At 43.6% G+C, this 72,089-nt stretch overlaps 2 protein-coding genes and 1 long non-coding RNA gene across 4 annotated transcripts in view; 2 read left to right on the top strand and 1 right to left on the bottom strand.

Moving 5' to 3' along the window:
- Positions 1-23,915: 23,915 nt before the first annotated feature.
- Positions 23,916-59,520, bottom strand: LOC113031435 (teashirt homolog 1). Of its 2 annotated transcripts, none has more exons than XM_026183509.1 (3): positions 59,336-59,520; positions 56,586-57,169; positions 23,916-28,684 (listed from the first exon to the last, which is right to left on the bottom strand). In XM_026183509.1, the coding sequence occupies exons 2-3, from the start codon at positions 56,623-56,625 to the stop codon at positions 25,146-25,148; spliced, it is 3,579 nt and encodes a 1,192-aa protein (XP_026039294.1). In that variant the 5' UTR covers positions 56,626-57,169; positions 59,336-59,520; the 3' UTR covers positions 23,916-25,145. The 2 variants fall into 2 exon arrangements, with proteins under 2 accessions (XP_026039294.1, XP_026039293.1); XM_026183508.1 differs by lacking the exon at positions 59,336-59,520 and adding an exon at positions 57,390-57,734.
- On the top strand, positions 58,534-62,932 carry LOC113031436 (prostaglandin reductase-3). The gene is made up of 2 exons (XM_026183510.1): positions 58,534-59,170; positions 61,807-62,932. The coding sequence occupies exons 1-2, from the start codon at positions 58,887-58,889 to the stop codon at positions 62,735-62,737; spliced, it is 1,215 nt and encodes a 404-aa protein (XP_026039295.1). The 5' UTR covers positions 58,534-58,886; the 3' UTR covers positions 62,738-62,932.
- Positions 62,933-70,220: 7,288 nt separating this feature from the next.
- LOC113031437 (uncharacterized) overlaps positions 70,221-72,089 on the top strand; it is a 1,977-nt gene continuing 108 nt past the window's right edge. Inside the window, exon 1 of the long non-coding RNA XR_003273740.1 lies at positions 70,221-71,985. This is a non-coding gene — a long non-coding RNA (uncharacterized LOC113031437). The remainder of the gene's footprint in view (positions 71,986-72,089) is intronic.

Below are 72,089 nucleotides of genomic sequence, written 5' to 3'. Positions count from 1 at the left end.
ACAATTCAAACCCACCTCCTTTATCTGGGCTTGGGATCGGCAAAAGTGACCTGAAATAGGCACTCTGGCAAAGTCACTGTTTTTTTTGTGTGCGTGTTTTTATGTAGTTTTAAACCTTGTAATCCACAAAAAGCAACAGTCAATGAAGAACTGACTGAGTTACAATCAGGGCGGGAGCAACGGCTTCGCTCATGCACAGTTCATTTGCAGTTTGGGCGTGTAGGGGTGAACATCTCCTGCTCTGACAGCAGCTGGGGGCGACTGCTGCGTGAGGACTAGCCGCCACCTGTGAGCTCTTTGGCACGGGCGAGGTGCCCACAGCAGCACCCACTGCTTGTTGAGAGCAACAGTGATACATGCTTTTACATCAAAAAGTCGTCATAAGTATCCAATAACACCAGCAAAAATTGCTAGATTTTTTTGCTAGTGGCTTTTAAGAAAAAAGTGGCTAAGGGGGTCTGAAAACTCGCTAATCATAGCGACTAAGTCATTAAGTTAGCAACACTGGGCGCTCCTTTACCGATGATAACGCTTAGGGTTGATCGTTCATATCGTGAGTCTAAAGGTGGAGACACAAATCTAAATGTTTCTCTCCAGCATTTGCATGCCTACAACTTCCCTTATTCTCTGCCTTTGTTATTTTGTGTTACCAGTCATTAGCCTCATTCGTAAAATCCACTGCATTCAAATATTGTGGGGGAGCATTGCGCTTTCCCCAAACCGCAAACCCTAATAAACGTATTGATTATAAGGTTATGAAAACCCATCAGTTTGTCAACAGGGTTATTACGCTTGAATCTATGGATATTTGTGCATACAATATTCTTTTTTGCTCTTAAATAGCCTAAAAATTACTGAGTGCATCTTTTTGGAATTTAACTGTTCCAAAACTAATGTGGAATAATTATACGAAAACTTATGAAACAAAACCCTTCACCGGACAGTGATCTACAATTGGTAAAATGTTAGTTCATAATCAAATCAGCGAAGGTTTTAGCCACAATTACTAATAATATTTAATTATGTTGTAAATATATAATGAAAGGCAGCACATTAATCAGTTCATTTCTGGGTAGTACAGCCAATATAATAGATGTATGCAAAACCAGTATGAGTGATGGTATATGTCAGATTGTGCTGGACATCTGAAAGAGTCGCTACACTCAACAGTTTCCTTTCAGATTTACAGTCTGTTGTCAGGTTTTATATTATTAACAATGTGTTACACTTAAATCATGAATAACAGTCAGTGGGATGTGAAGATTGTGTGAGGCTCTATTTACACCCATTGTAGACCCCCAACCCTCGCGTTGCAGCTGCAGTTCAGCAAGCTCAGACAAATACAGTGTGACAGCTAAAATCAGTAGACAAATTGGCACATTATGCTAATTATGAGATGTCATTACATCTTAAATGGGAATGGCTGGTGGGCTTAGAAAGAGGAACGAGGGCATCGTCAGTAGCCCCATCGACACAAACTCGATCCATTTTTCCCCACACCCCAACAATCAACCCTGTCCTCCAACTCATTCTCTCTCTAACATCTCACCCTTGGCACCAGCACCCTAAAGTCCCTAAATGTCTAATCTGACCCAGTGTGACAAACACAGCGAGGCTGTAATGTATCATTTCAGTGCGCGACTTCGACTGGTAACGATGGATGTTATTGAGAGAGAGCATGTCATTGGCAGATTCTTGGCTGGACGTAATTAGATAAATACGCTCATATTGAAAGCTGTGCACACATAGAAACTTATATACAGGGTGAGCCATTTATATGGATACACTGTAATAACATGCGAATGGTTGGTGATATTAAAGTCCTGTTTGTGGCACATTAGTATATGTGAGGGGGCAAACTCCTCAAGATGGGTCGTGACCATAGTGGCCATTTAGAAGTCGGCCATCTTGGATACAACTTTTATTTTTTCAATAGGAAGAGGGCCATGTGACACATCAAACGTATTGGTAATGTCACAAGAATGTGCTTGGTTTCAACGTAACTTTATTCTTTCATGAGTTATTTACAAGTTTCTGACCACTTATAAAATGTGTTCAATGTGCTGCCCATTGTGTTGGATTGTCAATGCAACCCTCTTCTCCCCCTCTTCACACACTGATAGCAACACCGCAGGAGAAATGCCAGCACAGGCATCCAGTATCCGTAGTTTCAGGTGCTGCACATCTCGTATCTTCACACCATAGACAATTGCCTTCAGATGAGCCCAAAGATAAAAGTCTAAGGGGGTCAGATCGGGAGACCTTGGGGCCCATTCAACTGGCCCACGACAACCAATCCACTTTCCAGGAAACTGTTCATCTAGGAATGCTCGGACCTGGCACCTATAATGTGGTGGTGTACCATCTTACTGGAAAAATTTAGGGAACGTACCAGCTTCAGTGCATAAAGAGGGAAACACATCATCATGTAGCAATTTCAAATATCCAGTGGCCTTGAGGTTACCATTGATGAAGAATGGACCCACTATCGTTGTACCCCATATACCACACCAAACAATCACTTTTGTTGGTCCAGCAGTCTTGGAGGGATCCATCCAATGTGGGTTAGTGTCAGACTGATAGCGGTGGTTTTCTTTGTTAACTTCACCATTCACATAAAAGTTTGCCTCATCACTGAACAAAATCTTCAGCATTCCAGTTTTTGCTTTGACCATTCTGCAAATTCTGTGCCCCGATCTGGGTCATCCTCGTTGAGATGCTGCAGTAGCTGGAGTTTGTAAGTGTGCCATTTGTGAGTAGCTAATATCCACCGAAAGGATGTTTGACTAATGCCACTCTCCAGTGACATGCGGCGAGTGCTACGCTGTGGGCTCTTGCTGAATGAAGCTAGGACAGCCACTGACGTTTCTTCATTAGTGACAGTTTTCTTGCATCCACATTTTGGCAAATCCAACACTGAACCAGTTTCACGAAAATTAGCAAGCAGTTTGCTGACTGTAGCATGGGAGATGGGTGGTCTCGTAGGGTGTCTTGCATTGAAATCTGCTGCAATGACCCGGTTTGTGCGTTCACCAGATATCAACACAATTTCGATCCGCTCCTCACGTGTTAACCTCTTCGACATGTCAATGGCTGTGAACAAAGACAAACTTGTAAATAACTCATGAAAGAATAAAGTTACGTTGAAACCAAGCACACCATCGTTTTTCTTGTGACATTACCAATACGTTTGATGTGTCACATGGCCCTCTTCCTATTGAAAAAACAAAAGTTGTATCCAAGATGGCCGACTTCTAAATGGCCACCATGGTCACCACCCATCTTGAGGAGTTTGCCCCCTCACATATACTAATGTGCCACAAACAGGACTTTAATATCACCAACCATTCGCATTTTATTACGGTGTATCCATATAAATGGCCCACCCTGTAGATAAAGCAGATGCTGTAGATGCAGCATTACTTAACTGCTGACTGTGGAGGCTGTTTTAACATTGTGCGCAGGACTCCATGTTCTTCTCGCCATAAGATTAGATAAGATACTTTACTTAGCCTGACTGATTGCATCACATGATAAGGACCTAAACATTTAATAGACACAGATATCATGTGATCATATGAGTTTTCAATGGTCATTTTATCTCTTTGTGAAAGTAGGATTGTCTCTGAGGTCTCCGCAAATGACCTGTCACATTATCTATGTAACAAAACACACAGATATACACACAATTATTATGACTTAGATATATCTTCATGCCTAACTAATCATACTGTGAATTTAAGCATATTTCAATGGCCATATTAGTGTATAAACTACTATGGGTGTTGATTGTATTATTTCTGTGTCACTGAGCCAATCGAGACAATATCTGATATTTTCTCTCAAAGTGCCAACAGGTAAAATGGGTAATCAGTAAAAGCAAAAGCAGTCTCACAGACACATGCACACAGACTTGCATGTTCACATACAGGCAGAGCATTCATCTCTCAGTAATCTAACCACAGGGATCCCTCACAGTTATGGCCCCAAATAGCAGGAGCTGTCAATATGGACAAGGTTAGTGAACCCAGGGTCATAACAAGCCAGACCCCTACCCACCACACACCGACACACTTCATCCACATAATATGACACTGCCTGGGCTGCATATTACCTAACTTTGATTACATACATGAACATCATGAATTTAATTCGGAATATCAAAAAAAAGAGTGTGCACTGTACATGCCTTAATATATCTCAGCCTGGTACTAATTGAATTTTATTCATTATACTCCAGGCTCCACAAATGTTTGAGGCACAACATGGCAAATAATTAAGCATTCATTTTTAGTGACATAATATTATATGGATGATATCACAAGGCCTCTGTCAGGGGGATTGTATTGATAAACTCAATAAGCTCATCTGGAGTAAAAATCGGAACGTATAGACAAAGTGCGTGCCTGTCAGTGTTTTTCTCTGCTCATAATTTAGATTAAATTAGAGTTAAATAAAAAAAAACGTCAAAAGAAGAGGAATCATCAAGCCGATAATAGGATTATTGTTTGTTGTTTGTTTGTTATGGATGGCGGATTAAAAAGAAAACCAGGGTTAAACGCAGGGAAGATTAGCACAGCCTGCGTAGTTATCGCCCTGCCGTTTCATAAAATTAGCAAACGCAACAGACTGAGAGCTCATTTGCATGAGGAGATAACGCTGGCATTGTTGTACGAGTGTTGCTGCTAATTAGAGGTTGTGCGAATACTGTTATGATGAATTAAACCCTTCATCATTAACACTGAGAAAACTCGCAAATGATTGGACAGAGGGGGGAATAGCTGAAAAGCGAGCTTGAAAGAGTATTTACAGGGTGTCAACTTGACTGACACCCCCTCCCCCCAAAAAGAGAGTCTAGGGAGGGGCAGCTTTCTCTTTCGAATGTTATCAAAGTCACTAAAGCCCCAGATTGAAATATTATGGGGTTTAATAATCTTGGGGTGGGAGGTTGGGGGGTGACCTGCTTCTGTGCAATGGCTTGTGCGTGTCTGGACTGCCTTCTGGATTTAGCTAGGACATGTCTGCGTGCGTGTGTGTGTTTGTGTGTGTGTGCGTGAGCTCATTTGTGAGTGTTTGTGATGTGTGTGTGCTTTCCTGTACCATACTGCATGTGTGTTTGCCTTATCTAAAGTGGTTAATTAAATAGCAGAGTGGAATTGTCATTTAGTTTTAATTATGTGCCATAAATGAGGAGAGCAGCCGACTCGCGCTCCTTCTCTCTATGAACTGGTCCTTCAAAAACATCAGTGAATAAAACCTAATATATGGTTCAGTTGGAAGTTATGCAATCTGACGAGAGTCGGCGAGAGGAGTGGAGAGTGGGGATGGTGGGTGGAAGTCGGGGGGGGGGGGGGGGGGGAGTAAAAAGGGAGATGGTGCTAATTAAAGTCAGCTCTCTGTCAGTTCTGGTGGATAAACACTTCAAGAAGCTTTGCAGATAGACGAGAGATGCCTTTGTGTCAGGGAAATCTCTCTTACGTGGAAACGTACTCCGAAAAGGGTGACATTCGCCAGGGAGAAAGCGTCTGATAAGGACCTTGTATTAGTTTAATAAAAAATACAACCAAAAAACCCCAAAAAGGGCCAAAGTCATAAAGATATGCCCTTCGTCTAGTTTGTATAGCCAGCAACAATAAACCCCACAATACATTTCATTGATTACACTATTTGCATTGATTTGATCAGCTCCATGATATCTTAGCCACATATTGGTTCTTTTTTCTAAAAGTAATAATTTGCATGTAGTTTATATAAAACTACGTTTCCTAATCGTTTTCTGAACATGTGTTCTGAAGGCCTTTGTAGGCACTACAACTGATAATGACATGAACAATTTTAGCCTTTCTTGCTCACAGTTATTTTCTGTATTGACTGAACAAGCTTATCTTTTAAGAGACGGCCTTCTTGCTTTGTACAGCATCTTGCCTGCTTTTCCAAAGGATTCACTGCACCGGTCCAAAATAGATTGATTATCTATTCATTGTTGTAATGCTTGGCAGTTGGTGTTTGACTCCACATTCTATTAGATTTCTTCTGTTTTGATTCTCCTTAGTTACAATGAATCAGAAAAGGAAAAATTACCTAGAGCAGTAGTTCCCAAACTACCGTACGCGTACCCTCGGGGGTACGCAAGTGGCTGTAGGTGGTACGCGTGGGTTGGGGTTGGAGTGGGGATCAAAAATTTTAAAAGCCGAAATTTGCGCTAATGAAGTTTTATTTGACTGTTAAATACATGACTATATACCACCCTCTGGTGTTCAGCAAAAAAATAGCTCTGACAAAATACATGGGCGTGATTTGCCCAAATGACCCAAATGACTGACACCTAACAGTTGAAGTTGCCTCCAAGCATTCAGTGCAGCGTGAAAATGGACAAGTGGTTAACAAGAAAAAAAGGCCCTACCACAGAGACACCGGCCACAACAACCAATAAGCTCATGTCTGAAGATGCATTTTCCATTGACCGCACAGGTGATTGTTCAACAACAATGTGTTCGTCAGATTTGGATGCTAGCAGGGATGTATCTGTGGTTACTAGCCAAGTGGCTAGCATAGCTGGAGCCAGCCATGTGGAAAGTGATGAAGTGTCTGATGCGGAGCGTCAAAGTGGGAGAAAGCATGACAGCTCGGACTGTAACTCAACCTCATCAAAGAAGCGCAAATATGATGACAATTATATTTCGCTGGGGTTTACGTGTATAAATATTGGTGGATTTTCCCGGCCACAGTGTGTTATTTGTGCAAAAGTATTGTCTCAGAACTCAATGAAACCTTCACTTTTGCGCAGACATTTAGAGACAAATCATCCCCATTTGAAAAATAAACCAAGGGAATATTTTGAGCGACAGCTAAAATCACTTTCAACAAGTAAAACCTGCATTCAGGTGCCAGATCTTATGAATAAAAACAGACTACAAGCATCTTACATGGTCAGTTACAGAGTGGCTAAAAACAACAAACCCCACAATATTGTGGAGGACCTCATTCTCCCTGCTGCTTTAAATATGGTAGGGACAATGTTGGGGGAAAAGGCAAAAAAGACGATACAGTCCATTCCATCATCAAACAATACTGTCTCACGGCGCATCAATGCAATGTCAGAAAATGTTTTACAGCAGCTACTTCTGCGCATGCACCACAGTGAATTTTATGCAATACAGCTAGATGAGTCCATGGATGTGGCTGGCCTGGCGCATCTCCTCGTATATGTGCGCTACATTCATGAAGGAACCATCAAGGAGGACATGCTGTTCTGTAAACCACTGGAACAAAGGACAACTGCCGCAGATATTTTTCAAAAGCTGGACACATTCATGAACACACATGGACTCGTGTGGGACAGATGTGTTGGCATCTGTACTGATGCGCACGGGCCATGACTGGGAGACACGGAGGTGTGGTTTCGCGTGTGCAAGCAGTTGCGCCAGATGCCTCCTGGGTACGCTGCAGCATCCACCGAGAGGCTCTTGCTGCAAAGGGAATACCTGTCCGTTTGAAACATGTTTTGGACACGAGTGTAAAAATGGTTAACTTTGTGAAAGCCAGGCTGCTGAACTCCCGCTTATTTGCTGCGTTGTGCAATGAGATGGGCAGCGAGCATGAGACATTATTACTCCACACAGAGATTCGCTGGCTATCTAGAGGGAAAGTGCTGACCCGTTTCTGTGAGTTGAGGGATGAACTTAAAGTTTTCTTCAATAACCATCCCTTTGAGCTGTCTGAACATTTGCATGATGAAGAGTACCTTACGTGCCTGGCTTATCTGTGTGATATATTTTCTCGTCTGAACGAGCTCAATCTCAGATTACAAGGCGTTTCTGCAACTATATTCAATGTTCAAGATAAAGTTGAGGCCATGATAAAGAAGTTAAACCTTTGGAAGAACTGCTTGGATACAAACAACACTGAAGTCTTTCCTGTGCTGCATGATTTTCTGTGCTCTAATGATCTCACACTATCTAAAAGTGTAAAGCGCGAATGTAATGTGCACCTTGAGGAGCTGGAGGTGCAGTTACGCCGATACTTCCCAGAGACGGGCGGCTCAAATGATTGGATACGTCACCCGTTCACCGCCGTGCCTACTTCGTTATCACCGTCTGACCAGGAGAGCCTAATTGAAATCGCCACAGATGGATCTCTAAAAGTTGAACACGCTCAAAAGAACCTGGCGGATTTCTGGATAGGGCTGCGCACTGAACAGCCCGCGCTGGCTAAGCGCGCTGTCAAGACTCTGATGCCTTTCGCCACCACATACTTATGCGAAAGGGGATTTTCTGCTTTAACAAACATGAAAACAAAATACAGAGCAAGACTTTGTGTGGAAAACGATTTAAGACTCAGCCTTTCCCAAATTGAGCCAAACATTGAAGAGCTGTGTGCCTCTGCTCAAGCACATCCATCACATTAAATAAAGTTCTGTTTAATGAAAGTTCATGGCCTTTATGCTCTCGACAAAAAAGTGAATTCTAATAAATCCTTTGATACACTGCTAGTATTAAGTAGTAAAGTTTGTTATTAAAACTCTGTCATTACTAAAAAATATCAATAAATTCATTTGGTGGTGAGAAATAATCGACTGTGCAGTATTTATTTTTATGCATGCGATATTGCAATGTATTTATAGACACTAATTAAGAATCGTTCGTAGTAGGGGGTATGCGGCTGAGGGTGACATGTTTCAAGGGGTACGTGGCTGGAAAATGTTTGGGAAGCACTGACCTAGAGAATGCATGCTGAAAGGCAACAGCATTAGTCATGAGTGCACTACCATGAACGTTCATCTCTTATAGTTATGACCGCACTTAGATTTGGATGGTCCAACCAGATGTTCATTGTTAGGCTCAATGTAAAGACTAGTCTTAACAAAGACAGACTTGAGATATATAAGTGTATACTCCTGTGTATTTGTCTGTCTAAACCAGTTGGTACAACCGGCCTCAGAAATCAGACTCAGCAGTTGAAATGGGCCTGATACCCTTTTCAACTGTTTCACTCACTGAAGACACACTTAAGCAGTCAGAGCTGTGTACATTGGATTTTGAATGGGAACATCATCTTATCTAAGGAACTACCCCACAACTATCGAAATGCAGTGAGAGGAATATTGATGTATCTCCTAACACTCATACAACTCTTGTACTGAATTACAGTGAGTAGTATGAAAATGTCACTTGCTAGGAATTGGTTTCGGCAAAACAAAGCAGAATAACCCGTCAGGTGTTAACAACACAGTAAGAGAACTAACACAGCTGAAATACTGCAGTGAAACTATATCAGGCTGTTGCTTGCTTAGAATAGGGAAGAAAAAAAACCTTGTTGACATGGTTGTTGAATGTTACTATACAAATGAATTTGTTAATATTTTACAAGTGCAACAGATAGAGAGACTGGAACATTTGTTCTGCTGTGTTTTGGTCACTGGCAGCAATGTGCAGCAGTTGGGTCATAGCAACCAATCAAAGCTGCTCAACTCATTGCACCACCTCAAGTGTTACCAAATATATTTTTTTTCAAATGTCAAAAATTTCCGTTCACATACCATGTTAGGTTAATGGCACAGTAACCTCTTTCAGATTGCCAGATGTTGAGCCCGTTCTCATTTGTCTGCTTTGGTTTGCTCGTGTTATTGCATTACTTCCTGGTCAGCAGACGCAGCCGGGAACTCAGTTCTTGTAGATGTTGGTTGAGGGTTGAAATTCGAGGCGCCTGCTTCTCCAAAGGACCCCCAGTGCCTGCAGGCAAAGCTGACCCCATCACCGTTCTCCTCCGACTGTCTGTGGTGCCGATCCTCGCTTCAGGCTACAAACTTACAAGGGGGGAATGCATGTTTGGAGGAGAGAAGGGGGAGTACAAGGCTGCATAGGGCAAAGGCTTAATTTGCCTGTTTTGTCACTAAATTTAAATAGGAAGATGCTGGGAAGTGTAATATTTTACAATGTGATTAATCCCTCTCTGTCATGGCATACAAGGGGCTAATGGGAAATAATGGGGTGAGGGAGTCGGGGTGGATGAGTTGTGGGGGACCAGTTGACTGGTGATTTGCTTGGATATTTGCCTCTTCCATGCAGTCAAATCAGCCTCCATTTAGAACATGAAAAAGTGTGTTTAATTTGTGATTCAAACAAAGTACTTTGAACACATTGTTTTATAGAATCCATTGAAGATATCTGGATTTTTATGATTTTTAAAACAGGTACTTTAAGCATCAGTTTTATACTATTCCATGGTATCCATATTATTTAATTTAGATTACCTTAATAATTTCAGATAACTCAGGTACTGGGTGGTAAGGGGTGTGTGTGTGTGTGTGGGGGGGGGGGGGGGGGGGGGGGGTATTCATTAAAGCTACTTGCAAGCTACTTGCATACATTTTTTAATTACTACTATAAAATTAATATTCTTGCGGGCACTGTGAAAGGAAGTGATAGAAAACAAAGGAGTATTTGGAAAGAGTTTTTTTTTTTTTTTTTTTTTTTGCAAAACAACACCACATTTTTCTTTGAGTGACAGCCAGCAGTATTTTCAAGGCTTTCCTTCCTAGTGAAGCCCGGGCGACAAACTGCACATCACAAGCCGGCCAAGATGGCATCCATCGCACAGCCCTGCCACTGATCTCACCGCCATCGGCCGCCAATCAGACTCATCACATGGCTGCCTTCTGCTTGCTGACAGCAGCCAGGGCCAGAAAAGTTAACTCTTGCTCCACCAAACTGGACAGAAAATCTAGTGGAATGACTGGGCCTTTCTCTGTGTCTTTTTTCCTCTTTGTTTGTGGTCAGATTATATCTGCACAAACCAGGATTGAACCACAGCAAGCGATCACTCTCTCCAGGATCCACCTCAGCCTCCTCACTGTCACTGGGACAGCAGAGCAGCAATTTTTTTGTTTTTTTGTTTTTTTCTTCTTCTTCTTTCTGCTCTTTTTTTGCAGCTAGACCAGCCTTATCATCTCAGTTTGCATACACAACACTGTGGTAAATTATCGTGTGAATGTGCATAGTGAACATTTCTAACTTAATTGGGAATATTGAATAGCAGATAATTAGATATTTGATGTGACACGTGGCGTCTAATGGGCTTGATGCAGTGGTCTCATGTTGTTCCCATAGCGAGAGGGATTTTTGATGTGTTGTCAGGCTCCAGTGTAAAAATAACTGAAGTGACAGCAGTGACTTGGTTGTCAGTGTTGTCGAGGCTGGTGCGGATTTTCACAGCCATGGGTCCTGTGTATGTGTGTGTGTGAGTGTATACGCCTGTGTATATGCGTGTGTGCGTGCGTGTGTGTGTGCTTGCATGCACTTGTATACTTGTGTGTGTGTGTTTGTGCACTGCAATGTTGTGGGTGACAGTGCTGATCGCTGTGTGATGACAGCCTATCATTGTCGCTGTGCAAGAGTGAGAGTGGCAGGGGGGCCTTTTTGGCATGTGATTTCTCCACGCCTTCATCTGTGTCTATGGCACTCCGAGCTTGGCTTAACAAAGGAGAAGCAGGGTGGCGAGGTAGAGGGGGAGTACTCGGTGCTGGATGTCGGAGGCTGGGTGGGGCTAGCCGTTGAGACACTGTGATAGTAGCTGCAGTCACATGGTGTCACTTCCACCCACGGTTCAGGAACAGGAAGCAGAATTCACCGAATCTGTAGGGCAAAAAAGTCACCATGGCAACCAGCTCCTTTTAAACTTTTTTTTGTATGGTTGCACATTGAAGCAGTGAAAACATGGCTAACTATCAGTCACATTTAACATGCTTGAGTAATTTCGATTGTTGCAGGTTTGTCAAGTTCACTTGCCATTTGCTAGCCATCTTGTTAAAGCCTCCAAGCAGTTACTTCGGTTTAGCAAGACCAAACCTTTTTTTCTAAATGAATTGTAAGAAAGCCATTGCTTTCATTTCTTTTATGACTGGGACATAAAAACTCATGTATAGAATTAGCAGCCAAATCTAATGAAAAATGTTAAATTCTTTGATTGCCTGCACCAAGGAGGTTATGTTTTTGGTAGCATTTGCGTACATGTGTGTCATTTTTCTGTCTGTAAACACAATAAGTCAAAAAGGTTTGACTGGAAAAATTTTGTTGGGGTGTAAAGTGGGGTCATGTTAATAATCCATTAAAATTTGGCCTTTATCCACCAAAGTTTTCAGGGCCAAATCAATGATTTATTATTTGAAAATTGAAGGGGAAAAAAACCTTAGAACTTAGAAACCATGATTGTGGTGTGCATTATCAGCATATAGAAAGTACCATACAAAGATTTAAAATGGCACGTCACATTTGACCTCTGACCCCTCCTTCAAGGTCAGTATATTGATTTAAAGGTCAAAGTGATAATAATAATACTCTACAGAGCTGTTTAAAACTATTTTTCTTACTGTCATTGTTTATTGTCTACATACAGATATATATAGGGAATAATATAAGTAAATTATACATTTACATCCAGATGTTATGTCACATCCGACCTGTGACCTTTTACTTTTCACAGCTGCCCTTCAAGTTGATCCCAAATGTGTTATGTCTTTAAAAAAAAAGTAATGTCAACAAAAAGAGAACGAGCTGCCTAGTTAGTTAGAAACACTGTAGTATAATATTATATAATGATATAATATATAGAATATAATCTATTATTATCTACTTCTACATAACATTTGTATACTCAAAGTAAACATCTGTCATGCTACCCTTATCTGATTTTTAACCTTTTAAAACCGGTCAGAGCGGGCACGCTCCGTTTTGCGAAACTACTTTTAAATCCCGGTAGTACTGCAACCAGGTGAGCTAGCGCAACAATTTTTTTTGCATATGAAACCAGAGGAGTTGTACTTACATCTTATGCCATCAGCTTGTCCTAGGTCACAATTTCCTTCCACATATAGCTTTGCAAAAATTGCATAAAAAGCGCTTGCAGGAACAAAAACATAATATTCCAGAAACACGCTTTGCTGATCCGATCAGCTGTTTGGAACACTTCCTACGTTGGAATAGACGTCAGCGCGAACTATTGCATGTCCGCTATGACCTGCCCGAAACCGGAAGTGATGTCATTTTTGCGGAAATGTCGTTTTTTACCATCAGGGCCTCATGAGCCTATACTGGTGTTTTTAAAAGTTATGTTTGACTTTATGACTTTCTGTGTCGTTTCTGGGATGCTTAGGACTAATATTGCACTGCTGGAAATAGTTTATTTTGATGCATGTGCTGCTTTTTTGCAAATTTGCACTATAATATTTATTTTCGTTTTTCCTGCAGTGAATAAAAATTGGTGTATTTCAAAAATAAAACTATGAAGACAGTCAAAATAAATTCCCTGTGGTGGGAAACTATTTTGTGCAACTTTTTTGTATTTACAGTTTTGAGGGATAAGCCTCTTAAATTTCTCTAACTAGAAATATATGTTAAAAAAACAAAAACGATTTTCAATTTTTTTGTAGTTTATTGCACTTTTTTGCAATTTATGTAATTACTATGCACTTAATACATACATATTATTAAAATTTAGGCTGTAATGGTTGTATTGATGTATTGCAACTTGAAATGCTCCCAAAAATTGCACCACAACATGTAAAAATATAATATAAGCTCTGGCGGACTTGGTTCTATGGTAGGTCTTAAAGGGTTAATGAACAGCAAACTTAAAAAGCTTTTAGAAATTACAAAGAAAATAAATTGAATACATGCAAACTACAATACTATTCCCTTAAAAGTAAATACTGCCCAGAGAGTGAATGGCCTTGGTGAAGGTTTGCAACCCTTGGAGTTTTTCTTGTGGTAAGGTGTGTTAGGTGTGTGTCGGAAAGTAAAGACCCTAATATATTAGAACGAAATCCCAACAATCACATGAGACCTATGAGCAAGGATTTTGTGACGGTAGGAAGGAAAAACTTCCTTTTTAACAGAAAAAAACATCCGTCAGAACCAGGCTCAGGGAGGGCTGTCCATCTGCCATGGCCAGTTGGATGTGAGGGGAGGTAGAATCGAGCAGAGAGAGGCAAAGACTACTACAGAAGCATAGTGTTTCGTAGCACGATCTCTGGCTCATCCCAACAAATACCGTGCTAGTTCATATACAGAAAGTCAGTAATTGAGTACTTACACTGCGAAAATGATCAGATATGGCTGTGCATCAGTGTCAAATCTACAAGACTGGCTTGTATGTGTGAGGGTCGCAGATGCCAACAGACTTAATAAACTGATCCGTAAGGCCAGCAATGTTGTGGGGATGGAGCTGGACTCCCTCAAGGTGGTGTCGGAGAGGCGGATGCTGTCCAAGATAAAGACAATGTTGGATAACACCTCCCACCCACTCCATGACATGTTGGTCAGTCACAGGAGCTCGTTCAGTGAGAGACTGAGATTACCGAAAAGCACCACTGAACGACACAGGAAATCATTCCTGCCTGTGGCCATCTCCCTGTACAACGCATCCACTTAACACACTGTTTACTGCAACAGCTACACATGTTTCTTTTCCAAATATTTATTTATAAGTGACTTATTTATGTATGTATGTATGTATGTATATATATGTATATATTGTACTATTCTTAGTTAGCGTATTGTCTGTCTTGTCTTAATGTTGGTTTAAAATGGAGCACTGTAACAAAAAATAATTTCCCCCAGGGATCAATAAAGTATTCTGATTCTGATTCTGATTCTGATTGTATGTTTCCTGGTTCAGCTTTTGTAAGCAGATGATTGGCTATTACAACATCCATCTCACAAAACAACCCCACAGATTTCTATCTGGGATTCTTTGAGTACCATGTCCCTTATAACAGCTCTGGTTTTACTTTGTACTGGTTTTGTAAAAGGAAGCAGAAAAAAAAAATGATCCAATCTGACAACATCAAAAAGTTTCCTGTGAAAGGAGTCATTTCATTTTCTGGTTAGATTTTTGATAAGGGGAAGGGCTTTTGTAATAACTTGCCTTAAGTCATCAGGGGCGAAATTTCAAGGAGACAGATCACATGATTGTTTCTGTCTAAGGCTGCTTTGGAAATGCTCCAAAAAGCCTCTTTCTTTCCTAGTTATTACCTTATTTATATATGAAAAGTTAAACCAAAGTAGGATTCATAATGGAAATATTTCCTCTTTAAGATCTAGGAACAAAAGCTCCCAGTGAGGTTGGCCTTGGCATACTTTGAAACTAGTCCAGTTCATTGCACATACAGTCCACGCACACACAATGGCTGAAGTAAATTATCTCGATGAAATGAAAATGAAATGACAGGCTGTCCATTAAGTCAACACCCAGGAATTCCAGCTTCCTATCGTAGCACTAAGGTTATGTGTGACTATTAACTAGACTGTCTGCCCATCTCACCTGGAGACTTCTTCATGGGGAAAGAAGTGAGTAGTAGCTCACAAGGACTTAGTGTTTGCTGATTGTCTGTCCTGATCATTGTTTTCATATTAACAGTAAACTCAAAATATAAAAGTTATGTATTTATATATACATAAAGTGTATTCACCTGCTTCAGTGTCTGTGTATTTTCGGGTTGAATTTAGAGTCGCCTCCCTGAGTTATTTATGCCAGATTAACTGTGACAAAGATTGTCATTTATTCTTTTATCAGCAAAGAAGACAAACTTTTCAGATGCGTCAGAGACAAGCCACCGCATGTTGTACACTCTGAGGAGCATGAGAAACGTGCGCTTCGTAAGTGTGGAGGCAGTTAACCTTTAATAAACAGATGGACAACTCCAACTGGTGCTGTGAAATTAAAAGGCTTGAAATAACAACAGTACGATTACATGCAAGCTGCCTACAATGCCAGTCTGTTTCTTTTTCCCTTAATTTTACTTTTGTTCCTTCAAACTGATACCAAAGTGGTCAGGGCTCGTCTTATTTAGGGCTCCAGGCCACTAGAAACTCTTAGCTGGTCCTCCACAAAATTACCTAGTGCAGTCAAGGGGGTTCACATGACATAACCTCAGCAAATAGTGGTAATCATTAATAAAAAAAAACCCTGCACATTAACAGCAATTGATCAGTGCTTTACACGACAGTGTTGTGCTTGCTTGGATTGAAATTTTACTCATAAACTAGTACTCATTTATGGTTGACACATGGAATCAGATGGAACAACCACAGTATTTATGCCAAGCAAAAACTCACACACAGCAACAGATACGCCTCTCTTGTTTCTCCTTTCTTTCATCTTTGCAACCCCCCCCCCCAAAAAAAAAAAAACCCTGCTGGCAACCTCTGGCTACAAAAACTTGAACCAATAATGTTAATGGGGGATCACATGGGAGCAGCTATTGAGCTGGGTGTGGGGTTTGCAGGGGAAACTGCTTCCAAGCAAACACATTGTAGTCCTTTAAAGAAAGGGGAAGAATGTGCAACACACGCCCCTGAGCTTCAAATCCTCTGGGAAGTGATCAGTTTATACAAGTCTTGGAAACATGATTTAGTCTTTTACAGGACACAAAAAAATCTCCATTAAAAATCTATATAAAAAGTGTTCATTGCAGGGTTTCCAGACTGAAAAAAATCCCATGCCACACTGGAAATATTTCTGTGGTCACACTTTCTTTGAAGCAATATTAACAAAAACATATTGACAAGTTGTGGTCAGGGGAGAAACCACCATCAGGGCAGGAGAGGTTGGATCTTCTGTGTCCTGTCCTGTCTCAGTATATATATCTTGTCCTGTGCAATAAAGATCTTGCATTAAATGGATATCGAGCTGTCTTACTGTGTTTTTGTATTCAGCACAAGCAAACTTTTATTCCGTTGGCACCGCATTTATCTGCTCGAGGAACAACAGCAGCTTTGTACACATTGCCCAGTTTGTGGCCTATAAAAAGCCTACGGCTAATTTTCCAAATTCCATCCACTCCAATAGAACAACCTCCTGATTAACAGTATGGATATCTCTGCTTTTCCTTCACTGCTAGTCATATACATATTTGTGTGTGTGTGTGTGTGTGTGTGTGTGTGTGTGTGTGTGTGTGTGTGTGTATGTGCGTAATTATTCCATTTTAACTGTTTTTTGTGTGGGGGTTTAAGAAAAGAGTATTTTTTAGGACTGAAAGCCGATTTGTAATGCAAATGGTCATATAATGATCATGTATACTACAGTCAGACAGGGCCACATTTACAACTTCGATATTTTTCAAGCTCTTTGTCTTTGACCCCCAAATATTTAAATTTAGTGTGATTAGAAGAGTGTAAGTTTCTTTTGCATATGAGTTCACGTACATGGTGAAAGATTATTTTTTATTGTCCTGTGGAGGAAATGGCCTTCAACTTTATTACCAGATGAGGTCTTTATATTGGTCATTGGGATACATTTGACAAAGTCGTCTTTTTTTTAACACCCAATGAAAACTTTTTTTTTCTTTCTGTAGTATCTCTCCATGGCAACCACAGTGTGAGGAAGGTTTGGAAACGAGCTAGCTCGGCTTAAGCAGAGAGCACTGGTTAAAACTGTTGTGTGTTTTTTTTTAATAACCCACAGCTGACACACATGTATGCAAAGACACAAAAAGAAAATTTACGGCTTGAATTTTTAAATCTCAACCATCATTTGGTTACACTGACAAGTAAAGATTACCGAGATTGTTTCCTTACATGGTGAAGGAATTTAAACACTCCAATTCTCGTCTCCCGCTGGAAGATAGCCTGTGGGTTACATGGCAACTGTCTTAACCTAACTGAAGTGAATATATCCCATTAACCACCAGCTTCAGTCTGGTAATACCACTGGACAGGTGACCTGCAGGCCTATAACATGTCTCAACCCTCATTCATGCCTGCCTGGGATGAGGCCTGTCCAGAAAGAGGCCTCGAGGGCCTACTGTATCTCACGGTCATGTCTAATCTGGTTACCGCAGCAACAGCAGGGATTAGGAGTGTGATAAGGGAGGGGCTCCTCTAACGAGTCTGGTCATATGCATAATTCATGTAAACGAGCCAGGCTAGGAGGAAAGCATATATAGAACACACACACACACACGTAGACATATACACATGTAATTAACCACTATCTCATGGATATCTCCTTGCAGTGTTGATGTACATGCAACACATTAAGTCTACATATTCGAGGTAAATCATAATGAAGCCGTATTTGCTGCAGAATTTGAAATGAGATTAATTAAACTTTTCTTTCATTGCACTGCTCGGCTTTAAAGGAAAATACAAACACACCTACATGTTCACCCTGAAATGCTTTATTGAGTCAGTGAAGCAAAAATTATGTGAGGCTGATGAGATGTGGTGTCATCCGTGCTTTAACAACACGCTGCAGCTGAAGCCCGGAAAACAATCACATCCAACGGTGTGACACGGGGTCATTTCAACAATATTAGTCATTTTCACTCACGAGCAGATGTCTTAAGGGACGAGATTATGGCTGTGATTTCACTGTGACTCAACATTCATATCACTAAAGTGCGAATGTGCTTGTGTGTGTTTGTGTGCGACAAAGAAAGAAAGAGATAGTCGGGGTGTCTGCATTAGTGAATTTGAATGCACTTGTTTATGTATATGTTGCTTCTCAGTGGACATGACAAATGTGTCGCCCCCTTCAGTGTGTGCTACAACGAGAGGCCGCCTTCCACCGCCCCTCACAAGCAAGCACACTAACACACAAACACACGCATACACTCTGCCACCTCTTCGCCCTCGCTCTTCTCCTCGTGCCCCACTCCCCCACACCCCACCTGCATAATAAACCCCCGCACCCTCACCCCCACACCCCCCTTCTGTCTTTCCTGCCAGAGCGCCCATGTCCAAACCAAACACAACAGATCAACAACTCGACATGCAGATCGTGTCACGGGATAAATTATGCGCAGCGTGTCAGCCTCATACGTGGGCTCTCGGCTGGCTGTCCGTGACATGTGTCAGGGTGCCCCTGCGTCTCCGCTGCACAACGCTAATGACGGGATGCCGGGTTAGCCTCCGATGCACCCCACCCCTCCGCCTGCCCCCAACCACCTTCTACCCCTTCAACCACTCCCCTACCACCAGCACCCACCCCCACCACCCACTCATCACCAGCGATGAGACAGTGTGTCACCTCTGTGAGGGTGGAAGTTTAAAAAAAAAATGTTTTGGTCCAGTGTTTTATCAATGTGGATTTTTGGTTAAAAAGCAGTGAAAGTAAGTGTTTAATGTGTTTGGATTCGTGTAGAGTCCACGGATATCGAGAAATATTATAAAATAGTCAACCATCATAAACTGACACAATAAACAATAATAAATAAACAATAAAAATCATAATCGACACAGAGGCTTTTGTCCTTTGTTGTTATTAAGTGGTGTGCAGCACTAAACCAAATGCCAAGTGTTGGTATCAGTTCTGTACATCCTTTGATATACACAGCATGACATGCAAGACCTTTTTAAAACAATTTACCGGTCTCCCCTTCCTCCCCACCCCCGTCCTCATCCTCTCCCCTCCTCTCAAATCTCTACCTTCTCTTGGTGCATTTTTTATTTATGCCCTTTTTTTGTGGTCTTTGTATGCAAATCCTGTCTGACTTGTCTGAATTATGTGTGTCTGTCCGGGAGCTTCTGTGATTCGGAGTGACTGAGGATTGCACACACGGTGATTGCATCCACTGGGCCCACTCTGAGCCTTGCATAAGTAATTGAGATGTCAGTATGTGTTCTCATATTCCCACAACAAAACTGTAGGAAAACATGCACTGTTGAAGGTCATTTGAATAATTCCTTAATGGAAGGAAGGCCTTGTTTTTCAGGATGCATGAAAAAGCAAATGTCAATGATCAAAATCAAGCAGCATCATATCTCATGGAGGCAGCACTGATTCCTGGAGCACTTCACCCTCCATCTCCCTCTCTTTCCTCTCTGAAAAGATAGATAAGGGATAAGTGTCTTTGTGCATATCAAGCACAGCACAAGCCACTGTTTCTCAAGGGTCTTTTTGAAACACAAATTGGTTTTGAGACATTTTCTATGTTGACCTCTTTGATTTGAAATAGGAAACGACAGGAACATGGTAGTTCTCGTGCTAAAAAAAAGAAAAGAAAAACCCTGAGAGGTCAGTGATTAAATCATACATACACACAATGGATGAGGGGAAATATGTCATTAATCTTTCATATATAGATTATTATCACAGCTATAGACAAGTCCCCAGGTGAACAGCCAAACACAGATAGTTATTAGCTGCTACATGGAGAAGGTGTGCATAGAAAAACACGTACCGGGCACAGGGCATGTTTATATCCTAGGGATTAACAATTCAAATGCATATTTTATGGAAAGATACATGCCTTTTAACGTACACCTTAATGAAACTGAAAACGGCAGAGACTTACAACAAAACAGACCCGCTCCTGACCAAAAAAGGCAGGAAAAAATTGACACAGTGAGAACAGAATGGATAGGTATCGTATCTTGTTTTGTAAAACCACATCCTTCATCCACCAAGCTGGAGGAAACATTTCACCACCACCCCCGCCCATGCTTTGTGTTTTGTCCGGGCTTGTGATGGATGAAGGGCCTGGCGACACACACCTGCAGATCTCATCCACCACCAAATCATAACTAAAGGCTTGGCAGACTGAGATGATCTCCTACATCCGTTAGCCTGCTACTGTCAAACAACATCATTCTCTAAAGACAACTCTGTCACATCAACCCTCCCACCGCAAAATAAACCCACCTTGATGAAAGACTGCTGCATGTCCATCAAAGAAAAAAAAAAATGTGTGCACAGATACACTGCTACTCAAACCAGTTGGGGTATTGCACATGAGCAGCAGTGTAGCATGTGAGCTTTAATGAATAAAATCAACACATTTTAATACATTTACAATCTTATTAGTGAGCTATGAACGATATGAGGAAGGTTACAGGTGAAAAGTTAAACAGTAATAATAATAATAGACATTTCAAAGTGTCTCAAAATACAAAGTGAAAGTTGCTCCAAGAGCTGACTGACAAAAATATGACTTAAGGTTCTTAAATCCGTGTAACAGTTGCCTCACATTTTACAATGAGAAGCCTAGCAACAAAAATGAATCAAGTCCACGAAGTGACTTAGATGAACATAAAAATAGACGGAGGCAGGTATCCTCAGCTAAACGTGAATACTGATAACTTCTTCCCGAATGCAATTTCCACAATGAAGCCTCTTATCAGGATCCGAACAGATTTCTCCGACTTTAGTTTCTGATCCCGTACAAAGGCTCTCAGTCGTTGTTGCTTTGTTTGCTGATTCTCTGTCAGACATTGTTTGTTTGGTTTGAGGTATTTTGGAAGGGTATTAAACCATACGTCAGAGTTGTGTGCAAAAAGTTAGAGGTTTTGCACACTGCAGACGTACGCCGGGATCCTCAGCGGGAGCTTTGTCTTTGTTTCGTGGTTGACGATGAACTCCGCGTCGCTATCACACACAAAACCTGGAACGACGACCAGGAACATGCGAAGCTGTTCAAAAGGACTTGTCAGGGAAAACCACAGGTGTTGTTTCCGCTGAGCATGCGCACATATTGAAGTAATAACACGCCTCGGAACTTTAGAGGTGAACCTCTGAGAAGAGATCAAACGGCACGAGCGCTTAGATCAACAAACCCTGTCTCATTCAGCTTCATTTCTCTGTGAGCCCTAACCCTAGTGTGACACCTCTCTATGACTGCCTTTAACAGATAACAGTGTGCTTTATGCAATGTACTGGATAAGAGTGTAAAGCTGAGTACACATTCCCATGCTATCCCATATATACATTCTGTATATATATATATATATATATATATATATATATATATATATATATATATATATATGTGTGTGTGTGTGTGTGTGTGTGTGTGTGTGTGTGTGTGTGTGTGTGTGTGTGTGTGTGTAGGTTAATACTCCCTCCCCATGTTCCCACCAGCCCAGGTAATTTTGTTATTCTGTTTGCGCCCTCTGTCTACACCCACCCCTGTCTGCTGTACATAATGGTCCAAGCCCTGGGAGGAAGCAGGCATTTACTTATACAAAACCTTGAGGAAATCCCTACCAATCCTCAGGGCTCACGTTCAGGAGCGCCCAAAACACAAAGGCTATGCAAATCTGCCCAGCCTGCGTTTATCTACCCTCGGTTTCCGTTTGCACCGCGGGAACCAGCATTGTGCTGTGCGTGGCGATTATCGCATGTAATTTACATAGAATACGCACAGGAAACAGTGCACTGATCTCTAACAAAGCAAGAAAGAGTCTCTATCGGCTCAGGAGCTATCTGACGGTGCAGCAAAATTACAGGTTTAGCTGTGGGGTATTAAACCTACAAGGTGTTTTTTATTTCTGGTGTGCAGGGAACACTATCTCCTCCAAATGTTGCTTGTTTATCTGCCTTGTTTGTTTTATAACCCAACTCTAGCAGTCCCCTCTCTGAGAAAGCTGCATCTTCAGCCAGGGCTAATCTGCCCTCTGCCTGTGTTTCCTTTGTCACTGAATCCATGTATCAACACAGCGAGGTGCAGTCAGATTGAGGAGGTGTGTAATTGCACAAAGACACTCGTGCTAATATAGCTGGGAGACTGAGTATGTGTGACTGACTCAGCTGACACAAGACATGTTGTGAGTGTGAGGAATGGAAGTCATAACACTGCAGCATGGCTTCATCCATACAAAGGCTGGTACTGTAAGTACTCTATCAGAAACCTGAGACATGAGGGCGAAATGAGAGATCGGATTCCTGATGCAGACGCTTCACCTGCGGGACTGCCCGGAGAAGAAAACCCCAAAGCTTGTTGATACCTTTGGCTGGGGGTCACACAGAGGTCGTGGCCCCTAATAAATCTCCTTTCAGCTTTCACACCGGCTGAATACTGAGGCAGTTCTATAAATTTAATAAAGCTGGATGTGAAACATAACAAAAGTCAACTGCGCGCACACACACACATACAAAAACAAAACAAAACTAAAACACAAAACTGATGACACAGAAGCTGTGTGATTTGTCCAAAACAGTAATTACGAAATATCTGAAAATGATCAGTAAAGTGGAACGAGAAACTGCAACAACTTCCACTATATGTGACTAACAATTTAAAAAACACACACAAAAAAGCCTGTATTCAGTGATAAGTGACACTTCATCAAAAAAAAAATACAGTTGGACAAATCAACCAAAAAATGTGTACATGTGCTAAAATAGTAGCATTTATTGCACACATGTATTCAATTTGGTTGTGATTAATGTGACACAGGCCGCAGATTCACCCATAGCGTCTCAAGAATCACATAAAATGTATTATTCAGTTTTGATTATAGGCTCCCTATTGCCCCCTTTTTTTTTTTAAACTTAAGCAGAACAGACAGCCATCTGATTTTGCTCCAAGAAGACACGCAAAAAATACACTGCCGTCATTAATACAACACTGATTCTTTCAGAACGTCCCTCCGAAGGCCAGTCACAAGCCTAGCATGGGTTTCTTACTGTACAATAGGCACCCTTACAGGCTTAACATCCCCGTCATCTTCATCATTATAATCATTGGTGGTATGATGCGGCTCAGTCATCAGTTGTAAGTATGACACCAGTGACTTTTATTTTGTCTAACAATTTGGGAAAAACATAAAAGCAGGCCTGTTACAGAACACAGAATATGTACCAGCAGCGAGACGTTTCGAATCTCACCTCCAGTTTGCTAAGAATAGCCCCTAGAGGAAATCCTGTTACACTGGGTTAGGATTTGACATGGGTGTACACACTTGACTTTGCTCGAGAGCAAATTCTACAAAGCCGAGTTTTTACATTTTGAGTTTGGTGCACCGCCATGACAAAAGAACACACAACCACAAAAATCTGACTGTTAACAACTGCTTTGGGGTTTATTTTACAATTCAGAGAGAGAGAGAGAGAGAGAGAGAGAGAGAGAAAAGAAAAATGAAACAAACTAATCGGTGCTAAAAAGTCGTGGTTTTTTTTCTTTCTTTACAATATTGTCGATAAAACATTGAAATGTATAGTCATTGTGCATCGCTTATTTATTTTCCACACCATTTCATGCATCAAGTTGGATGCAAGTAATAATTAAAATCATTTCTGTAAACCAAGCCAAAGAAGCTAAATTTGTATTTTTCTTTAAAAAAAAGGTCATTTCGTAGCTCTACAGCATATATCTATGTACACCATCTGTTTTTATTTTTTAGCTTTTTCTTTTTGTATATAAAAATGACAATATAAAAGTTCAAGAATGCACACACCTTAAGATACAAACAATTTTGAGCCGTTTTTCAAATGGTAAGATATGTCTCATGGAGTACTGACATTTCACTGGTAATCATTTACACGTGACGGACTGTTCTCTTTACAGCTGAATAAAGCGACACAGTTTAGAAAGAGAAAAGTTGTAACAAACCATACACCTGGAAAATTGCTATGAGGTGATACTTCACAACAAGGAAAAAGTTTCTGCAGCAAACTTGCATACCGATGGCCGTTCATTTCCACTGATTAACTCAGAACCAGAAGCAGCATTTCACTTTTTCCAAATGTTCATGTGATCTTTTTTTCCCCTCTTTTTTACACTGACAGATTTATGAGCAGGCCATTCATCATCAAAAACATTGCTGTGACAGAAACCCAAGAAGGAAAGAGGGGCGGGGTGGGGGTGGGGTGATAATCCTTGATCTTTTAAAATCTGATTTTGACAAATGCAAGATATTTCAAAACATGTTCTCTTTACAAATTCAACTGTCTAAGGTGCTACTTCAGTCTTTCGGGGTATTCTTTCATTCTTTTGGTGTATACATTGAATTTTCCACCTTCTTCATATCAAGTAATATACAGTTATCTTTTCCACCAATTCTGTCCACTCGCCACTTTTACCGTTGAAGCAGTAGTTGTATTTTTGCCATGAAAAGATTAAAATATCGTGTTTAACCTTGATTCACTAAAATACATGCACAGATCAGACAAATAGCATATAAATATATTACAAAATAAGTGTAAAAAAGCTTGGCAAAACAAAAACAAATTGACATGAAAAGACATGGTCCAGTCAGGCAGTTATCACAAAAAAAAAATTAATAATAATAAGACTTGATTTTTATTTTTATTTTTCTGGCGGCTCAGTTCGGCCCAGTGCAGTAACTGTGAACAACGTCATTTTTAGTGCAATGAAAATCGAGTCAGTTCCACAGCTGTCAGTCTTTACTCTCAGCTCGAGACATTGTTTAAACCTTCTCCATTTTGTCTAGCTTCTCCAGTTTCTCCAAAGCGGTGACAAACACCAGGTGGTCCTCTGGAGACTTGCCATGGGTCTTGCTGAGGTGCAGTTTGACTGCGTGTTTGCTGACGAATGTCCGATTGCAAAGTCTGCACTGGTACACGGAGCCTGTGTCGTCCTCTGGCGTGGTCAAGGCTGACAGGGGGCTGCCGAATATCATTTTGTCTGTGATCACCTTCGAGGCAGCCTGCTGCTCCCGTAGGTGCTCAGCTGACAGTTTGGACAGGTCCTTCAAGCTGAAGCCCAGGTGAGACTCCAGGTGGCTGATGTAGGAGGAGGGAGTCCTGAACTGAGAGGCACAGTCACCACAGAGGAACACGGGCTGGCACGAGTCCATGTTCTTGAGAAACTTGGTGCCCCCAGTTCGTCTCAGCTGGTACTTGACATTAGCCAGCCAGTGGGATATGGTAGTCATGGAGAGGCCCGTGAATTTACAGATGTGGACCCTTTCCTGAGGGCCCAGGTCGGTCATGGCGTAGCGGCCCTCTGGGGTCTCCCTCAGGCTAGACGCAAACTGTGCCTGCAGAATGAGGAGATGCTGGGGATTCCAGTTTGACTGTCTCCCTTTCCTCTTCTGCACTGGGGAGAGGTCCTCGAGGGCATCCTCAAACGCGCTGCCATCAGCGTCCGACTTCTCTGAGATGGAGGAGGGAGTTGAAGATTTGGGCGTAAGTCTCCCGGTGAGGTTCTTTACCATGTCTGAAATGTCCATCAGAGCGTTCTCTCTCAGGGGTGAGGAGACTGTGTCAGGGAGGGAAATAAGGGGTTTGTTACCATTTACGCTACTGTTGGTCAAAAGTGCACTGCTGCTTTTGTTGTTGTTGTTGTTGTTGCTATTAGTGGCGGACTTATTTTTACTCAGGTCTATGGGCTGGTCATTATTTTCATACAGCTGGTAGTGGTTGACGGGCTCAGCTGGCTTGCCCTGAGGAGTTGGGTTGAAAGCTGGCTTTTCCATCATGCTGTTGCTGATTTTGTAAAGCATAGACAGTGGATCTGCTGCGGGACTTACTGGTTTTGAGGCTTTCCCCAGGTGTGTGTTCATGATTGATTGGAGTGCGCTAAGAGGGTTGATGAAAGGACTTTCAGGTGAGTGATCGGTGATGATGCCAAGACTGTTTCCGTTAGTTACTGGGGATTGGCACGTCTCAGAACCATTCTTTGAATGGTTGCTGTGGCTATCTACTAGGCTCTCTTTGGGCTCCTTCTTGCAGATAAGCTCTGAATCTACACTGCCCGGGCTGCTACTTCTCATACCAGATGGTTTACCTACAGAAAAGTCATTTGGAGATGCCAAATGCTCTCGCTGTTCTCTCAGTGCAGGGGAAGGGGATTTTCCCAGCGATGGTTGTCGGCATCGTTCCAGGCTCACCATCTTCTCCTCCTTTTCTTTCTTCACAGTGGCAGCTTTTCCTGTCACTTTCTCCACGAGCTCCTCCATGGCGGTGACATTGCTCCTTAGGGGAGTAGGAGAGGAAGGGCTCCGAGGTGAGTGGATGACTGAGTTGGGGTCGCTCACAAGACTTCGTAGACCACTGTTAAACATTGGCTGCATCTGAACACTCTGGACAGTCGGGGGTAGAACAGTAGCTGAGCTTTTCACGGCACCCTGCAGCTGGTAGGCCGCATGAATGCTAGGGTAGCCACCCCAGGTGGGCGTGCCTGTCTGAGCCTTGCTGATAGCACTAGATACTGTGTTCTCAAGGGATTTGAGAATATCTAAACCCTCTTTAGGGGTCTCCTCCAGGTCTTCTTCTCTAAGGTATTTATACGAGGTGGTGCCAGTCTCAGATTTCTCACCTGAGTCGTCTTTCTCTTCCTTGATTTTTTTCTCCACTTGCTCGCCTCCTTCGACTTTTTCATCCTCACCCGCTTCCCTCTTTTCCTCTGAGCCAGAGGATAGTGCAGGAGACACTGGCTGGGACTTAACCGTACTGGGAACAGGGAGTCTGGTGGTGGTTGGCGGTAATGGGATAGACTGAATCTTTTCTTCCACCACTGGATCAAAGACTAGCTGCTTGCCCTTTTTGGAAGCAGAATTTGTGACCTTCAAAAAGTGACCTGTAACCATCATGTGGGCAGTCAGCTGCTGCAATGTATCATGGGAGCTCCCGCACTCCATGCATTTTAGAATCTGTGCTTTGCGAGCTTCAAACTGCCATGTGTAGCTGGCACCATTCTGGTAGCCATAGCGGTTGTTTGGCGTAACATAGGGGTTAGCTGCAGCTTTTGTGTCTTTGCCAACATCCCCAAGAGAGACACTGCCACCACCACAACCAGCATGGATAGAGTCTGGGGAGCATGGAGAGACTATAGCATCTTGGATAGCACGTTTTTTAGCTGAAGTGGGCACCAGTTTAGTGGCCAAGGCTGGCACTGGTTCTTTGAGAGGCACTTTCTGGTAATGCTTGGTCTTGATCATATGAACGCTGAGATCTTGTAGAGATTCAAATGAGTGGCCACAGTACATGCATTTCAGAACTTTCTGGGCGTCCTCTTTCCCCTCCATTTCCATCAAGGAACGCTTACGTGGTTTGGACCAGCGCTTTCCCTGATCTTCCTCTTTGTCTTTGTTGTCATCTCGATAGTGGCCCGTCTCATTCATGTGGACCGTCAAACCCACCAGTGTGTCATAGGCAGCACTGCAGTCTTTGCAGCGGAACTTGCTCGCACCAGTAAAAACAGAGCCATACAGCTTGTTGTTCTGTCGGTAGAGCTGCACTGTGCTGAAGAGGCTAGGCTCTGGTAAAAGGTGATAGGGGGTCTGCTGAAGTGTTTTGGCAAGTGCTGCCTGATGCCAGTCATAGGCTACACCACTACCATTACTGGCAGCAGCACTGCTGCTCCCACTGCTGCTGGTTGCACTGTGGCTGCTAACAGAGCTAGCTGCTGTGCCATTTGTACTGCCACTTGCGCTCCCTGTGTGGTTGACAGTGGTGCTGGAGGTCTTGCCGTTATGGTGACTGCTAGCCATGTTGACCCCACTGCTCTTATTTATGGTTGTAGTTGTGGCCACAGAGGCAGTAGAGGCAGGCTCTGGACTAGTGAGGGCACTGTTGACACTGCCAGCTGCAGCAGGCTTAGATTTCATGATGTCCATTGTGATGCTAGACCAAGAGGCATCTGAGATGAGGTTTGCATAGACGGCCTTCATCTGTGCCAGGCTGTCCTGGAAAGAGAGGCCGTTGTTGGGACGGAAGGGAAAAGCTGAGCCCTCCCTCTCCTGACCATCCCTGGAAGAGGTGCTCTTGAAGTCTGCAAGTCGGTCGCTAGCATCACTAAGCGGAGACCCGTATCCAGCGTCAGGGTTAGTGCCATTGCTGAGTGGGGAGTCTCTGTAGCTAGGTGGTCGGCCCCCATCCACGTCTTCTTCTTCCTCGTTGCAGAGGAACTCAGTGTCCTGGCCGTCTAATGAGAGGCCGTCATCTTGCAGGTGCTCTTCCTCATCGTGAGCAGCTGCCTTAAGCTCGTCCTCGGGCATGTACGCTGGAGTACAGAGAGACAGCAAGAGAGGGGAGATAAAAATGGAGGGGGGGGGGGGGGGGGGGGGGGGAGAGAAGAAAAGAGGTCAGCTCAGTGAAATTAAAGATTTACAGCACACTAACAGGACCACTGTCAAAATAACATGGAATGAATGCTCAATGGTGGGAAATGCAGGCTTTTATTCTCACCCAATGTGAGTGTGCGTATATGTCTGCATGCATGCATGACTTTGTGTGTACTTTGCACACATGTGTCTCTGAAAGCCAGTGGTGAAAAAAACCTCCAAGGGAAAAATAAATCACTGAGCTTCTGACAGTTGTCCTTTTCCTTCCCAACTATCTATTCCTCCACACATGCCTCATGTTCCCCAGGAAATGACTGGCTGTTTGGCCTTGTTAGCCAGCTGCATGCTTACATGTTCAGCTCCCTCCCTTCTCTTTCTTTCTCACTTTTCCAAGCCTGTACTGCATCTCACTCATCTAGTCCATGAAGCCTAGCTCCTCTCCCATTCAAGTTATTCGACTGGAGAGGGACAGAAGAAAAAAATTACCACTTTGGAGATATCACAGTTTTCCTAACCCACTCCAATTAGCTGACGGTCACTGTGCTACTATGCAGGAACTGGAAAAACAATGCTCTCTGGTTTGAGAGCGATACAAATGCAACCAGTTTATATATTTGCACTCCAGCTGTTCGATGATCCACAACAACACGGACAATGTCTTAAAAAGACAAATTAAAACAGGAAGGCAAACACTCGATTAAAGAAAAAAAGCCAAGCGGAAACAGAACTAAGATGTAACAGGTTTCAAGGAGAAAAAAAAACGTAAAAACAAACGAGATTGAAAGACAGACTACGTGCATTTGGAGGCGTGCATTTTTGTGAGTGTGTGTGTGCATGCAAAGAAAGGCACAGTAAGCATTAGCAAGCTGCGCAGACAGGAGATGGTTAGGGGGAGAATAAGTGAATGAGTAGAAGACGTGGGAGAGAAAGAAAAAGTGAGCAGGAGGCGGTGGGTTTGTTAGGTGGGGAGAGGCGGAATGAGAGGGGAAAAAAGGGAGAAAGAAGAGGGTGAGTGAGGCAGGGAGACAGGAGAGACGGCCCCCTAGCTTCTTCCTTTATCTCCTTCCTGCATGGTGAGATGTGTGTCCTACATGCCAGTATCAGTCTCTCCCGATGAAACAGATGTGCTGTCAACTTCAAACGGCACGCTAACCTGTCATATCATAATCTAAGTGGACATAATACCTGATATATATACACTGGCACCATTTACTGCTGCCTGAGAGGAGATGGGTGGAGGGTGGAGGGTGGTGGGTGGCGGCGGGGAGGAGGTGAGCAGCTGCACCATCAACTGTGAGTATGTGATGATGTGCATGTGCGTACGTGTGAGTGCCTCCGTAAGTGCCTGTTTGCGATTGCGACTCCGCACGCATGCTCACCTTCCGTGCCCATGTGTGTACTTTATGCATTTTTCCCCCCCCACTCGTACACATTTGCTCTTACAGCGCGAACCTGAACCCACCGACCATAACATTGCCTATAAGTCTGAGTTCGCTGTGTGCTACTGATACACCCTTCTCCAAATGAGCAACATACTCCCCTAACGCCTGACAGGATTTCTGTGAAATGAGAGCACTACAGGAGAACCTGGCTGCGCTTCAATCCCACTGACAGACTGAGACCGAGACAGTTTCTAAAACTCCTGAAAATCCCTAACACAGCAGATTAGCATTATGTGCTGTACTCTCTACAACACATCTGCAGAGTGTCTTCTGCTACAGTGCCTTCCCTCTCACTAACCCGCTTCCAAAAGAGGAGGCTATCAATACATATCAGCCTTTTTAATATACAAAGCATCCTGCAGAACGGCTATCCATTCTTCTCAAGCACACAGGAACGGCGCAAGCATACAGTAGGAATTACCTATGTGAATCACTCACATCAGCTGCAGCCAAAAAAAACAGCTAAACCCCAATAGCTGGCAGTGTTCAATAAGTAGACACGCAGATACACAGACAGCAGGAATGAGAAGCAGCAGATCAGAAATATCCCTGGGTGAGTGACAAAACACAGACTGCAGCAGGGAGGGGCTTCGAACGATGAGCAGGTCGCCAGGGAACCCTTTGACGATCCCTGTCAATCAATTCCTGTCCTGCCATGTTGTCATGGAAACAACAAAGAGGGAGATATCAAAAGCCCACAGACAAAAGACTGGCAGAGACAGACATCTGTAAAAATCACAGGCAGCAAGTGGACGGCTTCGCAAGCCATAAACGTACAACGTTCGTGATGAAACTTGAGTCTGAAATAAATGATCTCTCCATCTGTTTTGAGATGCTGCATGAATTCTGACAGGATGCTAAAACCCAACAAATATTAGAAGCTACGCATCAACTCAATCACCCGCAACTTGAAGAAGTGCGATTGTGACTGGCGGCCAGATTAAGCCCCTTCTCTTCTCCTGGATGCACATATGCAGAGCAACACCAGCAGCAAGGGGCGGGCCCGGGAAGGGCTGGCGTGCCGTCCCTGGCGGTTTGGTTTGCCGAGTGGGTGATGGCTGTGAGCAGGGCCATCTGCACGGGCGCCAAAGCGCCTGTCACTTTTGCTCGGGGACGTGCCGCCATCAAGGAGACAGGCGGCAGTGCGGCCAGGATAGGACTGCAGACTCACTGTCACAAGCAGCAGCAATCAAGCCCGCCACCAGCCACGCCAGATCACCAGCAACAACAACAACAGCAACAACACGGGGAAAGGAAGCAAGACTTATCCACCCAGTGTCTCTGATCTCCTGGTACCTGCTCAGAGGGTTAATGTAGCGCTAACAAAAAGGCTTATAAAATTTGTAAAGTAGCAAAATGGGTTTGTAGAAGCCCCTTTAAGTGTTGTAAAGAGCTCTTTGAAAAATGCATAATGCACAAATAGATTGACATACACACTTAATAGAGCTGTAATGCATGCATTATCAAAGGTTTTCATGTCTCTGGTTACCAAATACACTTTGGAACACAGACCCTTATTTGATTAGAGATAAGAGCTTTAAAAGAGCTCAAGTATGTGTTTTGTTCCCATCTGCCTCATTTATTATTATTCATATTTAAATGAGATAGTTTCTGAAGGACTACCCAACTAATGCACCCATGAAGCACCCTTGATTCTAACTTCTGCCTAATATGTAAAGATTGCAGAGCGCCGTGCGCCATTACAGATGTTTGCTATCGCAATCCGTGATCAAGTTTGTGCGTTTAACGCGAGCACTCAGGGACCACACCAGAAACGAGTCTGTGCAGTGCCCTGTTATGTTTGATATCATGTTTTCTGATGAAAAGTCTGCGGTGAACGCCCTGCCTGCTGCCTCAACACAACACTGGGCCTCACAGCGAGACAGAGCGATGGACCTATGTACAGATCATCTCTTAAACATTTTCTTCGTCTACACGCAGCGTAACTTTTTGTGTGTGTGTGTGTGTGCATGACTTTTGTAAATGATAGCAAATGAAATACAACCAGCGGGATACGTCAGCTTTTTTGGCGAGGAGCAGAGCAGAAACATATCACTCCTTTTCAAAACTTTGTATCTTTCTCCGCCCTACCCATTTTTTCCTTTTTTTTTGCTTTCTCCTTTTTCTTTGCTGCGAGTCTGCTGGTTGTTAAATCAATAAAACTCTCTGTCAGGCTCGCAGAGCTTCACCATTTGGCCGCTGTCAAAGCCAAACAAACCAGATAAGAAAGGCAGAAAGGCGATGAAACGAGCGAGAGAGAGGCAGAGGGGGGGGGGCAAGAAGGGGATGAAACCAGTCAGCCTCCCCTCGCCACCACCTCCGTTTCACCAGCAATCCCTCCTTCTATTTATTTACACACATTTCTTTATTTATTTGATGTGAGTTTGGGAAGAGGGGGCAATCACGGCAGTCATTTGCGGCACTAATGTCCAATCATGGGGCCCTTCACTCATGTGATTTAGGCAGTGCAGGAGTGGGGTTCGCGGCGCAGAATGGTGCGAGGAGGGTGTAGAAGGCGGCGGTGAGGTGGGGGGCAGAGGCCGTTTAGGCCGGCCCCTAATAGGAAACTGGCAGTCTTATTCCTTCCCCAGATTCTGTTTGTCACCCCGCTCTCCATTACGTGCCTCCCAAGCCTGATGGCTTTGGACAGGAGCTGATCAAAAAGCCATCGCTTGACCTACACGCCGTGGCAGAACGAGACTCACGTCCTGCGCAGGGAGAGGAGAAGATGAGACAGAAGAGGAGAAGGAGGGGTGTATGTCAGTGCGTGGTGCAGAGCTGGAGAAAGAGGGAGGGTGATAGCTCTCGGACCGGGACAAGAGGGCTGTAAATAAAATGACATTATTATTTCCTCTGTCCCGTCATGTAGAAAAGCCAATTATGGTAATGCTGCTGCCAGCGTGTCAGAGGGAATGCTGGGATGTGCTTCCTGTGAAGCGGCTAACATGAGAGCAATGCCCTGATCAGGAACACAGGCCTCAGTTTGACAAGATACTGAACAGATAGGAAGAACAAGAAATAGCGAGGGACAAGGGAGAGAGAAAGCGAGAGGGGTAAGGCCTTGTTTGCTTAATAGATAAATATTAATACACCTGGATGGATTGAAGACCTATAGTCATCTATTCACTTTCAAATAGTTCACTTTCAACGAGGTGTAGAAAGTAACAAAATAAACACCAGTGAGGAGGTGTGTCATACAGAATCTTATTAAGTTCAGCTTGGTGATGTGAAAATGATAGAGATGCCTGAGAGAAGTTATCGACCCCAAAAGTTCATGAATTATATTCTGTCACACCTCAAAATTTGACGAGATGAATTATGCAAAGGCGACGGTGAAAGAGCCGGATATTGAGGGTGAAGGCGATCATTTACTTTAGAAGCTAATTCGTTCTCATCTCATCTCAGGCTTCTCCACGGTATCCCGTTCTTAAAAATTCCTCCCGCGCTTGATAGGGGTTCTCTCCTTAAAATAATTCCTCAGCTACCTTTCTCCTTTAACTCTCATCCATTAGCCCTTCTTTCTCTTTTTCTCCCACCCTCCTCCTCTTCCTCCTCCCCTCTCCGGCTTTGCTCACACGCCCACATGGGCCCCTCCCAAGCGGAATAATGGGAGCATATGGCCTAGGCAGCACCTACAGGGCCTTAAATAACTGCTGCAGCATTCCAGCTCGCTGTACCAATTTATCTCTCTCCCCCCCCTCCCTCTTTGCACCCCATTTCAAAACACTTCTAGCTTGAGTTGAGCTCAGCAGACAGCAGCGGATGGGACATGTTGTTCTTCAGACACATAGCAACATAATGGACTGACACAGAAAGTGGTGTAAAAGTGATTAAGCGTCGTGCGCACGGTACTGGTGTTGAAATCCAGTTTTATTGGCAGATATTCACTGGCCTTCTTAGCGATCATTTTGCACCGGCAAATACCTCAAGTCGTGTTGCGTTACGGTGAGCTAGTAGCATTATTTAAACTCACTGCAGTGATGCTTTAGATGGTGCTGTGTGTTGAGTGAGCTGAGTGTATACATATCAATGCTGGACCTTTATTTGCCAGTCTGTCCGTTTAAGTTCTTGGCCGACAGCTACTGAAAGCAAAGCATATGCTAGCTGGAAGTTGTAAGAGTTTCCTTTTGGTCTTTGAGAGAAAGGAGCTCAGGTTCAGTGTGTTTTGAAAGAATAAAAATGCATACAAAGCGTCCACTTAGTTGCCTAAATTCTGTTCACCTGATGAGATTACTGTCCTATAAATGTGGGGCTGAAGAGGCGCTAACCTGCTACAAGTCACACTCTCGTGTAAATATGTCCCGCAGATTTCCTTCTATACGACCTTAAAAAGAATGATATATGGATTAATGGGCAGCTCGTGTTGGAGTGTTTATGCACACGAGTGCCATGTAAGTGCCTGGGCAGGTGTAATGTCTAAGTAGAGGGGCTGAATGTGTGCGCAAATGAGAGAGAGTGAGTGCGAAAGGTGCTGCTGTTTTATTTATAGAGCCAGCGCTATTTATACCCAACTCAAAGATCAGTTCAGAGAAGCTTGCTTGTGGGCCACAGCCAAGATCACTCTCCATTACGGTGCATGCTTAACACCAAAACACACACACGCACGTACACTCTCGCCTATATGCGAGGTGGGGCTGCGGTTGCCATCATATCTGCTTTGTACGTATACACACAGTAACAAAACAATGTGATTTAGTGCGCATACGGTACAGCCATGCATTCGTTCACAAAGGGGTGGATGAGGAAGGGGAGAGGGTGGGGGTGCACGGGGGTGAGCCCACACTGACTGACTGAGTGTTCTTCATGGAGTACAGCAGGCTTTAACATGCTCAGGGATCAATACAGTGAACCAGCGCCAATCGATTGCAATTCATCTGGCTATTTTTTTTTTTTTTTACATTTCATTCTCACCCACTCACAATGCACGCTGAGCAGCAACCCTGCGAGGCAATACATAAATAAACATACACACATTTGCATACAGAAGAACACACACACACACACCTGAGCCGCTGGAATGATGCCCCCCCCCCCCCCCCCGGCCCCTTGCAAAAGCGTGTTCAATAAACCCGTATGGAATTTATTTATTTTTATTGAGCATATCAGCCCATCCTGGTCCTCTCTGCATAACAAGGCCTGTATAATTAAACCATAAATTTCAGTGCGCTCCTTTAATTACCACAGACAATGTCAGGAGGCAGCAGGGTAAACAAATGGCTTTGAAGTGAGCGAGGGAAAAAAAAAAAAAGGTTCGACACAGCAATGGAGAAGCTGTTCATTTTGGTGAGAATGTTGTTGCACTTGAAAAGGATGAAATGTTAAAAAGAGTGTACGTGCTCGGGGAGTACAGTATGTATTTTTTTTCCTCCCTCCTGCCTTTTCTAAGAATATTTTTGAGGGATGCAGTTTTGTCTCAGAGTGAAGGAAGAAACAATCAGCGCATTGCTGCAAGCATGACGACGTGCAAATATGTATGTCTGGATGAGCACAGTACACTTACGACTACTAATAAACTGAGTAATGGAGTGGGTGTTTTGGGTGTGTGTGTGTGTGTGTGTTTGCATTTGTGCCTTTTTTAAGCCTCTTTTTCCCATGAACACACAGAAGATGCAGATGGTACGCTCGTGTTTATATGTAGTTTACGGGGAAGCCAAGTTTCTTGAGTATGACTGGAGACACCTTTACGGTCTTCAACAGCATACATCATATACAAATGTGTGTGTTTGTGTGTGTATTGTGCACACGTGTGTAAGCTTTAGGTCAATGTCAACACACAGACCTGTTTCTCAGCAGCTTAGCTAATTACACAAGAGCCCTGAAGGCCACTTAGAACAGGTTAGCTAATTAACAAACAGGCTGATTGCAGATTAATTGAGAGGTGTTCCTAATCTTCACCCCTAAATGCAATGACAAATGCTAACTGGCACTAATTAGGCTGGTATGGAGAGCTGAGAGTGGAGGCTGTATTTACAGTTACCGTGGCTCATATGGATGTGTGGCTTGTATCCAGCTGCCTCTTTCAGACCTGCCAACAGGTTAAAGCAAATGAAACTTTAGTGAAAGTACGAGGAGGCTAAGAGGTAGTGAAGACAGCTTCATCAGCAGCCTTTTTAGGCTGCAGTGCGATGTGGCCTCAGTATGCATGATACATTTATGGTATTTTCTGTGCGCAAGAGTAACTAATACATATTTGAATAGCTCACTTATATTAGAATGTGAATATTTACTTATTTGCAGAAAGAGAGGAAAATTGTTCAATACAACACTGTGCAAAATTGGTGGGACACAACGGATAACTATAGGCCACTGGCGCCTCTAAATGTGGAACACTGCATCCTGAATTATTATTACAACTGGCAGTAAATTTTTTTAAGTGCTGCTTTTTTTGCAGTCTCTGTGAAAGAGAAACATGTCCCACTTTACCTGTGGGGATAGTACTTTTGAAAACTCCCTCTCATATGTCTATTGAAAGCCTACTGTTAAGACTACACTATTTGCAGTTTGACCTTTCCCTGCGTGTGAGGATTGGTTCCCTCAGCTTCAGCATGAATGGCGCGCACAGAACATGAAACCTGAAACGGTGTCAACACAATGGGTTAAGGTGGATTACAAGGACAAAATAAAGAGAAATAGGACCCTCGGTGGGGATCTGAACCGGCACCCATCTGTGGATGATCACCTGCCAATAGAAAATGTACTTTATTCACAAGCCACACACACACAATCTTGCAATTTTCACAGCCACTAAAACTACTCCCCAAGGCCCGACTTCTTCTAACTTCCATCTGCCTAGAAAAATTTATCATTCAGTTCCCCTGTCTATCACACACACACACACACACACACATACACACCTGTGCCTTTTAAGCTGCCCACCCTCCCCAAACATGCACACGCACTAAGTTTCCACCTGGACTCTTTCAACCTCTGACCCCACCCTCACTCCTTCTTATAATCCTTCTCTCCATCCATTGACTTCATTGCTTCCGTCTTTCTTTTGCAACACCTGCGCTTTTAAATCCCTACATCAGGATGGCCCATTTTACCTGAACAAACACACACACTGCCAGTAAACACACACAGAAGTACCTACACGTCCTTACCCAGATCCCAGGAAACACACACAAACGCAAGTATGTACAAACACACACACACGCACGCACACACACATGCACTGTCCCTGACAAGACAACAGCCAGCAGCAGCTGCTTCCATCTCCTAGCAACAGCCAGCCTGATAGATGACCCAACGATGGATAATTACCGTAAATCACCACAGCTCACACACTAAAGGAGAGAGAGGGGCAAGGGAGCTTAAGAAAGACTGAAAATGTAAGAGAGAGGGAAAGAGCGGGGATTGAGAGGGATCAGAACTCGAGGGCTTGGGGCTGGTCATGTGTGCACTAATGCACATTGATGAGCTCAAATTCATCTGCTTTTTAAAGCACACACACACAAACACACACACACACGTATACATTTAATTCAGACAACATGCTCTCCTACACACATGCAAAGGTGCTCACCGTATACATAAACGTGTGTGTGTGTGCAGCACACAAACACAGTCACACAGTGTCAGCGCTGTGGCTGTAATCTGAAACCACAGGCCCCACCTTCCTATAGAGGAGCTTGTCTGTCACAGGTTCCCATCTTTTTGCACAAAGGTGCCTATCAAAGGCCAGAGGGTGCTGTACAGTGAGTCTGCGCAGTGCTCTAGAGCACAGTTAGGAATGGAAACAGCAGGCTGCTGCTTAGAAACTCTGACAACATGATTGCCTTTGATATGTTTGAGAAGTGTTTGATTTAAGATATTGACCAGATGGATGCCAAAAAGTTCTCCAAACATGCTCTTTTTTTCTTTTATTTGGAAGCGAATGTCTGATTTGAGAATCATTCCTATTTTTTTTAAAACCCTCTACCGACAATGATAAAGCAGATTTGCATAATGTCACATCCAACTACTGACATGCAGTCTGTATTCCATGAATTCTAAATATAGCAACATGACAAACTACCTCCAGAAGAACAAAGTTTACTCCAAATTATCAACAGATCTTCGATATGCACACGCAGCTGCTCCATTTACTTCCCCATCATTTTCAGCTCTCCCAGACATGCAATCTGTCCTTCTCTCTCTCCCTTCTTTCTTTCCTTGCTATTCTCCCCTCCTTCCCTCATTCCCCGACTCCCTCCCTGTGCGAGTCCTGGCTGCTGCAGACATTTGATCTGGCTGCCTTGTGATAGATTGACAGGTAATGAGGAGGTTGAAGGGGCGTTGGAGACAGGAGCAGGTGTTCAGCACAGTCTTTTTGGCCAGCACTAAGCTGCCATGTCCTTCACTGCTGCACCGCACCACTCCGTTTCCTCCTTCTCTCACTCCTTCTTTCCCTCCTTCTTTTCCTCCCTTCTTTCCAACATTCCCCCCCCCCCCCCCCCCCCCCCTTCTCTTCCTTAGAGAAGAGGACTATGCAATCCATCACACGTTGACACGGTCGGACATAGACTGTCTTTATATGGGAAAAATGCATGGGCCGTGGAAATAAATAAAGAATAGAACATCGTGTCCCATGCTGGCAGCAGCAAACTAGGCCTCGGACTGATCACTCAAACTGTGCCGTGAGGATGAGACTGATTTGGAACATCCGCCTGTAGAGGAGACCAATAATGGCTTCTTATAGCAAAGCTGGCGCTGACATGACTTTTAATGCAAAAAAAAGTTTCCTTTGCAAAATAAAAATGCTTTTGTTTTTAGAAACACCAACATTTTCACATGATTCTAAAGTACATTTCAGAGGCAGACTGTTCAGAAACTCACAGGAGTAAATTTTAGGTATGTTAGTCACGTTATATTAAAAGAGGACTCCCTTACAAGCTTTACAGTACATAATGGTCTAACTCGACACCAATCGGAGGCAGATTTTGACCTGTTTCAGTCCTGCTGACACAGCAGAGCACCACTCTGCATCACACCACACAAGCTAAACAGGAGGATAGAGAAGAGAGAAATCTGATGAGTTGGGAGACGGAGCAGAAATCTGAGGACGAGGATGTGAATGATTGCAGTAGAGACAGCTTTTTTTGGGTCCAACTGTTGAATTGCTACTTTGCTGCATTTATGTGTTGCACTGATTGAATTTAAAATGAGTTATTCTCAATGATCAAGAGCAACAAGAACATTTTGTGTTTAAGTTTAACCCCAAAATGACCTCAGCTTGCTGTAATTGTTCAGAATCAGGTAATATTTGACAGAAAGTCATTTGTGAAGCTTCTCTTGTGTCGGGCAATTTCCTGACATACGCAGACGCAGGATTTAAGGTAGAAATGAACGGTTGCACCTTTGAAACCACCTTAAATGCAGTAACAGAAACTTGAATTGTCGTCATGGGAGCCAACAGGCAGAGACAGCCAGAGGAAAAACAAGGCTTCAGGCTATAAATCCAACCCTCCAGTTTACTGCCCAACATTAAAGGACATGTCACCCTCCTAAATCAGATCACCAAGAGGAGACAGACGGGCTAAAATGGGGAGCATTTGCATGTTCAGTAAAACATTCCTAAGAGCTCAACAAAGTGCTTGACCACTTTCTTTTTGTTATATCCTGCAGTTAAAGATTGTTCATACAATTTGAGATACGTACAACGTGAAGGAGTCAACTAGCTTTCTGTCACGACACACCATTCTGAATGAAAGTAAAGATAGAAATATTTATCGAGCTTCTGTTTTTAATCAGCCTCCCTAAAGGTGGATTTAAACACTGAAACTAGCACTTGGTCTGGTGTCTGACCCACGTTTCTTCCTTTAAATCTACAAAAACAGCAGCTTCACCTGGACAATCTAACAGACAGTTTAATTATTTAATATAATGCCAGATAAGAGTGTGTGTAGAATTAAAGAGGAAGCCACCAGGCTTAAAATTAGCCTATCCCAATTGTCACCCTACTCAAAGAGAACCTGTTTTCTGAAAAAAAAGAAGTCATTGACGTGCAATCACATTCAAACACACTCGCCTGTCAGTTTATAACTCTCCTACTCTCACGCACTCACACACACACACACACATACAGACCAAACATCGGCCAACACACAAATAGACACCCACACATACACACTTTTTAAGCCCTTGCCTGGCATCAGCTGTCACACAACCTGTCTCAGAGAACTAAGCAGAGACAGACGCTGTCAACTTAGAGTGCCTCAAATGCCCACATCCACCCAGGCAGAGGAGAAATCAAGCCTGTCTCCCAGTATAATTTGCGCTAATCCTTCATGGGAGATAGTAAAGTCTATGGCATATCTGCCTAATAGCATCAGTCACCGGCAGGTTCTAATCTCATATTTAGACCCATTTCCATCACGGACTGACGACAAAAGCACCAGCACAAAGTGTGATTACCTTCTTATTTTTTTTACATTTCTGCATGACTTGACTCCTGATAATAGTTCGGTAGGGAGGTGGGGAGGGGTGAAAACACGAGAAGTAGAAACTTTGAGGTTCTTTTCTTCATGGAGGAAGAAGAAAGTCATTTCTACAGAAGACAGGTGGGCAGAAAAAATGGAGTAAAAGTAAGTGGCAAACTGTATCAGGAGAGAAAAAGTGGAGGTAAAGAGAGTGAAAACCTTTCAGTCAAGAGCCTGCCCAGACTCACACACGCTCACATTCACGTTAACACATCCTCATGCACGCACACACCCTTACAGACTCGAAGACACACACACACACGCACACACACACACTTCTTTTCAATGCGTTTACAACCTGTGGTGTTTGTCCTGCTCTACTGGCTGCTTTACCGCGTGCATTTGAATGCCGACTGGAGTGCATCCCTCTCTTTCAGACAGCGCCATAAAAGACGACACACACAATGAGGGCTCTTTTCAGCAGAGTGGGGCTGCCTGGGGGTAGGGAAGCACCTCCAAAACCGCCACAGCACTTCAACTCTCAAGGCACAATGAGGTGCTAAGCCTTGATGAATAATGAGAGATTATTCATAAAGATGACAAACAGAACAGAAACCAACTATACAAAGTGTTGCGATGAAAAGTCCTTTAGCTGCAGCTTTCCCTCCACAGAGTGTGTGTTGACTGTGGCCGAGTGTATTTGTGTGTGTCTCTAAGAGTGACCTGGCGAAAGGAGGGAGACAAAAAGAAGGGGAGGTAGCGCAAGGATCCTAATGAAGCCGTAAATCAGAGTCTGATGAGAACAGACTCTGAAGGAGGATCACATCAGTGGAGATCAATGCAGACAGCTACACACACACACGCACGCACACTGACGAGAATAGAGATGAGAAAAAGCCAGACGCAAACACATGCCAGCGTTCCCAAGTGTGGCAGACTTATGAAGGTAAAAGCAAGTACATGAGAATAAACACACCCATTCATTTCCAAACACACAAAATGACACACATACACACACACATACTCATCTAAAATCTATTAAACTCCCTCTAAGTTTAAAGCCCATCTTCCCCCAAGAACTCACCCGTGGGCTCAAGAGTCCCACCTCCTTGTTCAATCCTGCTCGTCTGAATAATATCTGCTGTGATGAATGGCGCCATAACTCTGATATCCACAATCAATCTCTGCTTTAAAGACACATTCATCTTGTGCAATGCTGAATGGATTTAGGGGTGGGGGTGGGGTGGGGGATGCAGATGAGAGGGTGGGGGGGGGTTGTAGGAGGTGGTTGGGTGCTTGCCTGACCTCCCAGAAGGAGGGTGGGTGGGGCTCGAGGGTGCTGATGGAAGGAAGAAGGGGAGTCAGGTTGGGAGGGCTGCACTGAGTGATGTGTGTCAGTTCACATCTGGCTACAAAAATAAATGAGGCTTATGAAGACAAATGAAAAGGGGCTGTCTCCCCAGTTCCCCCCCACCCACCCCACCGCCCTGACGCACACTCAAACTCAGACAGACAAGAAATGCACAGAGAGGGATGAAAAAACGGGGCGAAAAGACAAAGAGGAAGAAGCAAAACAGAAGAGCTGAGAAGAGACCGAGTGTATTCACCGATGTAATGACCTCACAAGGATAGTGATGAAGTTCTGGTGTCGATGAATGCATATGCTGCTTTAGTATGAGCTGAGTCATCCATGGGTGCCAAAAAAGCTATGGTGGTGTAGCGTATGCTGCCTGAAATGATTGTTTTATCATACAGTAGCTAAACTTGACTGCGCTCTTTGCACTAAAAAAAAAAAAGGGAAAACAAAGAAATTAAAACGGCCACTGTGTGAGTGCAAATTCTCAGCCCTGAACTCACACCTATGGCTGAGGATACAGAGGCAGGGGGAGGGGAAGTATTTAGCGGGCTGGGGGGCTTTTAAGAGTGAACTATCCATGACCTGTTAGAAGGGTCATCTGTCGGTGACACTGCCACTCAATATTCTTCTTAATGATGTACCACGTCTTTTAACCCCAGCAGACAAAGTAAGGAAACATTACACCGTCAGGAGGGCTCCCCCACGTCTTCTTCCTCCCTCCCCGCCCCATCTTTTTCCCCTCTCATTCACTCTCGCCGCTTTGCTCACCAAGTTGTAAGACCCAGAGTTGGATTTTTAATTATTAAAAAGAGAATTCCAGCCAGAGAGTTGTTCAGCTCTTTTTCAGGCTATATGATCTGCCAGGACCTGGCTGGAGTCTGCACAGTGAGCGCCATATACCCTGTTTAGTCTGGTTGTTGGAAAGCGAAAGTAAGCGCACAGGCACGGCTTTCAAAGTAGACACGTGCTGACAAGATACATCAAAACTGTATTTATCCGGACACCTTAGCACGCCTTAAAAATATCCTGTCACTTACTAACCAAAGAAAAAAAACTTTTACTTATTCGATGATTTAATGTTGATTTTACCATATTTCTTCTCTTCAAAGAAAAAGTTTAATATACCACATAAAAACACACGAAAACAAGGCCTGCTCTAAGGCATCTAAACAGATGATGATGATAATCAGGCTCTGGCCTCTCTAAATACATAATATAACCTGATTGGAGGAAGGGAAGGGCACCCAGGTAAGATAGTTCATTGATTCGGGAAGTGGCTGCAATGGAGTTAACCCTAGCTGAGGTTATGATGGGGGTGGATGAAGGTTTGGGATGAAAGGTGAGATGATGATTGATGAGAGGAAGCAAGAAAAAGGAGTGCATGCAGTGAGGTAAGACATTAACGGAAGAAAGTAGTAGTAGAAAGGCATGCCACAACTGGACCGACACTGTTTGCTGTAGTAACCGACACATCAGCTACAACCGGCTTTCCTATGTACGAGCTGTTCTGCAGAGTAATGTGCCCTTAAACAGGCCCAGTGCGTTCAGTGCCGTGACCCCCGCGGACCTCCGACTGGGTCCCGAACAGCCAGAAAAGCTGTAATCTCTCTGTCAAACAACTCTTCAGTAGCAAGTATGGAGTGTGTTTGTGCATATAAATGTTTCCAGACTGCATCGACAATTTAAAAACAACAGCAAAAGAATGACACGGGGGAACCAGCTATTCCGTACGGAGGGTGCAATAATGACATTCAGAAAGATAAGGCGGGTTTTAAACACGTCAGAAAAACAAAGGTAAATATTAATAGCATCATTTAGTGAGAAATTTGTGAATGAATGTATAAAAATATCGGTAGATGTTGTCAAACCGCTTGTAAGTGTTTCTGAATACCCTCCCAACTTATTGAATATTTTAATTATTCTTTCAGATTTTTTTTTTTCAAAAGTTGGCTTTGAAGATATAGCCAGCGCCTGCACTCAATGGGTCAGCCCTGCATACACAAACACACAATTGTATACACACACAAACACACACACACACGCACACAAACACACAAAGCGGCTGTGTGAGAGTAGAGGGAAGACAGAAACATTACAGGGCCCGTTTTTTTGGAACCAGGCAAAGTGAGTAAGGAGGGTGGAGGTGGTCGGGAGGGGAGGCAGGGAGAAGAGAAAACGAGGAGGAGAGTGAACAGCGGGGGCGGGCTGAAGGAGTAGAGATGAGGGAGGAAGGGAGGGAGGGAGGAAGGGAAGGAGGGTGGGTTGAGCGTTGGAATGAACTCTCTCAGGCTTTGTGGTGCACGTTTCCCAAGGCCCCCGCCTGGCCCCTTTGATAAATGACACATGTCATTCTGTCAGCTTGTGACACTGCAGCTGGGAGGCCCTGTGATGTATGGCTCTGCTGAAAAAGGAAATCAACTTTTTTCCCCTTCTCTCTCCCTCGCTCTCTCTCTCTCTTTCCTTCTGTCTCCCTCCCTCCTTTCCTCAGCCCAGCCTGAGTGCATGGCCCTTTTATATGAGGATTTAGGTTTCCTCTGGTCCAGTAAGCCCCCACCGCCACCCCCCAACACACACACATAGGCAGCGACAGACAGGCATGCATGCAGCCAGGTTGCGGCTGGTTTGTTCTCACGCAGACACACACACACACACACAGATACACACAAGCGGTGACGCAGCTATTATGATCGTGTTCAAAGCCGTAACCTGAGGAAAAGAGGGCAACGCCACATTGGAGGTAGATCCAGGATTTATGGCTAAAAGCCGAGGAAGTAAACAAAGTGCGCACTTTTTAATAGGCAAGGGGGTGGGGGGGTAGCAAGATTCCGGTTGGGCAGGATGGCTGGTGTCTCCCACTGGGTCATCTGTCATCCATGTGTCTGACTGGGAGTACGAGCACACACAGCTCTGGAAATGTTGCGCATGCACGCACACTCCCACAGGAACTGGGATGAACTGAGAGAGGTCTGCCACACACACACACACACGCAGCGTTATACAGATGCATACAGTTTATATGCAAACAGATAAATATTCACACACGCCAAAAGACTTTTCAGAGCAAATGCTCGCACTATCAATCTTGAAATGGTGGAGAGAAAAAAAAAGAAAAAGAAAACAAAGACATGATGAGATTTTATTTCACAGGGCAAATGAGTCTAGCCAATGAGCTGCTCCCGTGAGGCCTGCCCTAGCCCTCCCTTCCTGGCAGATTAGCCTATCACGGCATCCTATTGACCTCTCTACTCCATGCACCGCCCACGCAATGGGTGAGCCAGCATAAAGACCAATCTCTCTTTCGCTTTTTCCCCCCTCTTGCATACACACTCCCTTACTCACACGCTCTCTAATCATATCCCAGTCTTCCTCTTCCTCACTCTCCCCCCTTCCAGTTTCTCTCTCTCTCTCTCTCTCTTTACACTCCTCCTCCCTTTCATTTCTCTCTCAACGGCTGACCTGTTATCAGTACACTGGAGATTTAACGGCCAAAAAAAAGAAAACAGCCGAGCGCGAGTCAGGCGTGGCGGAGGGACATTTCCCAGTGTCGCTTCTCAATCTTCATGTGCTTTCTCTCTTTCTCACACACACACCCAACCACCCACTACTGACTTGAAATCATCCAAATGTCTTCACTAGCATTTACTCCTTGCAGTCAGGTACAAAAAAAGAAAATACAAATCACGATGAGGTGATGGTTGTGTTAGTACGAAATCACAGGAATGAGGAGCAGGATCCAGGCCATTCATTGGGCTGCAACACACACTAATGAGTAAGAGTTCACTATGTGTTGCTATGGGGACTAGGGCTACTTTGACTAAAGGAGAGCAAAAGAGCCTGAAACACCGAAAGACAGGGAGAGGAGAAAGAGAAAGAAAACAGCATGAAAAGGAAGACGTTCGTGAGGATCCAATAGACAAAGGAGGGGAATAAAGAGTAGAGTCAGACATATTTAATAGATTTCCTTGCCACATATTAGAGGATGACCCATAAGGCAGGTCTAACACTGTGTACCAATTTCATCATCATGTGCTTATTGGAGAAATCAAACACAATGGTGTCATGAAAGGTAGCCGGATTTAACTTAATGTAGCGTTCTGATTGGATTACACAACAGGGCAACAATATTTTTAGCGTTCTTATTATTATCGTTGCTATTAATATTGGCTTATTGGCTTAGAGCATTTTAATAATGTGTAATTCTGGTTGAACCACAAAATTATTTACATTTTTTTTTCGGTGGCATGAAAATCGTCAAATTAATACCATGCAGCATTTTAAATACCAGCTATCTGTACCTCCCGGCAGCGAAACACTGATATCCTGCATAAAAAGGTTCATATCTCTTTGAACTTAAATAGAATATGAAGCCAGCCGAAAAGAGAGAAAAGAGAGCAAATAAGAACCTGCTTCGTTCGGACCGTGGCCACCTGGGGGTCACGACCTGCCTGCGACCCGGTCGGATGTGCACTCTGGCTGGGGTGGGAGTGTGTGCAGCAGAAGTGTTTGGAGAGGAGTTGGGGGGGCCGCTAAGCTGGAGCACGGACACACATTTATAAATGCCAGAAGGCCTTCATGATGCTGTCAACAGCACCAGTGCAGGAGGGGTGGGATGAAGGTCCACTGGTATAACCCCCCCCCCCCCCCCCCCTCCACGTTAACAGGCCGCCTCTGTGACCCCCACAGGATATTGCTATACACATGCAGACAACAAACACATGAAAACACCGCGCTGTTGCCCCTGGAAGAAAATCCCTACCCCTGGAATAGTGCAGCCACTGTAAGCCATTTTGTTTTTGTTTAGTCTCCTCTTTGGACAAAGTTTGGCCTGAGTGGTTTGATTTTGTCTTTTAATCACAGCTGGAGGACAGGAAGAAAGAGGCACGAGGAAATGAAGTAAGGGATATGACAAGAGGGGCAGTGTGTGTGTGGAGGCAAGAATCCGGGAGAGCGTGTTGTTGCAAGCGCGTATAAAAAGCTAGCAACTTTGGACTCTGAGGACAGTTGATAAACACGACATTGACAAGTCAGGAGCAAGGACGGGGGGGGGGGGGGGCAAAAATAAAAAAACCCTCCAGTTTCCCTGATCTTTCTAATCTGAGCCAAGCATTCACCTCAATTAATCACTGGAATTGTTACACCATGGTAATACTGAAAACAATCTCCATGATCACACGCACAAACAAAATTTCAAATTGCTATCATCCATCTCACCTGCCCCTGTTAAAAGCACACAGCAAGGGGGGGGGGGGGGGGGGGGTTGGACTGTGTATGTGTGTGTGTGTGTCAGGGGGGTATAGATGGCTGAACCATTTGTTGGCTTCCTCCCCACCCCCGTTCCCATTCTAAAGGCCCGGCCAGCAAGATGATGGTGAAAAATTAACGGCAGGCAGCCAAACAAGTAAAAGCACCAGGGCGAAGGGATCAATGTGCGGCATCCATGGCGGGAGCAGCTATGTAAAACACTTGCCTTAAGTCAGCCGCATCCGGTTAATATTTAATCCCTCCATCCATCTCCACAAAGAGCGTTTCCCTTTTAGCTTTAGCTGCCGTTTACTTTGATTACACACAGCTGTTTGGGGGTGGCTGGGGCCGGGGCGGGGAGGAGGTAGCGGGGGCAAAGCAGGAACGATAAGAGAGAGCATGGTGGGGTGATTTGCATGGGGATGGAAAAATATTCTCAGGTTTGATAATCGCTCAGAGCAGTCTAGTGCCAGTGTGAGACAGCAGAGAGGAGGTAGGCCTGAAAGAAAGAGTGAAATAAACAGAAAAAGAAGAGAGAGAGAGGGAGAGGTGTTAGATCTGTGGGGATGAGGGGAGGAAATAGAGGTGATGCTGAATGAAGCTTAGGAAAAACAAAACAAAAAAAAACAAACCGAGTTTCACTCCGAGGGGGTTGCCTTATTTAAAACGAGATATGCAAATACAGCTAGGAGTAGCAAAATAACACTGATATTATCTTCCTCGGTTATTTTCTGTGGCAAATTATTTCTAGGGAGGAAATCCAAAACTGTAACTCCCAAGTGAACATGCAAATCCATCTGCGTATTCCTGGGGAGCCTTCGCCACTCGCTCTCATGTTGCTTCTTGCGCGTTGCTGTTTTTGCTTCCCTCCTTTAACCGACTGAAGTTTCCCATGTTTATTCTGCACCGGTGCTGAAAACTGCACATTACAGAAGCCGAGCAGTAAACTACGCAGTGTCAACAGTGTTACGCATAGGCGTATAATAACTTCATATATATGCATGTAACGGTAAATTAGGTGATATGTAATTAGAAATAATGGCAAATGTAAAACTGAACTTTGCGTTTCCTGCTCTGCTACTTACTGTGCGCAGTCACCACTTGGCTGCCTGAAGCCTGTGCACATAATGCTTTCGATTAAACTTTACCAATTACCGAGGGAAATGACCTACATGCCGCTGCACTGATTTAAACCCTTAAAAATTGAGAAAATATGTCAAATGTGGAACACACGCCACTTAAATTTGAGGGGTTTTTTTTTTTGGGGGGGGGGGGGGGGGGGGTTGTTTGTTTTTTTTCCACCTTAATGCTAGAAGCCTGTCGACTCAAATGTGTTTGTCAGCCAGCGGGTTTACTGGAAGGAAGCCCTCAAGATGGGCAATGGCAACTGTTCATTTTCTCACTCGCTGACCTCAGCTCCCCACTTTACAATGTGGAATAAAAAATGGGCCCGTGCTAGCCAAGAGCGCGAGGAACACGGAGGGAAGAAGAACCAGCGGTTAGGTTAGTCTGCAGCTGCTGCTGTTTTGCAGAAGGTGAACTTAACATACACTGTGTATGTATGGCGCACACCAGGGATGAAACGAAGATGCTTTTTTTTAAACCTGTGGAACAAACTGCATAGCGAGCTTGATCTAGAGTTTTGCTTTCGCCTACCGTCTTTGCATCGTTCTGGTATTATTCAACTACCAGAGTGCGAACCGGCCTACAGATCGAGGTTAAAATGGGGAAAATACCGGACCTTCCACCCATCCGCCCAACACTCGCTTCACCGTGATTGCTAATACAGCGAGCTATTGATCAATGAGTGCCTGCCGCTGGCTGCTGTTTCAAAGGGGGAGAGAACAGGGGCTGCAGGGCCTGTGACAACCCTGACAAGGGTAAAGTGTTATTTCTCTCACACACCGACAGCTGGACAAGGGGTGGGGAGCGGAGGAGAGCGTTGGAGGGGAATGTTGTAGGGATGGAGGGACATGTGCGTGAGTCGGGAGGGGCAATTCGGCCGGCCAGGCAGTAATTCTTAATTGACACCTGTCAGGATAATGGCGGCAGTCACAGCTGTTGTGGGAGAATTTGTCCATCGTCCCGTTCATCTGTCAGCTTTAATGCCCATCCTAAAAGCTACACCCCACCCACCACCCACCACTCCACCCCATGCAGCAAATACACAAACACACACGCACAGATTTCATCTCCCTTCCCTATCCTAAATATCCACCTCTCTTGAGCTTCACCCACACGGCCAATCTTCTTTGGTGCTGCTGCTTGGCTAAACATCGGTGCCCACCGCTGTCATCACACCATCACACATCCACCCCCCCCCCCACACTCCATAACAGAGGGGGGGAAAAAACCCCACACTTAATCATTACATTGCTGTATGGATTTAAGCCATGCTGAGATAATTTAGTATTTGTTAAAAGACAAAAAAAAAACGCGCTTTTCAACTCTTTCACTCCCCCAGCTGCCTCTTTTTAAGCGTGTCATTCGACCCTGACAATCTCCACCTAAGTTTGTCCGCCGAGGTACAACCAACGGGAAAAATGAGGAGTTAAAAAAAAAGAAAAATATATATTTTTTCAGCCAGCTTCCTTTTTGTTTTTTTGTTTTTGTTTAGCCCCAACACCAGAATTCCTTTTTTCTCTTTGCTTTTGATTGGCAGAAGAAGAAGAAGAAGAAGAAGAAAAAAGAAGAGTATTTATCCAGAAGGGAAAGGGGTGGGTGGGACAGGGTTGAGATGAGAAACATGCTGGAGAGGGTAAAAGAGCAAGAAATAAAGGGAGACAGAGTGCTGCAAAATGAGAGGGGAGATATGTGAAAGAGTCAAAGAGAGAGAGCGAGAGAGGTAGAGGGAGATCGAGAAGAAGAGAGGGAGGAGAGGGAGGAGTGTACAGGGGTTGGGTGTCCCTGGATGGGGCTCTTGCTCTTCTGTAGTGGGCCCATCTCGTTTGTCTTGTTTGTTTGTTGGCATCAAAGAGCTGCCTCTCACTCCCCCTGCTAACTGATGTAATGAGTGGGTAAGCTACATGTTTTTTTTTGTTTGTTTTTTTCCTGCGCCGAGGAATTCAAATACTTATTAAACAAAATATTCTGTAATTGCTCATCTTTTATTGATAGTAGTAACATGTTAAATTTGGCTCTAGCAGACTTTCCCATAGCCTCTCGAGGAGGCACAGCACTGATCAAGAGAGCAAATTTACCCTCGGCAAATGTAATACTTTACTTAAGAAAATTTAAGATGTCAATTTTTGTGCTGTAAATGTTGCATGACTACTTCTCTTGAACGTTTCCCCTCTTATCCTCCTCATGTCTCAAATTATGTGCCAGAGGAAAGCAAAAAATAAATAAATAAAAAACACACACACAAAATATCAACAGTTTTTTTTTTCATTAATGAGCTCGGAGGTCTTACATCCCTACTGTGGACCCTTAACAAACTGTAATTACTCAGCACAACACAAATATTACATAGTAATTAAGCACACTTAACAGAGAGCTGATAACGGCGACAGCAAGTCATTTATCAAAGCTTTGAGTCCTTTCTGAAATTTCATGAAAGTTAAGAAAACGAGTTTGTTATGCTGCTGCAACATTGAAAAATGAGAACAAAAATTCTTTATTTGGGGGGAAATTGTTTTTCTATGGCAGTCAGGAATAAGACTGCTTGTCAGCCCAGTCCCAGAGGGCTGCTTTCTATCTGTTTCAGACTTGATTTTCTCAGACTAGCGGTTTTTTTTTCCTCCTTCTTTTTTGGATCCCATGACTTGCTGCTGTTTTTATGTGCTGCAAGGCAGGCAACAAAGCACATCTGGCTTCTTTAATGATATGATTTCCCATCATGCTAAGCCACCTCCATTATGACCTCCCACAGAGACATGCTGGCTGCACTTAAGCATTAGGTGTAGGTGTGTACGTGCGTTTTTGTGTGTGTACGTGCGCGCGTCTGCCTGACTGTCTGTGTTTATGGTTGACGGTGTGCATGTGTGTGTTTAAAGTGCAGCGAGGGTAACACACTGCTAGTGATGGTAGCGGCGTGCCCCGAGGGCAGGTTTTTGCTGCGAATGCCCCGAAAAGAATCAAAAAGAGGAAAAAGACAACGAGGGGCATTAGCAGTATGGCGTGAAATCTATCTTTTATCCATATGAACCACAAAAGCTACATGGTTACAAGTTTGCTAATATCATCTATCTTGTAATTAGTTATTCCTGATAATCCATATTTTTTAAAAAAAAAAACATTCAACAAACCTGTTGATCTTGAAACCGTTTTGGTAATGTTTACACAACTAATATTTGCACATTCATGCAAAAGAATTACAAGGATGATAAATGAAACTAAACCATGTAAGAAACTAATACCACACACAGACACACACACAAACACCAGGGGCACTCGTGGTGACTCGAGGCATTAGAAGAGCGAGCTGAGCAAGTTTGACCTCTGACTGGCTCAAATCCCAGATGTAAATTTAACTGCTAGTTTGGGAGGGTGGCGCAGGAGCAAAAGTGGCTATTGACGAAGTCGATCGATGCCACCTGCTAACGACGCCACCGCTCCAATTAGTGTAACCTCTAGCTGAGTCCGCACACACCGGGCTAAATAGAATGGCCAGAAAACATACAGTACATGCGAGGTGTGTGTGTGTGTGTGTGTTGGGGCTGAGATGAAACAAGGCTGCGGTGGATCGATGTGTTCCCGCTCTGTCTGATATCCCTCCTTTTTGACTGGGAATAGTGCAGAGATATAACAGTTGAGATATGAGAAACATGGCGCTGCTCTTGGAGCTTGTTTTCCTGCTCTTGCAGTGATGTGGGGGGTTGGGGGGGGGGGGGGCAGGGGGGCAGGCCACGCTAAAAAGGATGACTAACATGGCGTGGTTACCGTTACACTCGTTGGAGTTATTCATTCCAGGAAAACTAACACCGGTCAGTGCTAAGCTACAAGCTCACACACACACACACACACACTCTCACCTCATCTCTCTCCCTTTCCTCCTCTTACACACTCACACAAACATGCACACACTTCTTTTTTTTTTCCTCCTTTTTTCATCCAAATCTAACATAAACTTCTCATTTCTCAGAAGCTGTGCAGCCTTTGAGCCATCGGAAGTTAAGCCTTCCAACTTTCAAGCGAGACACTAGTTCCTTTCTTGAAAAAAATCAACTTTTCATCAAAACAAGACTGTTCTAATTCTCGGAGGGGGGGGGGGGGGTATTCAAATCTGGCAACACTGAGTTTTTTCAATAAAATGCACACACACACACACACACACACACACACACACACCTAGAGCCTATGCAGTGCAGTATTCCTCAGGACACCGGTGCAGACAGAAGGGTGAGTTGATGTCTGTGTGTGTGTGTGTGTGTGTGTGTGTGTGTGTGTGTGTGTGTGTGTGTGTGTGTGTGTGTGGAGGGGGGTGCCACATAAATCTCAGCGTGCTGATTATTTCGAGGGGAGAATATCACATAACAGCATCGTCAAGTAAGAGCACAAAGGTCGCTGTGTAATCTTAGCTACCCCGGGCATGCAAAATCATTAATCCTCGGGCACTGTGATTCTCCAGCTCGGAATAAACTGGAGGCCTTCAGCGAGGCGGGCGGCTACAACACCGAGCTGGGAGAACGTTCAGCCAAAGTACGAGGAGGCCGTTCTATGAAGTGGCAGTGATTTACTGGCAAGGGTGGGGGTGGTGGAGCTGGTGGGGCCGCAACACACGCAAAAGTGTGAAAACTTCAACAGAACGTCGAGATTTTTAAAAATGGTTCCCAGGATTACTCTGGAGCGCTGATGCATCAGGCGGTTAGAACAGGCCTCAGCCGTGTCATTAATACAAAAATAAATAAAGCTCTCGCAAGAGTTGAGAAATTTCCACTGAGAAAATTACAGCAGAAAATAAGAGGAAACTTCACGAAAAATGCACTGCATTAATGATAGTAATAGTAATTTTTTTAAAAACAACCCGAAAACGATTTTCGGCGTAACCGAAAGAATTCTAATGAAAATAAAAACAATGGGACAAGCAGAAAATTAGCAGAGAACAGAGGGATAGGCTGCAATGTGGTGTGGCTGGTCTGGCTCGCTTATTGCAAGGTTATAGGAGGTGTTGAGGATGGGGGCGTATGTGTGTGTGTGTATGGGTGGGGGGGGGGGGGGGGGCCTTACTGAGGTCATTAACTGGCATTGTCTCCTGATGTGATTAGTCAGGTAGCAAAGTCCATTTGTCACCTGCACAGGCAAATTGAGTTGGTGCTGCACTAGGGGCTATGGGGACTGTATAATATCAACTTGATTACATCAAGGCAGCTGTGGACTTGACACCTTACTGAATTTGTCAGCATTAATCGTTAGGGCCTGTCACAAATCCATCAGCTCCACAGATAATTAGGGCTCTCTCTAATGAAGCCAACGGGATGCAACCTTACCCCCACCACCACCACCCCTTCCCCACTCTATACACACACACACCGTTTCTCTTATAATTAACCATCATGCAACGGAACAAGAGCGACTATCTCGTCGTCTCTTTTCCCTCGTCTTCCTCATGTAAGACTATGCAAGCCTGCCTACCATGAAAGGCGGCGTCACTGCTTTCTGTCCTTTACTTTTTTTGGTTTTTCCTCCTGGCCTCTTTACCTTTAAATCAAGGCATCGACTGTACGAGGTGCACGTAGTAATGCACAACATCCATCTTTGCACAAACAAGAACACCAGGGTGTGTGTGTGTATATATATATTTTCACAAACTTGCTGATTCAGGTTTGCAAAGTTTCTTCACATCTTGGTTTCCATGTTCTGGAATTCCTGTGTGTGAATTTCCTGATGAAAATTATAAAGCAACAGGAAGCGTGACAACGAGTGCTGCGTTTTCATTCCATCGGTGGAATATGTCATTAATGGGGTTTTTTGTCATCTAAACAGCAGTGTCACACACACACACACACACACACACACACACACACACACACACATGCAGATACTTCAAAATGATCCTAAGAAATCCTGTGATAATTTTCTTAAAAGCAAAACAAAACACAAAATTTATTGTTTAAAAAAAAATTGCGGAAATTGTAAAATTTACTGCAAAATAAAGCAATCGATTAACAACCTGATCAAAGAAAAGTTTTAACATGAGAAGCTCAAGCAACCCGAAAATTCTTTGCCAAGAAGCTGCCTAAGAAGTGCACTGTGTATGAAAATTAACAGGGAAATGTGCACATCTGATTATGTAACTCAAAGAAACGAAACTGTTAAGAAAATCTTTTGCTGTTTCTGATTTGCAAAATATAACTTTGCATGGTGCGGCCTCGAAACATAACGCACCTAATAAAAGTCTCCACAAGCTTTACAAAGTGAGAATGAAAAAAATAGGCCGTCCACACAAGTCTGCTATTGTTGTTTTAATTGTCTGACTCCTGATTTCCATGCCTAGTCCCACTATGAGCTATTTCCTCTTTGAGCAGTAGCACACAGAGGAAGCCACAGGTCAGTACGAGCTCCCAGTGGAGCATCGGGCTAGCCTGGTGTGTAAGTCGGTGTGTGCATGCGTATCAGCGTGATTGCGTGTTAGTCAGTCGCTTCTGGAAGCGTGGAGTGGAGGGCGTTATCTCTGACCGGCCATCGTGTTCGTGAAAGAATGGAAAACATCCCGTTTGCCAAGCTGTGATTGACCATTACAACCCATGATGTGCATGGCACTCAGTGGACGTTGTAATGGATCAATGGTTTGTGTGTATGTGTGTGTGGTGTGTGTGTGGCAGGAGAAAGGAGGGGAAGGGAGGGGTCACAGAGATGTCATGTTTTTCATGCCTCCATCTACATGCAGAAACCTAACGGGAGTCCCTCTGCTCCCATCGTGGCCAACCTTTTCCAGGGGGATATTTTGCCAAAGCAACAGCGGTGACTGTTCTCTCCGTCTCACACACACAAATGCAGAAAGGTACAGCGAGACTCGGTATATAAAACTCGATTCTTGCTTCGCGGTGTGGGCCAGAAAACATATTACAGGTTGCCACAAAGGCAAACGAGAAAAGGCGAAGTTAACAGCGAGCACCGGTTGAATGTTCATCCGTCCTACACTCCTTCTCATCCTCCTCCTCATCCTCATCATCACCACCACCATCATCTTCATCATCGCAAGCTCTCTGTTTAAAATGATAAAACCTGCTGAGTTCAAAGTCTTCGTCGGCTGGCCCTCCTGTTCGACCCGCTTTGCACCTCATATTTCAAAATCTCTTTAAAATTCTGTAACTGTCTTTTGTTCACTCCAGTTGTTAATGCCTAACTTCAAAGGCTCGGCCTCATTAGCACAGAGGTAGAAACCCCTGTCACTCATTTACATTTGTTTAAAGGCTGCAGGGAGACAAGAGGAAAAAGGGGGAGTCCACATCCAAACCACTAGAAGTCAACCTTGTCGGTCCTCTGCCAACACCTGGTTTTATCAGTTGGTCACATTATAAAAATCATATCCAGCAGTGGACCTCAGCTGTGGGCTGATTCTTGCAGCGAATAAGGGAGGAATATTTCGGACGAGGACAGCCAGAACCTTCCATATTTTCATCTAAGAATATATAGGAAGAGGAGGAGAATTCAAATACCTGTTCTTTTTAAAGAGTGTTGGGGAATTTCTTGCAATTGAACATACACACAGTGCTTTCATCTGCTTTCTGTGCATACACATTTGAAGAAATAAGGTGATTTTTTCAACCACAATTCCCAACTTTCTTCTTTATCCTTTTTTCTTTTTCTTCCTTTTTGTCTTTGCTTTTCAGTTCCTGGTTAAAAGCAGGGTTGTGCATTTGAGTGGCTACCAGAAGCATGCTTGTCTTCATGGAGGGATTTATTGATGTTTATCAGGGATGAATAGATCAAAGACTGCCACATGACAGACGATCAATCACGCATCAAATCAAGGGTGGCAATCCTCTAATAAAATAAAAAAGAAAGGAAAAACCAGCTCTCGCCCGTTTTTCTCCCCCCTTTCTTTCCCAGTCAATTATTCATCATTACTCACTCTTGAACCTCAAAAACTCCCTTTTATCCCCATAACATGCCATTTAGTTTATCTCACCATTCTTAATAGAACTTTCCTGGCACCGGAGGATTAAAAAAAAAATCTCAAAGTGGCATTGCGCAGATACGTGCGTCATTTGCGCAATTAGATACATTTTAAACACAACAGTGTGTCCAGGGGTGAGTTGTGCGCTGTGTTATTAACACAAATAAATTGATTTAAACCATAAGTTGTAAAATAATAATAATAATAGTAATAAATCGCAGCATGCAGTCCTGCTAAAGAAAAAAAAGGTGGAAGGAGAGACTTCCAATTGGCACTTGGAAATAAAAACTAGTTGGTTACTGGGATGGGAAATGGTCGTAATGGAGGGGCGGGTTATACCTGCTGATCGCCGCGGCTCTTGCTGCTTTCTCCTCGGCATAGTGACCGTCGCGTTCCACGGTGCTTCTCATGCAGGAATTACAAACAAATGGAGTCTTATCAGTTTTGAAAAATCATCCCGTTTTTCGGGGGAGGGGTGTTGTTGATCTCTGAGCTGAGAATGTCTCTTCAAACCGGCTGCTCTTTTTTGGATGTGATAGCTGGGTCGGCTTCAGCGAGACTGAGCTCAAAAATTACGAAGGGATTCGGCCAGCTCCTGACACCTTCACTTCCATTAAAAATCATCTTCCTTCATCTCTCTCGTGGCAGAGTACGAAAAGAAGCACAAAAAAAAAAAAAAAACAGCACCTTAAAACCCAAGTTTTCGGTTCACTCCCTTTGGGGGAAAAACAAAAAAAATCCCCCTAATCTCCAGTGCTGTTTGGAGGGGGACGATAGTTTGCTGCGCCTTTTACGCACACCAAAACTAAAAAGAAAAAAGAAAAGAAAGAGATTTCTGGCGGTAACCAAACAAATAAGTCCCGAGTGCACACCTCTGATAAGTAATGTATCCTTGTGTTTCCTTCCGTTCTTTTGCCACAGACCTGCAAGAGAGAGAATGGGAAAGGAGAAGAGAGATAGACAGGCATTAGATGGGTTAATGTCAATCCCGTCACCACCACGCCACCTCAGCCCGGATCCAGCCTCACCAGTCCGGCGGAGACTTTTTTCCTCCCTCCCCTCCTGCCCTCTTTCTCTCCCACAGAAGGGGGAAAATAATTAAATAAAATAAATGGAGACGAGTAGGCTTTCTCTTGTACTTACGTTTTAAGAGTCGTGGAAATGATTTTCACCGCTCATCTGATCGCATGTTGGACAGAGTCGGGGTTTTTTTTTGTTGTTTTTTTTTTTTTGGAGGGTTGGTTGATGCGGTGGAGAGGATATCACTTGAGAGAGAGGGGAAACAAGACGCAGGCGCATCCAAGCTTCGCCAACAACAGATCAGATCGACATGGACTAAAATATTTGTCTCTTGAAAAAGCCAAAAAAAAACCAAGACGGGGGACAAAAACTCCAGGGACTGATCCGCGGTCTCTCAAAAAAAGAAAAAAATGGGAACGCGGCGGATCCAGAAGCTGTTTCAGACAGTCTCAACTGATAGACAGACGCATCGAGTGGCTTTTCCTGCTACATTTTTACTCCTCCCCTCTCCACAAGCGTCACCCCTGACAGAGGAGCCTACCTGTCAATCTTTTTAATTGTCTTGTTTTCCCCCTCTCTCTCTCTCTCTCTCTCCTTCTCCCTTTGCTTAAAAAAGAAGCCAAACCTCCGACAAAAGGATATGATCCTCTCAAAACTTACTGCGAGATCAGCTAACAAAACCAAACTTATCCCAATGCCTCTTGCAAACTATCAAAAACAACAAGGCTCACTACTTAAGTCTGAGCTTTTTGCAACCCAGGTGACATCTTAAGATCGCCTGGTAGTGACACGGCACGAGTTAGGGCACGACTCTTGCTCCCGCTGACGCTTTAATGTCCCCCAGTGCGCTCCGGCAGCTCTGTTAAGAATAGATCCTTCCAGAAAAATGACAGTCAGATGACAACAGACGATAACACAGCTGCATGGAAGGAGCAGGCAAAATAAATAAAGAAACAAATAATGGAATGAGATGAAAACAAGACACTTTCACAAATCGCCTGTGGGAGCTTTTTGGTTACAGGTGTAGTGTGGGCAGAAACATCTCCCTATGACGCTCAAAACATTTAGTATTAGGAAGAAAAGGGGGGAAAGGCGCCAGTCAAACGGGAGCGCAGTCGTAGTGCACGCTCGGACCGTGATTTTTGTTGTTATTTGTAGGTGTTGGGAAAAGATCCGATGGGTTGGCGTTCTTTTCGTGGGAGTGAAACGGCTGAGGATAGCCTGTGTGGGGAGACGAGGATTGATTTGTTTCACCTTAGTAGGAAGTGAGTGTTGTGTCCGGGAAGGGGAGGGACTCCCGACGACAAGTCTGAGGCGCTGCTGTGCTCCACGCTGGGGCTGCACCAGTGCAATGTTTTAATCCTAAACTCGATCCCCCGCTTGTTTGCTTTGCGTAAGAGTCACGCTACGACGCATCGCGCTTTTTTTCTCCCCCCCTGTTTTTTTTATTTTTGGTCTAAAAGCTCGTTTGGCTCGGCTCAGCCTGGCCCGGGCCTGGCCTGCACGCCGTGCGTGTGCAGAGGGGAGGCTTGTGGTGCAGGCTAATGGCACCTGATCGACCTAATCACAGGCACGAGCACGCGTCAAGTTTGGTCGTGAACTTTGTCACATTTCGGAATCATGTCTAGGGCGCTGTTGGCGAGAAACGGCAGGAGAGCACTACCGCTAATCTACGGGGGGCGCAGAGGCACCGACACACTTTCAGGAGTTCATCTGGCTGCGAGGCGGTTCATCGTAGATATGTCCTACTCGGCGCACTTCATGGATTTTAAAGGATCCTCCATAGCGAGCAGTATGAAAAAGCTGGTAGTCACCAAGCTCAGCCCGAATTTCAGAGAGGCCGTTTCTACGCAAACCGTGGCCGTTCCGACACCCGGAGACGCGGACTTGCTGGTCAGAAATCGGTAAGTTAATTTTGGTGACGGTGGGAACACACGGACTCTGTTTTTCTGTCGGTCGGGAAAGCGTTAGGTGACCCGAAGCGTCTTCTTTCTTTTCTTTCTTTTTCTTTTTTTAAAATGCCGATCTGTCAGGAGATTGTTGAGAAGTTATTAAACGGCTCCGCTTACCTCGAATCACCCATGTCCAGCACCTGCGATCACCCTCATCATTATCATCATCATCATCATCATCATCGCCACAAGATGGAAAAATACGTGAGGAATAAGCGCTGTACTGTAATTCCAAGTTCCGCCCTCTCTGCATTTGTCTATCAATCCATCTCGGCATCTCTCTCTCTCTTCTATCGCTCTCTCTCCCCTGCTCTCTCTCTCTCTCTCTCTCTCTCTCTCTCTCTCTCTCTCTCTGTCCTGTCTCTCTACGTCACCAACCTGCAAACAGAAAGTCATGGGGGGGCTCAGGCTGGCATCAAGAGATGGAGATGATGGAGAAGGCGATGGGAGTGCTACACGGCGCTGGAATTGCAGCATCATTTCTTTCATTCACAGCAGCAGAAGGCAGAGTGGATCCAGGAGTCTGTTGTACGGGCTCTGTTGTGCGTGAACAGAGTCGACATTATTACAGTAACAGATAAATGAAATTAAAGCCAAAAAACATACATTAATGCTTTTTTTTTTTTTAATAGTTGAATTTCTGCATAAATTTCTGATTCCACCTCACTCTGCTTTCAGGTTCCTACAACATTGCTGGCTGTGTGCGCCTTATGTAGTTTTTAATGTTAAGTCAGCTTTACATCAGTCCACCTCGGGGTTTACTGTTGTATTTACTGCCAATAAAATACAGTCCTCCCCGAGACTGAGTGTAAAACGTACAACATTAGGATCTTATTAGCTTGTAAGACAGTCGCTTGGTGCACCGAGACCCTTGACCGTCTGGGTCGTCTGTGTCGTCTGTGTCAGTGATGCATCACAGTCATGGGAAAATGTTTTAACTGACAGGGGAAAGTAAACCAGAGAACACTTTGTCCCGTTTTGCACGGTGTAAGAGAAATTTTAAAGGAATATAAAATACAGAAGATTGTGAGCGGTTTTTATTTAAAAAAAAAAAAAAAAATCATAGCTGCAGTGAAAAGAAGAGACTGAGGTTTTTATATATATATGTGTGTGTGTATATGTGTATATATATATATATATATATATATATATATATATATATATATATATATATATATATATATATATATATATATATATATATATATATATATATATGGGGGATAGGTTAATTGATTAATCCAAATTGTCACTAGGTGTGAATGGTTGTCTGTCCCTATGTGTTAGCCCTGCGACAGACTGGCGACCTGTCCAGGGTGTACCCTGCCTTTCGCCCTATGACAGCTGGGATAGGCTCCAGCGCCCCCCGCGACCCTGAAAAGGATAAGCGGAAGCGAATGGATGGAGATAGATATATATATATATATAGTAAATTTTAAAAATAAATGCGTGCAGACATTTTTTTTACATGTACTAAAACCCTTCACTTCCAAGAGTCCAGGTGTCCCTCAGCATCTTATCTGAGCCACATGTGCACAAAAATTTGGTCACGCACATGCAAAAGATAAAAGTCGTATAAAATTGCAAGATGTGAGTTTTTGTAGTTTTCTGGACTTTCATTAATTCTTGAGAGACATAAATAAGAGATTTATTTTTTATCCCCAAGTATAGCGTTTATCAATACACTGTATCTTATTTTGTAATTTCAGTGGAACCAGTGTCAAATTATTAGGCTTGCTATCATTTAACAGAGCATTTTGGCCAAACCTGTGTTACCTGTTTGAAAAGTTTTTCCAGGGCTTAGGCTTGCACAGACTGAGACTTTATTGTTACAGATCCCCTGCTAATTTGGAGTGTTATTTAAACTCAGACGCCTTGCTAGTTTATGCACATGCAAACAGTTTGTACCTTTTTTGATAATAAAATAATACGTCGCTGCGAGGAAACTGATTCCATAGATGTGAAGAAGTCAAACCAAGGCGTTTTGTTATATCGTCGCCACCCATCTATAAACCACAGAAGCATTATCTGGGAGCTCAAAGTACACGTGTGACATGCACGGTAATGAGGCACAGCGTGCGTGCCGCTCTAAAAGACAGTAAATGATTTATTTATACGTTCCTTTCTCACATATTTGTTTCCAGCATGTTACAAAAGTAAGATGAAAACAACCGTCTTCATGTTGAGGCAAGAAGCAGCTATCTGAATTTTTATTTTTTTTTAAAGTGCAGTTTGTTGTGGGTGTCTCTGAAGACAATGAATCATGACATCATGCAATGCGTTTTGTGATACAAACCTTTCCCTGTCAGTGCAGGACTTTTCTTTCCGAGCAAAGAGAAGGAAAAGAGAAAAAATAACTCATTGCCAAAACAAACCAAAGTGTTTTGGCCCTGTGCGCGCCCGTCTGCACAACAAGGAAGTTGACCTTCATACAGGATTTCAGGAAATATGTGCTTACGCTAATAACCGCATAAAACCCCGTTAACTGAAATGCAATGTTAATGTATCCATTTTGCTCAGCACATGCTGATGTAGCAGGTTTATTTCCCTAACTTTTAATCCTCAATTATTTTTCTCTTGTGTTTCAGTTTTGTGGGAATCAACGCCTCAGACATTAATTACTCAGCGGGCCGTTACGACCCTTCGGTGAAGCCTCCCTTTGATGCAGGTTTTGAGGGCATTGGGGAGGTTGTCGGCCTTGGCCTTAGCGCGAGCTCCCGCTACACCGTCGGGGATACTGTGGCCTACTTCGGCAGTGGCGCGTTTGCCGAGTACACGGTGGTCCCAGCCAAGGAAGCTGTGCCTGTTCCTGCGGTGAAGCCAGAGTTCCTCACCCTTTTGGTCAGCGGCGCCACGGCTTATATAGCCTTAAAACGTCTGGGCGACCTGGCTAAAGGTGAGACTGTCCTGGTCACGGCGGCCGCAGGAGGAACGGGACAGTTCGCTGTGCAGTTTGCCAAGCAGGCTGGTTGCCATGTCATTGGGACCTGCTCGACCAACGAGAAAGCCGGTTTCCTCAAATCCATCGGCTGCGACAGGCCGATCAACTACACCGCTGAAGACTTGGCTAAGACCCTGAGGAAAGAGTATCCACAAGGCATAGACGTGGTCTATGAGTCAGTCGGAGGGAGCGTCTTAGAGCTCGCATTAAACAGTCTGGCCAATAAAGGCCGGCTGATAGTGATTGGCTTCATCTCAGGGTACCAGAGCGCTTCAGGGATCCCACCTTTCAAAGGAGGAACGCTACCAGTCAAGCTACTCCAGAAGTCGGCCAGCATTCGGGGTTTCTTCTTGCCCCACTTCTTAGGTGACTACAGGGAGGCTCTGAGTAGCATGATTCAGATGTTTGCCAAAGGGAAGCTAGTGTGTGAGGTGGATTGCGGTGATTTGGCAGAGGAGGGGAAATTTGTAGGCTTGGATGCGGTTTTCCGGGCAGTGGACTACATGTATGCAGGGAGAAACCTGGGCAAAGTCGTGGTGGAAGTGGCACCACCGTCTGTTAGTAATAGCAAGCTGTGATTTAACTGATTGTAGATGCACTTAAGAAATCATACTTAAAATTACAATGATTCAATCAGTAATATATATATATGTATAGTTTAATGAAGGGTTTTTAACCACGGAAAAGCTCTTTATTTTTGTAAAATGACTTATGATACAGCCCAGTAACTAAAAATAATGTCATGAATAAACATACAGCAACTTTGGAAAGTGCTTTGGGGTTGTTTTTGCTTTTTTATGTGCACATGCACTCAGTCGTGAATATATTCAGCACAGAATTTAATATAAAATATTTAAAGTTTTAAATAAGTGTGTGCTAATCAAAAGTCACCATATATTGAAACTCAGAAACAAAAGCTAAGGTTTTTTTCACCTCCCCCACACCTTCCGTCCACCTCCGAAATCATGTTAGACCTGCTGCCATAATGCGCTTGCTTTTGGCGCTCTCGAGCACTTTATCTACCATAAATGTTTTATGATAGACTTCATTGTTTTTCTAATAGGGCCTTACATTGGTATGTGCTTGTCAAAAGTGAGTGCTGCTCCAGGTGTGCTTGGCATTTCATTGCCTGTTTGTGGCTGACAGAAACGGCATTCACACAATCAATCTTTTCATTCACATGCCCCGAAGCTGCACATAATAAAAAAAAATTAGTCCAGCTAACCAGGAGTTGGGCTAGAAAATGTCATTATTTTCTTCCACTGTGAGTAAAAAAAAAAAAAAATCACTCATAGTGAATGCTCTGCGATATGCCCTTTGACACGTTTTTTTTTTCCATTTCCATTTTTTTGAATTTAATTTGGCTTTTTGAAACAACAAAGTCTTAAAAAATACCATTTAAAGTTTAATCACATTGCACTCATTTTTATAAAACCCAAAGATAAAACTTTAGTGTTTCTTTCAACTTTGAAAGCCTTATTGAGCTTAAAAAAAGTTTTCAGAGTCCCAACTTCAGCAGTGTACTGTTAAACCACTCCAAAAGCAGGAAATGGACAAGAGATGCTTATAACAGTCTGTGTTGGATTACTGCACTGTGTGTCATTTTAAACAAACACCTGTTCCTACCTGGCAGGGATGGCTGTAGTCTTCATGCACCGTGAACACGTTATTTCCTCATCCAGGTGGCTACTCAAAATATAACCCAGTGTGAAATACGTTACAGGTGTGACCCCAGCATGCAAAGCTGCTACCTTCACCAGACGGTGCAGGAAATCAGAAACACACCAGGCCAAGGCGGTTCTGAATCCGTAGTGGAGCAAGTCAGAACACCTCTCAAAGTCACTCACACGTACGCCACAGCCTGTGTCAGCAAGAGACACCGTAGGTATGTTTGTTGCTTTGAGTCAGGCCCGTAATGTCTTACGTGCACGGTTATTTTCAATTTTCCGAGTAGCTGTTAGGTTTTTTTTAAAAAAACAAAAACAACTATTTTTAGCTGCTTAAAAATATGTGTGCATGTTAATCATTGTTTCTGTTACAGTTGGAGTTGGATGACTCACGCTAGTCGATGCTTGCCATGTTTTTGTGTAGCTTGCTCTTACAAATTTAGGTTAAAAATTATTTACTTAAATCACGGATGTGACGTTTTTGCACTCATTTATTCAGTATTTAAAGCACCACATCTGTGATCTAAAGCCTCTCGGGTCAGAATAAAAACATTTTTTACCCATGAAAGTTCAACTTTGATTGCACAGTTTAAAAAAATGTTTTTAAAGATTTTTTATGGATATAATTAAAGCAGAAATGGAAGTACTGGGAATTGCATAGGCGTAAGTGACCAAGAGAGCAAACACACTTTAAATGACTGCCAGTCACCTCTTAACACCACTGCTTGCTCAGGAGTTAAAATGAAAAAAGAAAAGCAAGCTCTTACATGCCGGCCACACAAAAGGTGAGAGGAGTGATGATGCACGTGGGTGCGTAGACGAATTTAGCATGCGTCAGTACTCCTGTGCATCCATGTTGGACTATGAGGAGAAGGAGGAGGCCGGGTGTAGCATCTCTTCAATTAACAGGAGAGGCCCTGTCTCGCCGTCCTCCGGGGCCTACCTGTACCTCCACTGATTAGTGAGCAGTCACAGCCCCAATTAGAGAACACAGGAACCTGGAGAGACAACACTCTTTATTTAATTGGATTGTGTTGCAGTCCTAGGCTGCTAACTGGCATCGTATTGAAGCAACCTGGAACTGCAGAGTGTAAACAAGACATTAAAGATGGTGAAGGTCTTCTAGAAAAGTATTCACCGGCTGCTGTGAGGTGGTGAAAGAAAGGAGAAAAAAATCAAGAAATTAGAAATCATGCTAAGTGTCTCTCTCATTTTAGTTTTGTTGCTGCTCCTCAGAAGGGACAAACACTAACACACAAACTTAAATAGGTGATGTACATGGAAGGAATGAAGGGTAAACTTCATTTTCCCTTTAATGTGAATGCGGATGACATTGTAATGCATGCAATGCAAATGTAATATACTGATTATCGCAAGTATTATCAAACTGATTGCATAGGAATTTATAACATTGGAAAAAGTTGAATGTGTTGCCTCCATTGGATCGCCATCTATTCCCAGGAATTTACCTTGTGTACTAGCTACTGTGTAGCATTTCAGATGGCATAAGATTGTAGTTTTATTTTACATTTACTACAACAGCTACTATGTAACATTTAAGGAGAAAACATTCAGAAATAACAAGCTGAATCCATGAAAATTAAGCACACTGAGGGCTATTTTTGCTACTACAGTCATATTTACTCTGGTGTGACTTTTAAAAGTTGACTTCTTTAAGCTAATGGCAGAGAACCAAATATAGTCTTTAGTGTATAACACTGTGCACTCAGTCTGCTTATGTTATATTTCCTCGCTATTTGTGCTTTACTTTGATGCAGCAATTATGGAGTAATTGTCACTTGTGACCATGGTGGCCACGAGCTCAATAAAGTTAAATGTACTCTACGTTTGAAATAAAAATGTTCAGTCGTTGCTTCTTTTTTCCACCTTTACATTAATTAGCGGTGATCACAACTTTTTTTGTAGCTCTCAAGTCCACTTTAATTTGCCATCCAAGACAACAGCGCGGTGCCGGATTTTATTGTTGTACGCTGACATTCAGGGTAGGAAAATTCTCAAAGGTCTCCCTCTTGTTCCTTTTTTTCCCTGCTAAATCCTCTTTTTTTTCACAGTTTCTTCTTGCTGGAATATGTGGCACATAACAAAGACATCACCCTCTTTAGTGTGGGATGGTAGTCTACCTCCAGGCACCTAAGGGACACTGGCTGGCTGCTCGGTGCTGCCAGGATCTAGACAGTCCAGTTTCTTTCTTTGCAAGTCAGTCAGGCCCTCTCAACTCCCCAACTCCCTGAGCCCCCATCACTCCTACCTCCGCCTAATTACCAAACCTAAAACCCCACTCAACTAATTAGCCACAGCAGACCCAGGAACTGTGAGTAAAGGTAAAGAGATGGCTTCATTCAAGTGTGTGTGTGTGTCGGTGTGTGTGGTGGGGGGGGTATGTGTTAAAGAGAGGGAGAGTGAAAAGAAAAGACAAGAGGAAAGGGAAATGGAATATTCAAGTCTCCTTTAGCGAGCACGTCTCTACAGCCAATTAAAGTCATTTATTTTAACTCTTTGCAAAACCTGTGAGTTGTGCATGACAGCATGACAGGGGGTGTGTGTTTGTGGCTGTGCGCATGTGTCTCAGGATATGTAGCCATGCACGCATCCGCGCCTAGCCTCGCACACAGACCCACAAGCGTCCACACGCGTCTCAGTATGGCTGGCAGTCTGTCGGCTTCTCTGTCTATCAGCGGAGGGAGAGCTCAGTGGGACATAAATTACAATATGCAGCAGAACCACTTGTGTAAGTCTCAATGAAGGGGAGGAATAACTTTCTTAATCAAGTTCCCGTGATTAATTGTAATAAAGGTGTCATCCGTAAATGTGTCCTCCTGATTGAGTAATTCGGGGCCGGAGACAGTAAGCACATCCCTGGTGATTGGGGGGGCTGGACAAAGTGTGGAGGAGGGAGAGGGGGAAGGTTTGTGGAGGACATAGTGAGACACAAATAGCTCCTGGGCACACTGGCAGCCTTCGCACAACTGACAGTTATGAAATACAATTATCAGTGTGATCTGCTTAAGAATTCATCAGCAGCTTCACCGGCCAATAAAGACGTTCAGAGAGAGAGAGAGAGAGCAAGGGAGGAGCAGTGACACAAGAGGAGAGAAGGCCCCACTGATTAAATGAGGTTTTTATTTTGTCCAACAGATTGTTCACATTATGTTACACTATTGTGAAAGGATTATCTGCAGCCTTCTTCCCGCTCTAAGAATTCCCCATTTTGTACCATATTATCCATTTAACCTCTGTTCCAAACAACTGCATTTAATAAGGATAATCTTTTTTGTGTATGGTCACTATGATTCAGTGGTTTCCATGCCAAACCCTCCCTGAAAAAATAAATAAAAAAATAAGCTTATGGGTTTTAGATGATAAATGAGGTGACATTTTAACTGTGGCTTGTTAATACGGAACAATGTCTTCTAATGACCAAAAGTTACACTTGGCATATATCAGCCGAAGAGTTCCTGTTCATTTGAATATTTCTGAAATCTTTGAAAAGTGACTTTTTTAAATATCCTAGAATGAAATGAACAAACAAAAGTCTGCCGAGAAAAAAAAAACTACGAATTCTTTCTTTTTTGTACTAGAAGTTTTTCAACAATCACTGAGATTCTGATCTTTGATTTGGGAACTGCTGGTTTATGTTTCAATAGCTATAAACATATAACTTTATGTCAAAGATACTGTATAATACCATACAAAAATAAGTGCACCTGAGAGGTTTAGATTCTTATAAATCACCCAATATTATATATTCCACCGCTCTCACAAGAATCACCTTGAAGTCTCTTTAGTGATGAGAATAAAGCTTTTGCTACAGTCCAGGTAGCACAAGAGAGAAAGGAAACCCTCTTTAAAGGTTTTAAGAATCCGACATAATAAAAATAATCTTAGCAGGTCTTAAAATGAGGTAAATACAAACTTTGATTAACTACAAAAAAATTATATTGCAGAATTCTTTATTTAACACAAAGTAAGCCAAAAGGCAGAAGCAGTGTGTTAAAAAAAAAAGTGCAAACTTAAGTAGCAGCCTGGTGGTGATAATCAAATACTTGATACTTGATTAACTGATTGTTAGAAAGTGTGAGTACCTGCATAAGAGTAGAGGTTTTGGTAGTTTGCTGCAGCATTCAGGTGTGTTAACGTAGTACCGAGGAAGAAATACATCAGCAATGATGTTAGAGAACTAATTGTTGCAGCCCAGCAGTTCATGAAGGGTTATAAGGGAATTTTCAAACATTTTGAAGTTCATCATTCTTCAGTAAAAAACATTTTTCACAAGAGCAAAACATTCAAGACACTTGCCAATCTTCCCAGCAAATTCACCCCTAGGTCAGACTGTACAATGAGAAAGTGCAAAAAACCCAAGAGCAACACCTCTGACTGAAGACCTCGGTCAGCAAATGCAAAAGTTCATGTTAGAGGAATTAGAAAAAGACTGAAAAAGTGCAGCTTGTTTGGAAAGGTTGAGGAAAGAGAAAGCTTTTGTATCCCTAAAAAAAGGAAGATGGTAGCACAGCTTAGTTATGAATAACCCACAAGATATGTTAGACAACGTCCTTTGGACAAATGAGACAAAAGAAGAGATGTTTGGCCATAATTTACAACCAAACGCAACATATCAGCACAAACACCTCATAGCAGCTGTCCAGCACGGTGGTGGCGGAGTGATGATTTGAAGTGTTACAGCATGCAGCAAAAGGGGCAAAGAGTTAACACCCACCAACACAGGAGGAAACTGGTAGAAATGGAGACACACAAAGACAGGGCACAAAGAGTGAAAAAACGACAGGACTATAAATACACAAAAACAAAATGAAAACAAGATCCAGACCCATAATGAAAACCCCAAACCATGACAGCCTCCTGCAAAACATGGCACAAACTCCACACACTGAGCCCTTATCTCAAAATCGTCTGTGTGTAGTTACATGAAGAGACTTTGAGACATCCTAAATCCACATAAGAGCTGTTGCAAGTTCTCCCAGAGGATTCCAGCAACGTACCTGCCAAAAGCCTCGAAACACCAGGTAGAATCATTTAAAAGGCAGAAACACTGAACTGATTTAGATGATTTCCATTTACTGCGCTTTGTGAGGTTCAATTCACATAATTCACGCTAAAATGTTTATATCATAAACTAGACGTGCACAAATATTTTACACAAAGCTTTGCCTGAACTGAACATTTTTGCCTAAATAAAGAGCACCGAGTTGGACAACCAAAAGCTTTTAGATCAAGCATGGTAACCAAGGTAACTTTTGACAAATGATAATTGTGTGCTAGTGGTCAAGTTCAAGAGCAACTCAAAAAAAAGCACACATTTTTAACAATGATGATTTAATACTAAAAAAAAACATTGGAACAGTTTTAATTTATAACCATCATAACAGTGTAATAAAACATTATTCTAACACACTGTGCCACCTTTAAACATAGTGCATAAAAGATCAAAACGGGCACTAATGTTTCTATTTGACAGATAAAATCACACTCGGTAACATTCATCATGTCTTTCTGCCTACATTGACCCTTCGGGGCATCTTTTGTGGCCTCAGGAGGGGAGTGAGGGTCCCTCGCTGGGTCTGTTCAGATGTAGATATACATTCAGGTGAAAGGCAAGGGCGCTATTCACCACCGCAGAATTAATGGCAACATCGTCACCAGGCTGACCAACCCCACATTTCTATTGGCTGGATAAAGAGGAAAAGAAAAGATGGCGGTGGGAACAAGGGGAAATATGAACACCCTGTCGGTGTGATGACGGACAGGTCCTCAGCTCAGCTCCCCCAGGTCCCTCCCCGTCCTCATTCTTTACTGGCCCGAGTTGGCTAGTGAGGCAGCATCTCTGCGGCCAAGGACACAAGGGTGTCAGCGATGCGTCTGGGTAACATCGTTCATCAGGGCGCATCGGTAATGGGTAGCTCTCTGTGACAGTGGTCATCAGGACACAAAAGCAAAAGGGCCTATAAACATCACATGACAGATGGCTGGGAGGACAGCTTTGGACAGGGAGGGAGGGATGGAGAGCGAGAGATAAAGTGAGCTAGAGGTAGAAGGACAGAGCTGGAAGAGAGATCTCAGGCTGGATTGTTAAGTCTTAGGAAAAGTCTCAAGTGCTGGATGGTTTATGAATGCCCATGTTCAATGTCAGCTGTGAAGGGAAAAACTAGAACCCACCGGGGAAATGCTTCGCAGCTGACGTCCGACAAAAAGCCATCAAATGAGCAAAGTCGGTGCAAAATAGCCCAGTGAAATAGTTGATCTGCAGAAATGAATGCAAATTATTTTGTCTCATTGCAGTGAAAACACCAGTTTTTAACATTTGTAATACATCTGAAATGCTGTTCTGCTGTTTTTTATGCAAAGTTTAATTTTAAGAGTTTGTATTTTCCTTTCTTTTCTTTTTTTAGTCTCCTGGTTAGTTTAACTCTATTTCAGTCATGACTTTGGCCAATTAGTGCAGTGAAACACCTTCAGCATGGTGGGTGCGGTCTAAGAAAACAGATAAACGGCAAGTCCGATATGAAAGATGTGCAAGCTTAAAAGCCTAACAGTGAAAGAATTGTTTTTTTTTTTTTAAACTGTGCTTGGAAAGTAAGAATGAGACTTTCAGGGCGATGCAAAAGGACTTCACCAAAAGGACGTTTAGCACAATTTTCACTTTGAAAAGTTTGATAGATAAGTGCCCCCCACTGGAAGAGATGCTGAAGGAGGAAGATGTTTTTCAAGAAATTACAGTCTTAAGCAGTCTGAGGCGGAGTGAAAGTTAAGGAATAATTATGGAGGTGATAGCAATGACAGAAAGCGAGAAACAGGTTGTGTGAAAATGAGGTGAGGCGAAGGTGTCGAGGGCTGTCACAGAACTGACTGCAGAACCTGTTGTAGGTCCCTGTAGAGGGAAGGCAATTGTTGTGTTAGCAACACCTTTGTCACCTCGGGATGTATACTTTGTCTCTGCGTGTTTACAGGGACATCAAATCCCAAATGTGAAGTATCGTCTTCAAAACAGAGGGAAGTGCAGCTCTCTGTCCTCCATAGCGACGCCGCGGGCCATGCTACGTCTTTTTCTTTGTTTTGTGGAAACAGCCTTGCCCGTCCATTAATCGTCATCCATCCATCCTGCGCACCTGTATATAAAAGGGAAATTAGAATATCCATCACTTGAGCGAAACGTCACCGTGATTGATGGGTTAGTCACAGGATCCCCTCCGTTTCCTCCTCAAGTCTGTGTTTCAGCAGTGAGAAGTGAACATTATCTAGCGCCATGATCAGATTTAGTCCACACATTTCCATCTAGGAGAGCATTTTTGAGCGGATGATACACAATCCACGCGAGGAGGCAGCCAGCAGAAGGTTTATGGAAATCTAATATCATAAGGCTTTTTGGTTTGTTAGACTTGTTATTCGTGGAGTGGGCTGGTGACACTTTTGATGTAACAGTATAAGACAATGTAACGAGGCAGAATCTCATTTTGTTGAAGTGTTTCTGTCAAACTATGGTCTGAAGGATGATGGGGAAAATCTGTGCAAACAGGTTTTGAGTGGGGTGTGCTAAGACTAAAATACCAACTGTTCTCAGAGAGAAGCCTTTGGTAAATAACAGGAAACATCCTCTGAGAAGGCGATATGAATGCCAGGGAGTGTGGAATCCATATTTGCCTTTTTTTTAACGTAAAGTAAAAAGCAAATGGTTAAAAAAAAAAGCATAAATAGATGGGGCAAACAGATGATGGGAATGTAACTTGGAACTGAGATGGAAACTGCTTCTTGTCATAATCATCTGCTGTCAATCCAGAAACATCGTTTAAAAATCCATCCCGGTCAAGTTTATGTCTCCTTCTTTGTCTGATTCCCCCCTGTTTGTGTGTGTGCGCGTGTGTGTGCTTTGACGAGGTGGAGACAGGAGCCCTAACGCTGCAGGATGGAGAAAGGTGAACAGGAAACAGAAGGTGCCCATGGAGGAGGTATATGACATCTGTCAGGATCCAGGGTGGGCGGGGGATTCAGCGCCCCCCTTCTGCCGGCCGAGGGTCACCCATCGCACTGCAGTCGCTGAAGTTGTCACGACACCGTGACACTTCCTTGGCAATGGTGGCTGAGAGCCGGACAGCCCTCGGACGTTCAAGACACACACATATTTTTGAGTAAATTTGTCTGAGGGGAGTGGGGGGCATTTTGTATGAGCTGTTTGTTCCTTCTCTGTACAGAAATGTCAGCGTCTTGCTTATTGTTTCCTCTTTCTTTTTTT

This window comes from Astatotilapia calliptera, chromosome 11 (genome assembly GCF_900246225.1).
Source record: "Astatotilapia calliptera chromosome 11, fAstCal1.2, whole genome shotgun sequence".
NCBI lineage: Eukaryota > Metazoa > Chordata > Actinopteri > Cichliformes > Cichlidae > Astatotilapia > Astatotilapia calliptera.
This window is presented reverse-complemented; position numbering and strand designations above follow the sequence as displayed.

Bases quoted from the DNA above. Each gene is read 5' to 3' on its own strand.
- LOC113031436 (XM_026183510.1), top strand. From the start codon at position 58,887: ATGTCTAGGGCGCTGTTGGCGAGAAACGGCAGGAGAGCACTACCGCTA. The intron at 59,171-61,806 runs GTAAGTTAATTT...CTTGTGTTTCAG, and splicing joins GACTTGCTGGTCAGAAATCG to TTTTGTGGGAATCAACGCCT.
- LOC113031435 (XM_026183509.1), bottom strand. From the start codon at position 56,625: ATGCCGAGGAGAAAGCAGCAAGAGCCGCGGCGATCAGCAG. The intron at 28,685-56,585 runs GTATAACCCGCC...TCTGTACTCCAG, and splicing joins AGAGCCGCGGCGATCAGCAG to CGTACATGCCCGAGGACGAG.